Source organism: Eumetopias jubatus, unplaced genomic scaffold, assembly GCF_037043125.1.
Source record: "Eumetopias jubatus isolate StellerSeaLion01/CBP00866 unplaced genomic scaffold, mEumJub1_p1.0 scaffold_13, whole genome shotgun sequence".
Lineage (NCBI taxonomy): Eukaryota > Metazoa > Chordata > Mammalia > Carnivora > Otariidae > Eumetopias > Eumetopias jubatus.
The window spans coordinates 37,423,837-37,495,925 of record NW_028274819.1 but is presented as its reverse complement, the minus strand read 5'-3'; positions in this window follow the sequence as shown (position 1 = coordinate 37,495,925).

Genomic DNA, 72,089 nt, shown 5'->3' with positions numbered 1-72,089 from the left:
GACTGAGAGTTAAAAACTCCAGGGGGACCCAGTCATAGGGGCCACCAAAATTTTGTGAGATTTACCTCCAGGAGCTCAAACATGTTCCCACAGTAAATATCAGAGAAAAATCCCTTCATGCTTCCGGCAGAAGAGGGAAAAGAAACCATTTGGAAATATGCCAGACTACTTTGTTCTTCTTAGCAAAGTCCGCCCTCAAAGGAACTAGTTAAGCAGAGTCAAACCTCTGATGTGTTTTCAGAGCATAACTGCCTGGGTGAAGGGAACTACACAACTCCAGCTAGCTCGAGCCTTCCACTTACAAGAAGAGAAATATTCAACTCCATCCTACTGCAATAAAAGCAGTTACTTAGAGAGAAACGTAGCATTGAGTAGATACATTAGAAAAGAAGAAACATCTGAAATCAATAATCCAAGTTTCCACTTTAGGAAACTAGAAAAAGAAGAGCAAATTAAACTCAAAGTAAGCAGAAGAAAAGATATAATAAAAATTAGAGCAGAAATCAATGAATATGAAACTGGAAATTAATAGAAATGGAAGTTATTGATACCAAAAGATGGTTATTTGAAAGATCAATAAGCCTCGGCTACCTAGGAAAAAAGGGAGAGGACATAAATTACTAGTATCAGAAATGAAAACAGAAATCATGACAGATACCATGAAAATTAAAAGTATAAGAAAGGAATATGATAAATAATTCTATGCCCACAAATTTGATAACCTAGATTAAATGGACTAATTCCTTGAAAAACACAATCTTCCAAAGCTCATACAAGAAGAAATAGACAATCTGAATAGGCCTCTATCTAGTAAAGAAATTGAATCAATAACTAATAATCTTCCAAAACAGAAAGCACCAGATCCAGATGGGTTCCCTGGTGAATTCCACTGAACATTTAAGGAAAAAAATTGTAACCATTCTTTGTAATCTCTTTCACAGGATAGAAGCAGAAATAATGCTCCCTCGTTCTATGAGACCTTCATCACCTTAATACCAAACCAAAGATATTACAAGAAAACTACAGACCAACATCTCTCATGAAGAGATGTAAAAATCCTCAACAATATTAGAGAATCAATAAAACCAATGAAATTGAAAAATCAACAATATTAGAAAATTGAATGCAACAATGTATGTAAAAGAAAAATGAGGGGTGCTTGGGTGGCTCAGTTGGTTAAGCATCTGACTTCAACTCAGGTCATGATCCCAGGATCCTGGGTCCTCAGTGGAGAGTCTGCTTGTCCCTCTCCCTCTGCCCCCACCTCTGCTTGTGCTCTCTTTCTCTCTCCTTCGAATAAATAAATAAAATCTTTAAAAACATGATATAAGATGACCAAGTGGGATTTATCCCAGTGATTCCAGGCTGGTTCAACATTTAAAAATTAATTCATGGAATCCATCACATCAACAGACTAAAAAAGAAAAATCATATCAATAAATGTGGGAAAAGTATTTGACAAAAATCTAACACTTATTCATGATAAAAACTCTCAGTAAACTAAGAATAGAGGGAAATTTTGTCAATTTGATTGACAAAAATCTTCAAAAAACTTATATCTGATATCATAGTTGATAAGGAACTCAAAAGCTTTCCCACGAAGGCCAGGTAGAAGGTGAGAATGTCTCCTTTCACCACTTTGCACCGTAAGTCCTTGCTGATGCAGTAAGAAAAGGAAATAAAAGCTGTACTGATTGGAAAGGAAGAACTAAAAATTGTCTTTGTTCACAGATAACATGATCATCTATGTAGAAACCTCCCACCAAAAAAAAAAAAAAAAAAAAAGAAAAGAAAAGAAAATCAACAGTAAAACTCCTGGATTGTAGAAAGGTGACAGAGTTAATATACAAAAGTCAATCATGTTCCTATATACAGCAATGAACAAGTGGAATTTGAAATTAAAAACACAATACTGTTAACAGTAGCACCCCCAAAAGTGAAATACTTAGGTACAAACCTAATAATATATGTATAAGAGCTATATGAGGAAAACTATAAAACTCTAATGAATTAAAGAACTGAATAAATGGAGAGATGTTCCATGTTTGTGAACGAGAAGACTCATTCTTCCCAACTTGGTCTATGGATTCGACGCAATGCCATTCAAACTGCTAGCAAGTTATTTTGTGGATATCAACAAACAATAATATTTAAATGGAGAGGCAAAAGAGAGAATAGCCAACACAATATTGAAGAAGAAAAAGAAGAAAGTTGGAGGACTGATACTTATCCAACTTCAAGACTTACTATAAAGCTACAATAATCAGAACAGTGTGGTACTGGTGAAAGAATAGATAAATAGATCAATAGAACAAAATAGATAGCCCAGAAATAGAGCCACATTAATATAGTCAACTACTTTTTGATAAATGAGAAAAGGTAATGGAGCAAAGATAGCCTCTTCAAAAATGGTTCTGGAACAACTAGACATCCACATTTAAAAAATGAACCTAGATCCAGACTTTACAAATCTTCACAAAAATTAACTCAAAATGCATAACAGATTTAAATGCAAATCTATGCAATTTTTAAGATGCAAAACTATAAAACTCTTTTAAAAACTCTATAAAAGATAACAGGAGAAAATTTAGATACCTTGGGTATTGCAATAATTTTTTAGATGCAATGCCATAGGCAAGATCCATAAAACAAATAATTGATCAGCTAAACTTCATTGAAATTAAAAACTTCTGCCCTGCAAAATACAATGTCAAGAGAATTAGAAGACAAGCCACAGAATGGGAGTAAATATTTGCAAAAGATACATCTGATAAAGGACTGTTATCCAAAATATACAAAGAATTCTTAAAATCAACAATAAAAAAATAGACAACCCAGTTAAAAAATGGGCCAAAGATCTTAACAGAGACGTCACCAAAGGAGATATACAAATGACAAATAAGCAAATGAAAAGATGCTCCACATCATATGCCATCAGGGAAATAAAAATTAAAACCACAACAGGATACAACTACACACCTGTTAGAATGCCCCAAATCTGGAACACTGACAATAGTAAATGCTGGCAAGAATGTAGAGCAACAGGAACTCTCACACATTGCTGGTGGGAAGCAAAATAGTACAGCCACTTTGGAAAACAGTTTGGAGATTTGTTATGAAACTAAACATACTCTTAACCATATGATCCAACAGATGGGCTTCTTGGTATTTATGCAAAGGAATTGAAAACTTGTGTCTGCACAAAAACCTGCATGCTGATGTTTATAGCAGCTTTATTCATAATTGCCCAAACCTGGAAATAATCAAGATGTCCTTCAGTAGGTGAAAGATAAATAAACTGTGGTACATCCAGATGACAGAATTATTCAGCACTTGAAATAAACTATCAAGCCATGAAAAGACATAGCGGAAACTTAAAGGTATATTACTAAGTGAAAAAAGCCAATCTAAAAGGGCTACACACTGTGTGATTCCAACTATATGGCATTCTGGAAAAGGCAAAAGTATGGAGACCGTAAAAAGATCTTTTTGGTTGTCAGGGGTTGGTAAGAGGGATGAATAAGCGGAGCACAGAAGATTTTGGGGACAGTAAAAATACTCTGTATGACATTGTAATGATGAATGTATATCATTATACATCTGTCCAAATCCACAGACTGCACAACACCAAGAGTGAACCGTAAGGTAAAAGATCATATGTCAGTCTTTTTACCAAGGTTCATCCTTGGTAAAACAAAACAAAAGAAAACAAAACAAAGCAAAAGAGTGCCCCTCTCGTAAGTGTTGTTGGTAATGGGGGAAGCTATGCGTATGTGGGGGTGGGGGTATATGGGAAATCTCTACCTTCTTTTCAATTTTGCTGCGAATGTAAAACTGGTCTTAAAAAAAAAAATCACGGGGCGCCTGGGTGGCTCAGTGGTTGGGTGTCTGCCTTCGGTTCGGGTCATGATTCCTGGGTCCTGGGGTCGAGCCCCGCATCGGGCTCCCTGCTCAGCGGGAACCCTGCTTCTCCCTCTCCCACTCCCCCTGCTTTGTTCCCTCTCTCGCCGTGTCTCTCTCTGTCAAATAGATAAATAAAATCTTTAAAAAAAAAAAAAATCAAGTCCTTAAGAAAAAAAAAAGAAGTAACAGTTACAAAGCCCTAACACCTACATTACATTCTGTTGGTCAAAGCAAGTCACAAGGCAAGCCCAGATTTAAGGGATGGGGAAGTAGACATTACTCCTTAATGGAAAGAGCTGCAAAGTTATGGTAATGGTTTTCAGTGTACTCTGGGAATGTGATAGTTTGAAAAATATTAGAGGGACTTCTGATTGATCTTCATTTCTTATAAATTATGAAATTTAGTGACCTGAATAATCCCTGGAAAATCTTAAGTCTTGATGGCCACATCTCCTTCAAGACTAATTATTTCATTTTACTTTTTTCCTGTATACTTTATTTCAGATGATATTATGGAAAAAGAAGCAAGACTGACCTTTGTGCTTAATCACTGATGGATCCAGATTTAAAATAATATGAAAGAAATTGTATGGTTTCTTGTAAATATCTAAATTTCCCACATTTAAAGAATTAAAGATTAACTGCATAGACCTGATAGATCACATCTCAGAATCCTTGGCAATTCTTTCTCTCATAAATATTATTAGGGCTTATTTATGGAAGAATTGCTATGTACAGGACTGAAAGTGCTAAATCCTTTGAGGTAGAAAAAATAAGTCAAACTTTCAAGACAAAGTGTTATTCCTCTTAAGTGACATTTGGGAATCAAATTTTATACATGTTGGCCCAGACTGTTGTAAATGTTTGAAAGAAAGTATGTGAAGGATATCAACTTACTATATTAATCTTATGTAACTGCTCCCTTTCACTCAGTCCTGGAGAGGCTCTATCTTGTGTGGTGCTTGGGAAAATGCGATGGTAATTGAATTTAAATAAAAAACTTTAAAAAAAAAAGGAAAAATGCAATGGTAACTGGCACCACCTTTGGGTAGAATCAAAGTGTACTTAGGGAAAAAAAAACCTAAATAAATGCCTCTTTTAAATGCCCAACATGCAATAAAATCATTCTTTCTACTTCCAAAGAGGACCTGTGAATTGATTAGGATAGAGTGTTATTGTAGGAACTTCTCTCAATTTATTTATTTTTTTAATATTTTATTTATTTACTTGACAGAAAGAGAACGCAAGAGAGGGGACAAAAGCAGGGGGAGTGGGAGAGGGAGAAGCAGTCTTCCCGCTGAGCAGGGAGCCCGATGCGGGGCTCAATCCCAGGACCCTGGGACCATGACCTGAGCTGAAGGTAGACGCTTAACAACTGAGCCACCCAGGTGCCCCAGAACTTCTCTCAATTTAGACCTACTCCTAAAATGTACTTTGTTCACAACACTATATATATCAAGTTACATAGCCCAAACTGTGGTGTCCCAATCCCAATAGCTACTTAACAAAATCTGCCCTGATGCGTGTTGCCTAAATCATATTAGCTCCACACCTCATAAACTGCACACTTGTGTAGTAGGAAAACTGTCACCAAGACACAACTTTAACTTGTTTACTGTCTTATGAGTGGTTCCTGGATTTTTTTTCATGATGTTCAGAAACACTTTTCAAGTTTCTTGGGGATTTTCCCCCACAAACAGTCTATATTCCTAATTCCCACCATTAAATTGAAGACTGGCTAAATTAAGACATCCCAAAACCAGCAGTTGAAAACAATTTTATTCAATTAATTTAGCAAAAGTCACTGGAAGCATTCATTCCCTGTATGAAGACTGACTCAGAGGACCCAGCCCACAGAAGAGCACAGGGGAGCTGCGCAGAGGGGTTCCAGAGAGGACTGGGGGATGGCTGACTCCCACTGGCACAGGAAGCCCAGGTGGGAGGCTGTGCGCACTGGTGCAGACATCTTGCTCATTGGGCAGCAGCAACAACAAAAATCTATACCTGGGGAGTCACCTGACATGTGTGGCACAATATGCCTGGCACATCTGAATCTCAGACAAAAACAAACTCGAGGTGTCCCTAAACATGGGAAAATTGCAAGATTTGAAATCATATGTGAAAAACTATGCCAATACACCAAGCTGGAGGGAAACATGTCAGGATTTCGTCCCATGGTTATGTTATTTATTTCTAATCTTTACTGGGATATATTAAATAGTTAACACAAAGACCAAATTTTTTAGGTCCACTTATGATCTCATACGCAAGAAGTACAAAATGAACTAAACCTTTTAGCACACTATCCAATGTACCTTGAACATCAGAGTTTAAATTTCTGGACCATCCTTTGTAGCTTGTAATTATCCATGACAAGGTACTAATTCTTTAGGCACTCTTAGACATGGTTTAGGCTGGACAGCAATATGTGTTTTTCTGTTTTGCTTCCAAATAAAGCTAGCAATAATGATGGCTATTTACAAACAACCACTAAAATTTTAATATACTGTTTTAAGTATTCACATATGTCTAGCAAAGAGTGAATCAGACCCAAAAGAACATAAGGAAATTGGCATCAAATAGGGTATATTTTCTCTTATATGGACCAAGAGGAAAGTCAACCAGTAGGTAGTCACCTTAAATGTCTGTCATCATCATTTCAACTGGAATTTTGTGGCCCTTCCATTGGAGTATGGTCTGCCATCTTAGTTAAACAAATGATCATCATGCGTATTGCACTGGTGGTAGCTTCTATGTTATTCTAGCTTCTAAACACTTGAGGCTTGTTGACAAGTGCATTGACAAAACAATAATGAAACCAGGGATCATTGTTAAGCTCCATACCAGTTATTATACAGTGATTCAAATTTAATCACATGGATGATTAAGTTAGGACATCAATTTATGTTAAACTTTTTCAACTTCATTCTTCTCTTGGCAAAGAAACATACAAAAGCTGTTGGTCTGGGTGGGCTCTGAGCTAGACTTAGGCCTTATAAAGGTGAATAATACAGACACTTTATATCCATAAATATATATATGCTATCTTACTGCAGCTCTAAGCTTTTTGTTCTCAAGATCACTGTACTCTTAAAAACTATTGAGGACCCTGAAGAACTTTTATATATGTGGTTTACATTTATTGATATTTGTCACATTAAACATTTCAGCTGAGATATTTTGTAAATATTTTTAAATAACAACACTAAGCCCATTACATATAAAGAAAAATAACATATTTTGTGGAAAATATGTTCATTTTCAAAAAAAATCACAAGGGTGGCATTATTTTATATTTTTGAAAATCTACTTAATGTCTGGCCTAATGGAAGACAGCTGGATTTCCTACTCATTTTTGCATTCAGTCTTTATGACATCACATATCGTGTAGACTCTGGAAAACTCTACTGCACCCTTATGAGAAAAAGAGAGTAAAAAAGGTAAATCATGTCTTACTATTGTTATGAAAATAATTTTTACCTTCCACAGTCCCCGGACCACACTTTGAGAATCATGACTCTAATGCATAAAACAAATTACCTAAGTAATTGCAACGGTATAACCACAATCATAGTAGCATTCATAAACTACTATTAGGACACAGGAGGAAATTATAAAGCATCCACCACTTGAAAGAGCTCCCTGGATGTAGAAGAATGATGGTACTGGAGACAGAGAAGAGAATACCATGGGTGAAGGTTTGCGGGAGAGAAATAGTGTAATATATTGGAATAATAAGAAGAAACACCACATAAAAACAAAGGAAAGGCAATAGATAAGACCGGTAGAGCAAATTTGGGACAGACTAAGATTTCTGTATGTCTTGATTGATCATATTTAAGCAATCTATAGAGATTTTTTTCTTTAAAGTAGGGAAGTGACAAGTGTGACATGGTGGCTTAGAACATATTTAATTCTAGCCAAGTGACATGAAACAATCAACTTAGCCTCTGAGCAGGCATCCATAAAACGGAAACAGTACTATCACTCTCCGTTCTCTTAGCAAACTGTAGAATTGTTTGGACACTAAAACAAGTTAATGAGTTTAACTCACTTATCTCAGTTCTCACACCATATATGCTCCATAAATATCAGTCATTGTTGCTTTTATCATGTATATATTTAGAGATGTTACTCTGAAAGCAGAGAGGAGATGGCATGGGCGTGAGGGAGGACAGAGGCAAAGGGACATTAAGAATTCTAACAAATAAGCCCGGCTAAGTTTCTCCCAGCGTACTGTAACTGCCTCATACTCCACCTACCGTATTCCTCCACAAATGTCCACTCTTCATCAAACCTAGCGTAAAAAGACACAGATCTGTTTCTCTGGGTCTTGATTTCCTTAGGAAGTTTCCTGTGACACATAAAACTTCCATTAAACAAATTTGCACGCTTTTCCCCTGTTGATCTGTCTTTGTCAGTTTAATTTTCAGACCCAGCCAGGGACCCTAAGAGGGTGAAGGAAAACTTTTTCCTCCCCTATCCCTCAACATGACTGTATTTGGAGATAGGATTTGGGGGAGGTAATGAAGACGAAATGAAGTCATTAAGGATAGGGCCCTAATACGAGAGGATGGTGCCCTTATGAGAATAGGAAAAGAAAGAACTCCCTCTCTGTCCACATTCATATGCTTAAAGGTCATGTGAGAACACAGTGAGAAGGTGCCTGTCACCTAGATCGTGGACTTCCCAGTCTCCAGAGCTGAGAAAAATACACTCCTGTTGTTTAAGCCACCCAGTCTATCATACTATGTTCTGGCAGCCTGAGCAGATGAATACAGTTGGCCAACCGAAAGAGCTTACAATAGGCTAATCTGGAACAATTTGAGCAACAAATACAGAAAAGTAGTCTTGGATTATAACCCAAAGTATAAAATAAATATCCATGAATCCATATAAATATAGTTATTGAACAAATAAGGAAATGGAGAAGAGATAAATCTCCCATCCCGAAAGATTCTAAATAATTTATGTAGATACTTTGCCCTGTAGAAGGTGAAATATAATTCCTCAACCCTTAAGTGTGACTTCCTTCCAAAGAGGACATTATGGAAAGGGAAGAGGGAAAGAATGAATTTATAGTGGAGAAAACTGGAAAACACAATCTCAGGCAGATGATCAAAGTCTACAGTAACAGCAGTAAGTCATGTTGCTAGTATGTATCCTAATCCTAGTCATGAGAAATATTAGATAAATTCCAACAGAGGGACATTCTACAATATACCTGACCAGTACTTCTCAAAACAGTAAAGGTCATTAAAAAAAAAGGAAAGTCTGAGAAACTGTAATAGCCATAAAAAGCCTTAAAAAGAGGTGATAACTAAATGTAATATGGTATCCTGAATGAGATCCTAGAATAAACAGAGAATATTAAGTAAAAACAAAGGACATTTGAATAAAGAATTGGCTTTAGTTAATAATAATGTATTAATATCGGTTCACTAATTATAACAAAATACTGAGTAATATGAGATGTTAATAATTTGGGAAACTAGGTGTGAGGTATATAGCAACTCACTGTATTACCGTCACAGTTTTTCTGTAAACCTAAATCTCTTCAAATAAATGAAACCTTTTTTCCCCCAAAAAAGCAGCATGTTGAGAAAAGAAGCCAGACCCACAAGAGCGTATGCTGTGTGATTCTATTTATATAAGAGTCTTGAACAGGTGAATCTTTCATGATAGAAGTAAGAATAGTGGGGTTTGGAGTGTGAGGTAGGGATTGGCTGGAAGGAAGCATGAGGGAAATTTCTGGATGATAAAATGTTTCCTATATTGATATATACATGATATATAAGGAGGAGCCCGACTCTATGTTTTGATCTTTGCTGACACCTTTTAAGCCTCCCCCCCTCACAAGCTTCATTCTCTTGTGTTCCACATCTGGTCAAGCTTATAAGGAAGGCTGAGCAATCCCTCCTTTCACACAGGCAGGAGATTCAAACCATGCAAACCTCTGCTACACCTCAGGAACTCACACCCTGACCTCACTCCTAACCACAATAAGCCAGGCTAGTCTACTTTATTGCTCTCTCAAGTCGTTTCAGACCTGCTTGAGGATAATGCTTACCTCTCCCCAAAGAACCCAATTATGAAAGTAATAAGCCTTTCCATACCCTCTTGATGTGTGTGTGTGTGTGTGTGTGTGTGTGTGTGTGTGTGTGTGTCATTATCAATCTCAATATCCAAACAAAATTCTGGGTAGGGGTCCATCTACTTTGTAAGTGGCCATAATAATAAGCTTGTCAAAACTCATCATCCTGTATATTTAAAAACAATTATTTTTTATTGTACATACTCATGTTTGAATTAAAAAAAAGAATATTGGGGAAAGTAAATATTTCTTTCCAATATTTGATTAATAAGGTGATGTTAGTTTAATTCTTTCCTTTTGGTGTTTTATCCATGTTAATATTGTTAAGGTTCTGAAGCTAGCCAAATAATTAGCCTACTGATGAAAGCTTAAACCAACAGGAATTTCCAACAGGAATACATTGTATTCAAGAGATTCAGTATAAAATGCTGTAGATCAAAACACCCATATTATACAGACTTTTGCTAGTGACAGACAATGATCTAGACTTTGTAACTCAAGCTAAATAGAAAAACAAAATTCTATTATTCTAGTGAATTTGATACAATTATTACTGAAAAAATAATAACCATCAAGCTTCGATGTGAATAATGGAAATGATCAATTTCTTAAGCTAACCTGAAGTGAGAAAGATCAGTTAGGAGATAGTAGCTATATTCCAAGCAAAAGACAATAGCATCTGGAAAAAGTAATTGGAGGAATTGAGGATCATGGACAAAGATTTTGGAATATTGATATTCAGAGGCAGTCCCCTGCAAATGCTGAAAGCCAGAGATCGTCTGCTTTCCTAAATTTGAAGTGGTATGTGTAATTCAGGTTACATTTTTTTTTTGTTTAAAAATTTTTATTTATTTATTTGACACAGAGAGAGAGAGAGAGAGAGCACGGGGAGCGGCAGAGGGAGAAGCAGGCTCCCCGCTGAGCAGGGAGCCCGATGCAGGTCTTGATTCCAGGACCCTGGAATCATGACCTGAGCTGAGGGCAGACGTTTAACTGACTGAGCCACCCAGGCACCCCCTTCAGATTATGTTTTATTAAAATATTTCTGTACTTCCTCTATATGATTATTTCTGATTTTGATTCTTCCAAAAGCCTTACAAGGTTTTCTAAACATGGAGATATATTTTAAAGTTTCTTCTAAGCTAGTTAATTAAAAACAGGGAAAATTCAACCTTGTTAATGTGCTTTATAAATAAATTTTATATTATTTTATTACAGGGGCGCCTGGGTGGCTCAGTCAGTTAAGAGTCTGCCTTCGGCTCAGGTCGTGGTCCCAGGGTCCTGGGATAGAGCCCCACATCAGGCTCCCTGCTCAGCGGGGAGTCTGCTTCTCCCTCTCCCTCTGCCACTCCCCCAGTGTGTCCTCTCTTTCTCTCTCTCTCACTCTCTCAAATAAATAAAATCTTAAAAAAAAAAAAAGATTTCATTATGTGTGACATAGAACATGGAAAAACCAAAGCAGCTTAGAGTTCATCAGTTTCATACTGTCACCCAATGTCACCAAATTAGTATTCATCCAGCTTGTGCATGGGTACTTACAGTTTTGGGTAACTCAGTCTTGCATAGCCTGTTTCACACTGGGATAAATTAGATGGTTGGAAAGGTCTTCTTTAAGTTTACTCTAAACCTGTTTCACTATAGATTTTGGTACAATTCAGTGCCCTAGAGCAGAATTTTTCCATTTCAGCATTATTAATATTTAGGGCTGGATAATTATTTATTGTGGGGGCTGTCATGTTACTGTAGTTTTTAGCAGCATCCCTGGCCTCTACCCACTAAATACCAGCAGCACATCCTTACCTTCATTCATAACAATAAAAAATGTCTTCAGGGGGCGCCTGGATGGCTCAGTCGGTTAAGCGTCTGCCTTCGGCTCAGGTCATGATCCCAGGGCCTGGGATCGAGCCCCACTTTCGGCTCCCTGTTCAGTGGGGAGCTTGCTTCTCCCTCCCCCTGCTCATGCTCTCTCTCTCTCCCCCTCTCAAATAAATAAATAAAATCTTAAAAAAAAATGTCTTCAGATATTGCCAGCTGTCCCCTGAGGCGCAAGATCATCCCAGTTAAGAACCACTGATCTAGAGTAATCCAAAAGAGCCAAGGTCATACATTAATAATAACCCAGTCTCAAAATCTCAGTCTGCCAACAGTGTGACTTTGGGCGAGTTACCTTTCTTCTCGGAGGTAATTTCCTCACTCCTAAAGTGGGGCTGATAGTAGCTAATCTCGCAGGGAGGGATAAGATGCGGCGAAAGCAGCTACAGAGCACATGACATGCTGCCTCGTACTCAGTAAATGATCAGGAAAAATTAGTTCGTTTCACAGCCTCAAAAAGTTCTTGCTGGTTGATTGACCCTGGTACAAGGCTGTATATCAAACCACATACAATTAAAAGAAAAACTTGAGAAGTATATGACTACAGACTTATATAAACAGAAATAATCATTTCTATTTAGGGGGAGTGTAGGTAGACATTTCCCCTAAAAAATATTCAAAGCAAAAATGGATTCCAGCCCACGGACACAACTATTACTTTTATGGCATTAAAGGGCATTGTCAAGGTTGTTGGCACTATGGTGCTTTCCTTGTAATCTACTTTCAATAAATGTTATGCTTGCAATTAGAGAAAGAGTACTTTAAAGAATGGGAAGTATGCATCTTGGTGAATAAAAAAGCCCCATAAAGTTTTCAAAGGAAGGGACATTGCTAGAAGGCACCAGAATTAATCACATTCAAATGGCACAGAATATTTTAATGCGATTTAGTTTGAACCGTGTACATTTCTACAGTTTGAGAAAGAATTTGCTGCTTTCAGAGGCAAAGTTAGACCAAAGAGCCATTTCATAAACTCTTTTCTTCTTTCCTTCAGTATTAGGGTTACTAGAAATCCTACAGGAAACTCAATTAAATTTGAATGTCATGTAAACAACAAATAAACTTTTAGTGTAAGTATATCCCAAATGTTGTCTGGGACGTACCCATACTAAAAGATTATTCATTGTTTACCTGAAGTTCAAATTTAACTGAGCATCTTGTTTTTGGTTTTGGGGTTTTTGTTTGTTTGATTTTTCTAAGTCTTGCAATTCTACTCAATATGCAGTACAACCAGCTTAATCCAGGTTCTTATCATGCTTGCCCTGAAATACAAATTCCTAGTCTTTCCTCCCAACTGCAGCACAGAATGATGTGTTGCTCTTCAGGGACAGAGGGTAATGTCAATATGTAACATCCTTCAAAACAATGTACCTTCCACCTGCCTTTACTTCTTTTACTACCCCTTCTCCTCCCAAACACATTTCTTTTCCTGGAAGTCTGTGCTCTAGCCACAGGATTGCTTTTGTAGGATGTTCCTTTTGCCTGTGATAAGCTTTCCTTTCTACATCCTCCCATCTTCTGCCTACTGTACAGCTACTTATGTATCAAGTCCAAGCTCAAATGCAGCCCCCTTCTGGATAGTCTTCCATTCCTCCAGACCAAGTTAGAGAGTCTCTCCTCTATGGACCGGTGCTCTCACAGTGTATTTCCTATTGCAGCACTTTATATTTAAATTATAATTCAATATATATTTCCCCACAATAACAAGAAATTTGGTATTACTCAGTTGGTAATTAGCTACTTCACCTACCTTCTGTTCTTATAGTGGGACAGAAGATGAGCTAATCTTTCGTACTGGTGTGGGGAAAAGGAACACTGCAGGCCACCCCATCTTGGGAAGCACTGCTGGGGGGTAGATAGTGAGTAACCTATCCTCTGGTGTTTCCTAGTTCCACCTTCCCCTGATATATAAGTAGAATCACTGACAGGATCCAGGAGAGCCGTAACACCATAATTGTCTCTAACCTTATTTAAGCTGGAACAGACAAACCTGCTAGTGCTTGCACCTGTGATGGGAAATGGAGGCTCACCCTTTGGATTTGAGGATGGCTATCTCCATACAGACTGAGTTCAGGAACTTTACAATAATGTTACCTTAATTTTATAAGAATTGATGTTTGAGGGAACCCACTTATCAAGTTAAAGCAGGGTATTCTGTGTTACTTTTTCCCCAAAATGTTTGCTTTATTGGGACAAGAAGTTCTGTGAGTGTTGCATCTATGGTTTATTCATCTCTGTGATCTCAGAGCCCAATATTGTGCCCGACATTCATAGAAGATTCCTGGCATTTGTTGAGTGACTAAATGAAATATGGGGTATCACTTGATTTGTCAAAAGTGGGAAGGTATTTAATCTGGTTTTAGTATGAATCTATAAATCCACCCACTTGCCCAAACATGCCATTGTTATCATTACTCATTTTCAGCACCATTTATTTTTCCAATAAAAAGACATTCCTAACATTCATTATGCTAGCAAATAAGCCTTCTTGTTTGCTAATGCTATTGCTGTGTACTAAAACACCATACTTGAGAGTGTGTATTTGTGAAAAAGGCACTACAGGTACCCATTAACACATCTCCAGTGGGTTTTTCTAATCTTAGCAACCACTAAGGTGTGGATTGGAATTAACTTGTATACACACAAACTGCACTGTTCGTCCTGAAGAATTTGAAATAATAATTTAAAAAATAATTTCCAACATAAACACATCTCCTATTCAGGGATGGTGCTATGCATATGTATTCAAATGTGTAAATCATGCTAAAGAAACTTGGTTACTTGACCTCAGTCCACAAGTTACCTGTCATTCTAACATATTACAATGACATAGCTTATAATAAGAATGGAGCTCTTTTCTCCTTATGATGAACATAATGAGAATTATAAATGGGTTCAAATAAAATCTATTCAAAACATACTGCTCAGATTTCAGTTGCTCACAATAAAGATTTATTTCTCAACATGCTACATGTCCATAATCTTCTCCTTGAGCTGTCTCTAATTGAAATGTTGGCAGTTGTTGCATTTTGTTGGCTAAAGTAAGTCATGTGCACAAACTTGACTTAATTGGAGTATGGTAGAAGCCCTTCCCTCTCTCTATATAAGTATATAACATATAACCATATAATATAAATTGCATGTAATCATACATTATATCAGTGCATTAATAATGATTAATTATATATAATTTATATAAGTATATAATTTTATATAAATATTAGGATACAATTAATGTACTATTAATAAGGTATTGATATTAATATCAATATATTATATATAATTATATATACAACCAAATAAACATTTATATATGCATATATCTTATATAATTATCTATACAATGAATAATTTATCCCACACCAATTTATGATGCCACTCTTATTATACACCAAATTCCTACATCTGCATAGATCTGTTTCTGGGCTCTCTGCTCTGTTCCACTGAAATCTGTGTACCTTTAACAGGACCGCACTTTTTTTTTTTTTTAAAGATTTATTTATTTTAGTGAGAGAGAGAGAGAGAGCAAGAGGGGGAAGGGGCAGAGGGAGAGGGAGAGAGAGAATCTCAAGCAGACTCTGCCCTAAGCACAGAGCCCAAGGCAGGGCTCAGTCTCATGACTCTGAGATCATGACCTGATCTGAAACGAAGAGTTGGACGCCCAACTGACTGAGCCACCCAGGCGCCCCTATTTTCTATTTCTTCTTGGGTCAATTATTCCATTTTATTTTTTAATTATCAATTTCATCTTTTAAATGTACTGATACGTTGCAATATTCTTTTACAATAATTAATCTCTTAACACAGTTGTGGTTATTGCCCCCTTTGTCATTCTTTTTTTTTCCTTCTTAGGCAGAGGAAGTTTCTATCTTATCTTCTCCTGCCTTCCTCCTTTTATCCCATCAGTCTTACCAAAGGTTTATTAATCTTTTGAGACTTTTCAAAGAACCATGCTTTGTTTTTACTAGTTCTTTTTTTACTAATTTTTTTTTACTAATTTTACCTATTTTTTATTCCCTATTTGTTTACTCTTGTCCTTAACTTTACTATTTCTTTCTTTCCTGATTCTTTGTGTTTACTCTAGTCCAATTTTCTAGCTTCCTTTGTTGCTCACTTGTTTTAAATCATGGCTGTTTCCTCATAAACATAGTCAAAGCTTTCCCTTTTTTTTTTTTTTACCAAGGACTGCTTCACATTCAACTCACAAGTTTCCACATGTGGTGTTTTTATTGCCATTCAGTTCTAAGTATTTCATCATCTTATCTTCATGGCTTCCTCTCCAACCAAGTGGTAATTTCATAGTGTGTTTTATCTTGTTTTAAGTTTCAAGGCATATGGGATTTTAAGCTATTTTTTGGTTACTGATTTCTAATTCTAATGCACTGTTGTCTCATTACCAGAGAATATAGTCTATACTGTACTCATTCTTTTGATTGTATTGAGGCTTCTGTGATCTCGTATAATGGATACTGTGATGCCCTGAAAAGTTGGGCTCTTCAGGGCCGACTCATATTTCCCCAATTGCTGGGAAAATCAGCTACATATGGCTCCCAGCATGTCCCTCACTGGAAACCACCCTGGGGAGCAATGAAATGCCTCTGGCAAGTTTATGCCCCTTCACTGGTGTAGCTTGCAGCCAGTGGCATACGAAGTCTCCTCATCCCAGTTTTAAAAAAACTCCGAAGGCCCTTCCCAACCCCAGAGCTTCTGTCAGTGTTGGTTGAGCCTCACTTGCAACCTCACTGTGGGTCAGCCTCCCCTTCTGCCTAACCCCGCCACTTTCATGTATGTACAGGCGTGCCCCTAAAAGCCCGTGTGTCCCAAAAAACATTCTACGTTCAACTCTGCACCTCAGGTTCTGTTTCGAGGGGACCCAATCTAAGACATTTGTATAAATTTAATGGTTGTAATTGTGGCAGGTGTGTTAAAGAGAATGAATATTCTGTTTAGGGGTGTGAAATTCTATAAGCATATTTTATATAGAGCTGATTAATTTTTATTATTTTTTTGTCATCTTGATCTTTCATTTTCTGAGGAGTTGTTAAAATCTTTCAACTACAATTGATATTTTATCTCTATCATCCCTTTGTGTATTTTGACACTATGTTGTTAACTGTATATGTAATCAGGAACTTTTTTATTTTATTTTATTTTATTTATTTGTCAGAGAAGGAGAGAGAGAGAGCACGCACAAGCAGGGGGAGCGGCAGGCAGGGGGGGAAGCAGGCTTCCTGAGGAGCCAGGAGCCCGATGTGCGATTCGATCCCAGGACCCTGGGATCATGACCTGAGCTGAAGGCAGATGCTTAACTGACTGAGCTACCCAGGTGCCCCTGTCATCAGGAACTTTAGATAGAGATAGTAGAAGAGAGCCAGGGATGGCTATCTACTTTCTCTCTTCCAGGTGTGTCAACAGCATGTCCCTGCTTTGCCCTGGGTAGACCATTTCCTTCCTTGTTCCTGTAATGGAGCAGGAAGGACAAAGCTTCACCACCCATGGATTGAAGGGTAATAGCCACCCTTGGATGAGCAGCCAAGAGGAATGAAATAGTCCAAAGTGGATGTTTTGAGGAAGAACATTAATATGTTAGTTAATATTTATACCAGGAGAGCCAACAGAACCCAGGACTGACCTGAACAAATTGGCATGTAAGGTCACCCTAATTCTTCCCTCATCTCCCACCTGCATCCTATAGGCTAGGTAATCAAAACAGTGTTATTGAGAGAGAAATCCAAAGAGATGGAATAAAAGAAAAAGTCTAAAATCCCATTCCCAACTGAATAAAGCAAAATCTATGTATACAGAGCTCAATATATTGCAAGAAAAATTTAAAAAACACAACGCATATCCCAGAAAAAGCTCTGCATTAGATGAATGAAGAGAAAAATCCACCAATTATCTATGCAGAAAAAAACAGTTAATCTACCAAAAAAACAAAAACAAAAACAAAAAACAAAACCCAAGAATTATGCCTTCCTTAGATCCCATCTTAAGATGTTTAATGTCAGAAAACAATGAAGTAATTTACAGAGAATTTGAGACGGGAAATGATAAAATCTTTAGAGACTACAGTCAGCCGACTTATCTCTTACACATTAATAACAGAAAAAAGGACATTCTCAAATATACAAGAACTAAGAATATGTCACTCACTTAACTTGGGCAACCAGGAAGGCAAAATAGGAGAGCACAAATGAAAAATTTACAGAGGAATAAAAGCACGTAGGATGTTCTTATGGGACTCTAAAGAAACATAACATCCAGATCATCAAAATAGTGCTAATGCCAGTGAGTTCTATAGAGATTAAGACTGACACAGCTGTAATGACACAGCAAGAAAGTAAAAGTAGGGCGCCTGGGTGGCTCAGTTGGTTAAGCAGCTGCCTTCGGCTCAGGTCATGATCCTGGAGTCCCAGGATCAAGTCCCGCATCAGGCTCCCTGCTCAGCGGGGAGTCTGCTTCTCCCTCTGACCCTCTTCCCTCTCATGCTCTCTAGCTCTCATTCTCTCTCTCTCAAATAAATAAATAAAATCTTTAAAAAAAAAAAGAAAGTAAAAGTATATAGAGTTCCTCTCACAATGACACCAAAGTGAAGCTTAAAAGTAAACACTCTCATTTTAAATTATTATCCTGTTCCATGGGAATAATGTGATGATACTGCACAAAGAATTCTCCCATAGAAGCCATTTTCTCAGGCAAGTTTACCAACAGATTCAAAAGTCCAATAGATATGATCTCAGCTTCTTTATTGAAGGACTTAGGTCAAAAAATCCTACAAAGAAATATACCAGAATGTTGATGTGACTTTCCTTAGTTATTTGGGTAAGATTGACTTATTTCTTCACGATACTTTTCTGTAGTTTATTATAATAGTGAACAATATTGGGGCGCCTTGGTGGCTCAGTCATTAAGCATCTGCCTTTGGCTCAGGTCATGATCCCAGGGTCCTGGGATCAAGCCCCGCATCGGGCTCCCTGCTCAGAGGGAAGCCTGCTTCTCCCTCTCCCACTCCCCCTGCTTGTGTTCCCTCTCTCCCTGTGTCTCTCTCTGTCAAATAAATAAATAAAATCTTTAAAAAAAATAGTGAACAATATCACTTTGTAAATGAGAAAATAAAATTTCATTTGAAGACGGACCAAATGCCCAAACCTAGACCTCTGAGAGAAACATAAATTATTAATTATAAACTTAGGTCACCACATGCTATCCTCATGTTATCCTCCTGGACTATATTTCTAGGAATTGTTTTTATCTACTGAGAAGGCAAGACAGAATTTTTTAAAATTAAAAAAAAAAAGACAAGAATCTGTCTCTAAGCAATAGAATATATATGACAGAATATACAAAGTAGAAGGGAACTTCGAGATGTTTTAGTACAGTGGTTGAAAACCAGGAGCGATTTTGACCCCACAAACACAAGCAATGCCTGGAGACCGTTTTGATTGTCATACCCAGGTAGGAGGTAGCCTACTGGCATCTAGTGAGTAGAGGCCAGAGATGCTGCTAACCACCCTACAATTCCCAGGACTGTCTCCCTCCCCACCCCCACAGCAAAGTATTATCCAGCCCCAAATGTCAATAATGTCAAGTTTGAGAAAACCTAATATAATCCTCTGTTTTTATATGTTCAAAAATAGGCTCAAAGACATTGCCACTCATGTTCAAGGTTGAACAATTATTGTGTGATAAAGAGAGTGACAAGTAAAACCATTGGTATATTACAAAAAGAGAAGATTATGAGTGATCAGATAAAAATGCAGTTGTTTTTACCCTGGAAGCAGAGTTGAGGCTCCATATTGTTCACATGGACAGTTTGCCTCTCTTCCTTGGGCAAGGGCCCATGAAGTCCCCAAACTGGCAGATGAAGGCTTTTCCTGCTGTCCATCTGTCAGCTAGACCACCCCATAAGCCCCTGAAGTCCATCAAGGTGGTCGCTCCTGCTTAAATGTATGAAAAAGAAGATGCTTGTCCTCAATAGTTAATGAGAACCTAAAAAAAAGGGTGCAGATTCTTAAAGTCTCTGCCAGATGTTCTTTAATAATATCATCCTTCAGTCTTTGAGAAGACTGAATTTTCTCTGCTGTTGGCCAGGTCATCGGCCCTAAAAATTTATAGTTTCCTTAATTTTTTTTTATGTGGATATGGACAAGGCCCAAGCTTTAACCCATCACTTGTTTTTTGTAAGCACATTTTCTCAGGCCATTAGATACAGGCAGATATAACTGGGTTGAAGCTATTTGGGCCAAGGTAGTATTCAGGTTTTAGTTTTCTTGGTGTTAATGTCAAAGAATTATACATAGTCCCTCAATGAGAACTATCAATTTTGAATCATGTTCCATTTACTCAGGGATTATCACATCTGTGAGGCTACTGTGTGAATGTGCTACCCATAGGGAAGTACTGATTTGACGAGGCTTCAAGGAGAACATAAACTAATAAGATCAAGAGGAAGCCCCAGTCATAGTCAGGAAAATAATGCCAAGTCCCAACAAAGGTAAAGCAAGACATAGGAGATGTAGCAATGAAGTGAGATCAGATGTTTCAAGAGCAGGACAAAGTGCAGTTCAGGTCTAAAATTATGAATACATTAAGAATTCTGTCTTCTTTTGATGGTGCTTTTTCTTTGTCACTGGAGGGGAAAAAGGAATTTTCTTAAAGGGGTTAAACAGAGCTCAATAATTATGATTCAGTTTTAGTTTTAACAAAAATCTTAAATGCCAAAGTTTGAGAAGGAGCCTTGGATTTCTTTGGTCCAGTGTCCAAACTAAGGAAGCTCAGAGGAGAAACAAGGGTCTGACGGTATGTCCCAGACTCTACCAGGAAGTAGAGATTGCAGTGAGTAATGTCCAAATGAAGTTAGTGTGAAACAGACACAGATTCTAAAAGAGTAAGCAAACATGGCTCCTATATATTCATGTAACTCACCCGCTTTGAATCCAAGCCTGGGTCAATATAAAGGTCAAATTTGAGAGGGACGATAAAAATACTGGGATGGGCAGCTCAGGTTGCTTCTAAGTCATAAAATTTTAGAGTCTATTTCTATGTAAAAGAAATAAGGAGATGAGCGTGGCAGAGAAAGTATGTGTGTTTTGGAGCAGAACAGATCTGAGATTCAACTCTGGCTTTTCCCCCCAATCATTTCTTATTGCTCCTTTATTTCCGTATTTCTCATCTGTGTCTTGGAGAAATTAATGCAAATCTTACCTAGTAGTTGAGTCAATTAGATGCCTAGTAGAGTGCCTGGCCCAATAAATACCTTATTTTGTTATTGTTATTGTTAACACTTATATATCTTACCTCATGCTCAGGGTTCACATACTTAGCTTCCAGTCACATATGCCTTGCCACATACTCATCACAATGTGTGCTGAGCCTTTCCCTAAATGGATACTGATCGTAATACTTATTCCTGTGCTTGATTAGACTTTCTACAGCTTGATGTATGTTCTAGTCCCCTTAGATACTCAATGCATCCTTCCCCTTAGCCATGTTTTAATCTGTCCTTGGCTCAGTGTATTCCCAGGCAACTCTAAAGGTGATGACCTTCCCAGCTTGACCTCGGCCCCAAAACTACACTAACCATACATCCCAGTGTACCTAAAGCAGTCTGCATTGATATGTTTGATTTCCTATCCAGTTAAGCTTTTGTTTCTTATTTTTCATCTTCTATGAAGTTTCATTATTAATAGTTATTATAATATTATAATTACATTATAAGTAATAATGAGAGTATGCTGGAATGGATTTGGCAGTCTTCCCTCCACTTTGGGCTCCCAGTTTCTGCTGTGGTTTCTCCCAGCACTGTATGAGTCACGTGGGCAATGAACAGAATTCCCACTATAATAGGAAGATAAATTTGAAATATGACTAGCGATAATCTCTCTCTGGTTTCATGATCTTTCCCAGGAACTCCATTTCAAGGACAGCATACAGGGTAGCTGTTCATAAAACAAGGAGAACTCCCAATCTCAGGAAACAAACTGAGGGTTGCTGGAGTGGTGGGGGGTGGGAGGGATGGGGTGGCTGTGTGATGGACTTTGGGGAGGGTATGTGCTATGGTGAGTGCTGTGAATTGTGTAAGATTGATGAATCACAGACCTGTACCCCTGAAACAAATAATACATTATATGTTAATAATTTAAAAAAGGAGACCTCCAAACCCAAGCAGCCAGGGATAGCTAACTTCTCTGGTTTGAGGTACTAGTGGACAATCATGTGATTCTGTGATACCTCTCAGCTACTGGAGGCATTAGCCACTTTTACTATGCCACAGCATGCAAAGTGTAAAATTCCACCTGAACACCAGTTGGTGAGGTTAGTGGGAATCAAATATAGTTGAGTTGTATTTGCAATATGTGCATATGTGGGATATAAAGGCTGAACCATCCTGCTATAGGCCAGATAGTATTCAGAATACTCTCACTACAGGGGTGCCTGGGTGGCTTGTTGGTGAAGCGTCTGCCTTCAGCTCAGGTCATGATCCCGGGGTCCTGGGATCAAGTCCCACATTGGGCTCTCTGCTCTCTCTCTGCCTGCCGCTCCCTCCCCCTGCTTGTGCTTGCTCTCTCTCTCTCTCTCTCTGACATATAAATAAAATCTTAAAAAATAAATAAATAAATAAACAAACCATGGCTAAAGAAAGAAAGAAAGAAAGAAAAAGAAGCATGTGACTCTTGATCTAGGGTTGTAAGTTGGAGCCCCACGTTGGGTGGAGAGATTACTTAAAAATAAAATCTTTTAAAAAAGTAAATAAATAAATAAAAGTTAAAACATTTAAGGAAAGTATTTGTTATTGTGATAATATGATAGATTTTTTTTCAATAGATATTTTGGTAGACCACAATATTATGACTGAAAACACTGTTCTTAAAGATCTATGGAATAGAAATATACTTGGAACTAGATATACTAAAAATATAATTCACGTCTGTATTAAACTGTGTTATTCTATTGACTCAAAAAAGTTGCAGTTGTCAAGATTTACAAATCCATATGTATGTATATACCTTCACAAAAATATACAGAAACATATACACGATAATTAAATTATAATATATTTTAGACAAATTTTGGTATTAAATATAAAAATGCTTCAGGGTGACAAATCATTGCCTTTCATCAGTTGGAATTTTTTAGAAATGTGTAAGCCTTTTAAGTACTATTTTGTCAATAGCCATAAGGTCCTTAATATTATCTAACATTTTTTTTAGAAAGTCTTAACTTCTTTCTTATTTTCAAAACCAGTTTGAAATTTTTAATAAAAATATTCAACAAATGGAACACAACCCAACAAAACAACACTGCATAACAAGGGAGAAACTGAACAAATTAAACAGTAAGAACTCAAATGGAGCACTAATGTAATTTTGAAGTTCTATAATTACCCTTTAATATGGCTTGACTTTTGCAGAGTCTTTTGATGGTGCTCTGATTTTCAATTATATATATTTACATTCTGTGCCAAATTGGAATGAAACTGAGAAGGCCTACTGTGCTAAACATCTAATTTTGATGAAACTTGCAAAAAACAATCGTTAACAGAGACAACTAAATACTTGACTTTGTCTAGGGCGCCTGGGTGGCTCAGTCGTTAAGCAGCTGCCTTCAGCTCAGGTCATGATCCCAGGGTCCTGGGATCGAGCCCCACATCGGGCTCCCTGCTCTGCCGGAAGCCTGCTTCTCCCTCTCCCTCTCCCCCTACTTGTGTCCTGCTCTCGCTCTCTCTGTCAAATAAATAAATAAAATCTTTAAATAAATAAATAAATAAATATTTGATTTTGTCTTATAAAAAATACATAAGGTAAAATACTGTGACTAAAGACACGAGTACAATCAAGGTATTTGGGTAGAACTATGTATATATTTCAATATAAAACAAAAATTTGAATTGAGAATATACTTCATTTAGAACAATTTACTCTGAGCCTACCAAGCACCTCTGTACTCAGTAGAGATTTTTTTCTATTAAAAACATGACCCACCAGGGACGCCTGGGTGGCTCAGTCGGTTAAGCGTCTGCCTTCGGTTCAAATCATGATCCCAGGGTCCTGGGATCAAGCCCCGAATCAGGCTCCCTGCTCAGTGGGGGGAGCCTGCTTCTCCCTCTGCCTGCCACTTCCCTTGCTTGTGCTCTCTCTCTCTCTCTGACAAATGAATAAATAAAATCTTTAAAAAAAAAAAAAGACCCACCAAAGAAAAGTCAACTAAAGACGTCAGCACTTTCAAATTTATTAACCAGAAGATTGCAAGCAATTTTATTAAAACTTTAATAAGACTATATTAAAATACATTTTTCAGAAAAATATCAGTGACACAATCCTAGAGATAGGAATAGCCAAGAAACGGATTAAAGTATATGAAAATGTACTAAGAATAATTATTATGCTTATCTTATTTTTTAATGCTCAATCAACATAATGAAGGGTGGGGTGATATCTATTTATTTGCTTTAACTTTCAGGAATATGTTATTTTTATTTTTTTAATTTATTTTTTAAAGTAGTTTTAAGCATACTAAAGAAATTTTGGAGTAATAGACAAATATTTTTTAAAAACAGAATTATTTTTAGAGCATCCTACATTTTTACAAAGAACTGTCTTGTTTTGGATAATATATGGTTACATTGCCTAAGATGACTCTCTTTAGGTCACCTTCTTCTCACAAATTAGGTTCATCCAATAGACAAAAACTCACCTATATATAAGCACCATATAAAGAGGGGGGAGGGGAGAGCAGAAGAAGGGGAGGAAGAAAATGGGAGAGGGGGAAAAGGGGAGAGGAGAGAGAACAAGGAAGGAAAAGACTTCAGTCTCTGGGAGAAAAACTGCCAGAAGTCTACTGTGTATTTGAGAGAGAGAAAGCACAAGCTGCAGGAGCAGAGGGAGAGAGAGAGAGAATCTCAAGCAGACTCCATGCTGAGTACAGAGCCTGACTCGGGACTTGATCTCAGGAGCCTGAGATCATGACATGAGCGAGAACCAAGAATCGGAGGCTCTACCCATTGCCCCACCCAGGCACCTCTCTTCAATTTTCTTTTTTTTAAAGATTTTATTTATTTGACAGAGAGAGCACAAGCAGAGGAGGAGAGAGGGAGAAGCAGGCTCCCTGCCGAGCAAGGAGCCTGATGGCAGGACACTGGGATCATGACCCGGGTGGAAGGCAGCCGCTTAACCGACTGAGCCACCCAGGCGTCCCTAATTTTTTTTTTTTTAATTATGGTAATGTTAAATGTTAAAAAAAAAAAAGCCAGTTTCATTGCTCTCTCCCTCATTTCTTTGTAACCACTTCCCATTCACAGCAGCACAAGGAATGCCCAACTGTTGTTTAATTATGTGGATTCCTTGGTCAAAACACTTATTTCCAGATACACCTGATAACTTGGTTTCTAAATGCCGTGGCTTGAAAAGCTCTTCTGTTTGTTTCTAAAAGGCACACATGCCCTTTCAGAGGCAATGGTGTGTGCTTGGAAAAGTTCTAATTTGGGAAAATGGGCACAAGTCCTTCCCCTGATTGGCACTGTGGGTGACCTTGGACATGTCACTTAACCATCTTTGTTCTTCCTTGTTCTTAGTGTCCCCATCTATCAAATGATGGTGTTAGAGAGTTGATTTAAAAACTCTGGGTTCTGACATTCTAAGATACAGTGAGGGAACTAGGTACTTTGCCTTGATTAACTGCCTCTGCTTCATCATCCATTAATGTGTTTGGTAGGAGAAAAAAGAGGGAAGGGTTTTCCCCTACCACTTCCTTCATTCAACTACCCAATCCAATTAACTCCAATTAAAATTTGTAGTTTTAATTAGTTTGTCTGATAGGTTTTTTAAAATCCTCATAAATGTAAATCTTTGCCTTCCCTTTTTCAGGCTTGGCAACTGTCTTGCTCCTTTTAATTTTAGCTCCTTTCACCCATTCGTGCCACTTCTGATTCATTATTCTTTGTTCTTGTTTATTGATTGCCTTTTTTTCTCCTTTTCTCCTTGTAGTGATAACACATTGCTTAAATAGAAGTTTAGAAGGAGAGTCACAAAGATTTTAAATTACCTAGAAACTATTTCATTCATGGGAGAATTCAGTATTGTTAAAGGACTTTGAGGCCAGTTGAAATATGTCAGCACCCCAGATACATGTTTTAAAACTTCCCAGCCTGTATATCACACATCATCCTCTCATGACTGGCTAAAGCTGACACCTAAATCATAATTCTGAGGAGTGTCAAGGAAAACCCTCATACCTAAATATATTTCCTATAGCCGCACATGTTCACTGATTCTGGGTTTTGTAAATTTCCTGTTTGTTTATTTCCACTTTCTTGTACTTACATACAGCAAAATAAATTTATTAGGACTCTAACTTTCATGAGGGCAAGGGTTTTTGTCTGCTTTTTTAACTTCCATCTTCCCAGCACCTAAAACAAAGCTAAAAAACAGTAGATACCCAATAAATAATTGTTGAATGGATTAACAAATTTATAAACTCTTAATGAATGAATAAACTAACTTTACTGTGTAATTTGTTAGTTCATGTCAAAACTCTTCTCTTCTATCATTAAGGATTTATTGTAATAACAACATACCTTGAGCACTTATAACGGATCAGCTACTATGCTCAAGGTTTGGCAGGCATTCCTTCACCCACTGCTCAAAACAGTTTTACGAGGGAGTGACTATTATTAAGTTTAGGTTTAGAACAGGTAAATAACTCACTGAAGGTATCAGGGTAAGTAAGCGGCAGAATTGAACTTATGACTCAATTACAAGAACAACATGTATCAGAGAAATTTAGACATCAAGAAAGGAAAAAAAGAAATTATACTACCATAACAGAGCTACTATGAGAACTGTATCATAATTCAGCCTAACATTTCTTCTCATGAATTCTTCAGTTCATATCATGATATCAGAAGATATATCTTTAAAAATTATGTTCTAACTCTTAGACCTGATGGTACCTTGTCTTTTATCTATCACTTTAATGGTTGCATATGCTGTTATTTTGTTATCTATCAGAGCTCCCTAGAATGACACTTGCCTGGGGAGTAATCCCTTCTCCCGTCAGGCTAAAATCATTCTCACATAAAAGGCAAAAATAATGATTATGCTATAAGGTACTATTATTGCTGTTCTTACTGTTACTAGGAGTAGTAGCTAATATACCAGAGGTTGACCATGAACCAGACACTGTGATAAGCATTTCAGATGCAGTACCTTATGTAGCAAAAGAGGCTTTTATCCATACGTTATGCTTATTAACAAATTATGCCTTTACCAATTAGTGTGAATTTGTGGATTCTTTCTCCCAGGGAAAACTTGGAAGGAAGGGCAAAATGGGGTGGTAAGAAAGAGACCATAGGTAGAACAGTTGGAAGAATGAAATAACCTGTCTCAGCTTTGCTGAGAGACATAATGAACAAGTTCCTTCTTATGAAGAACTGAATTGGACAGAAACTCATATATAAAGGTCATTGGTCCAACCTTCTAACCACTACATCTTTTTCCTCTATCCTTTCCATCTGCACTGCCATTACCCCACTTTACTTCTTCCTTCCCATCAAACAGACATTTACAGCAGACCTTTACAACAGATTGTCTTCCTGGCTCATTCCAAGCAAATGCCACCTATGTCCCTGAAATGTAGCTCAGCTTTATCGAGTGACTACCCCAAATTCCCCCCCAAAAGCTCCTTACTGCCTCCTGCCCAGGGAACCACCCACAAACTCCTTTCTTCTCCACAGAAGGGCAAGTTTCACATTATTTCCTCTTTCTGGATTATCACCAAAGAATGCAATGTCGCAGGCTTTTCACCAAGCATTTTTTCCAAATTCTCTCCTCACTGTATGCCTACCCAGCCCCACGTTTCAAGTCCTATTATGTTCTTCCAAGTAAAGTAAGTGAATAATAATCCACAGGACCATGTTCTGTGTCACAGCTTGCACCACTCCTTCCATTCCCTACGAATGCCCAGACTTGGCTCAAGAGAGGGGCTGGGGCCCCGGGCTGGGTGAGAGTGGGGGCACGTGAGGGGAAGAGCAGGAATTTCCTCAGCGCCAAAGTCCCTTGAATGGCAGGGACTATGAGTCAGCCAGCGCTATCACTTTATTTATGAAAAACACTAGGCTTAACAAGGTCACACAGATGCCTCCCACTTGGGACATAACAAATGTGAATCCCAGGCAGTGGAACAACAGAGCCCAATTCTTAATCACCATGCTTAATTATACTAGTCGGCTCTACCTCCTCCCCTCCGGGATGCAACCTTGTCGCTTCTCCTCGTTTTTGCCTGCTTGCTTGTCTTGGCACCCTGTTTCTAGCCATGAGGTCAACCATTTGGTGATTGTAATCCTGGTTTTCCACTCTGGCAACACACTTGACTCCACTTGGGCCCTGGACCTGCTCCCTGTGGCACATTGCTCATGAGCAGAGATCTTGATCTTCCAGCCCAGAGCATCCCCAAAACAAACAAACAGACAGACAAACTATACATCTACCCACTTCCTAATGTGGTATAATCCAGATTTCTTTAGATTCTCTTGAGAAAACCAAACCAGGCTTTAAGGAGATTCTGGTTAATATTAAATAATACTATGTAAAAGCAGAGGAAGATGAGTTGGCCTTGGCTTTTACATGCAGCATGAGCATCCTTCCATCAGTAGTCATTTATTGCTTCATCTCAAATTCCAAGGACTTTGTTCCCTCCTTCTAGGATGTTCTAATCACTGACTTTTTGAGTACAAAATATGTTTGCAGCCTTATTTCCTCATTTGTCATAGTTTTGTTCCACACCTTTTCCTAAACCGTTTCCCCTATGTTGTAAGACAGACTGTGTCTTTTCTTCTATTCCCTGGCAAATGTTGGCTAAAAACCAAAGTGGCTATAAAATATGTCCAACTCATCACTTTCCAGTTTTATAACTTTTTCCATTTTTATTAAAATAGCCTTTTAATCCCGATCTCAAATATTTAGCAAATGCCCCAAATAAGATGGCAAATACTTGTAAAGAACATTTATTATTTACTATGTGCTGGATACTCATGTAAAAGCTGTGCATGTATTAGCACATGTAGTCCTCACCACAGCCCTGGGACACAAGGTACTTATCACTTTACTAATGAGGATCTTAAAGGATAGGTTCTCAAAGCTATTAAGTGAGAGCTAAGGTCTGAACTCAGTTCATTTTCAAAACCTGGACAATTAATCATCACACTATAGTTCCCTTTCTCTCTTTAGCCCGCACTTAAAGGAAGGCACATCTTTTTTTTTTTTTAATGTTGCTAGATGCCATCGTCACAAGACAGTTGAATTAAATATTAAGTTAGATATGCATACTGAATATGTAAGAAACAGGGCAGAGGGCCGTAGGGGAAAGGGAGGGAAAACTGAATGGGAAGTCATCAGAGAGGGAGTAAAACCATGAGATACTCTTAACTCCAGGAAACAAACTGAGAGTTGCTGGAGGGGAGGTGTGTGGGGGGATGGGGTAATGGGGTGATGGGCATTAAGGGTGGCGCATGGGGTGTTATATGCAACTGATGGATTGTTGAATGCTACATCTGAAATGAGTGATATACTATAGATTGGGTAATTGAATTAAAACTTAAAAATAAATAAATAAATAAATAAATAAACCCAAAAGGTATATGATCAATCATCAGGTCTAGCTCCCCTCATTTTCAAGATAAAATAAAATAAAATGATACATAGAGGGGCCTCTGCCTTCAGCTCAGGTCGTGATCTCAGGGTCCTGGGATCAAGCCCCACATCGGGCTCCCTGCTCAGCGGGAAGCCTGATTCTCCCTCTCCCGGATCTCCCCCTGTTTGTGTTCCCTCTCTCTCACTGTGTCTCTCTCTGTCAAATAAATCAATAAAATCTTTAAAAAAAAAAAAAGATACATAGAGAGACCATAGATTATCCAAAAGGCATAGAGATTATCTGGGATTTGAACCTGGATTTCCTGATGCCAGTGTTTATTTCACACCACCGCAAAAAATCAAATGTACCTAATCTTTAAAGACAGTATACCTTATGATTTCACTGATTATGATTCTCAGGTGTTTTTGATCATTGCATCATTTCCTCAGGACAAAATTCCCTGACCTACCAACCGCCTTCACTCCTTTCTACTTCTACAAAGCCAAGTAAAAAAAAATCATCCTAGGCTAATTAGAAGAATAACATTTTTATAGCCAATCAAAAAGAGAAAATAAGTAAATTCGTCTTACTTCCACATGTCACAAACCAAACTATGTACCTAGTCCTATTGTAAACCTTAAAAAAAAATTGTTGTTCCCGGGGCACCTGGGTGGCTCAGTCATTAAGCGTCTGCCTTCCGCTCAGGTCGTGATCCCAGGGTCCTGTCATCAAGCCCCGCATTGGGCTCCCTGCTTGGCGGGAAGCCTGCTTCTCCCTCTCCCTCTCCCACTCCTCCTGCTTGTGTTCCCTCTCTCGCTGTCTCTCTCTCTCTCTGTCAAATAAATAAATAAAATCTTTAAAAAAAAAAATTGTTGTTCCCTAGGCTGAAATTGTAGTCCATTAATGTGGTATATATTTTAGTTTTCCTCCTGTCTAGAATATTTCATTCCTCAGCAAGGCATTTTCCACACAGTTACCAAACCTTTGATTCTTCGCTGCTAATTTCTTCTCCGTGGTTCCCTCTTAAATTCCTCTCCTCTGGGAGGCCTTCTCTGGTACCCACGAGGCCACTAGTATGGTCAGACACCACTCAGTATAATGCCATAAAATCATGGACTTACCTCCTGGTACAGTATTTATTAGCAGTGCACCTAGTGCTCCCAGGACACTAAAATAGTTAAAGCTATACTGTGTCTTAAGTCCCCATACTTAGGTCCTCAATGCACATTTCTTGAATGAATAAATGAATGAGCATTGTGAGTTTGCACCAAGTCATACCCTATCCAGCTGTCTTTCTTATGACTAACACCACTCACTGGCAAGAGCACTGGTGACCATGGACTGGAACAACAGTAAGAGGCCACAAAGGAACATAATCCGTCATCTTAGTCTTAGATGCCCAGCACTCCTTCCCAGAGCTAACTTCTCCATCCCACAAAATCTCTCTAAGAACATTAAGATGGTGATTCTCCATCTTTCATATTCTTAGGCACACTTTAAATTCCAGAATTTACATCCTCACTTGAAGATTACATTTTGTTCACAGGTATCCACTATCTATTTCTTCAGTCCCCTGTCAGCGCCCTGCCATTATTGAGTAGAACATCTGACTACATTCCTTCCTTCACTTGACAGAGATCCCTGGTGTTCTGTAAATATGCCATTTCCATGTTATACTATCCTTCTTGCCTTACAGCAAGAGGGACTCACCTATGTGAAATGTTGCACAAAGCCTCCAGCTCAGAATTCTGTCTGCTATATGACAAGTAGAAATATGCATCCTCTGTTGCTTCTAAAGCAAATTTCACACATCATTTAAAATTTGATGGCCAGTCCAATACTGAGGAATTGGCCTGACATCTATGTACCATAGCTGATCTGAAATCCATATTCCTAAGAGGATTCTTCCTACCTGTACATCTTTGACTACCAATGAAAATCATTTCACCATGGCCCTTTTGAACTCCGGGGCTTGGACCTTCCTCAAACAGTTTTAATAGCATAAATACAAGCGATCTCTGAATAGGGAGTTCTTGATTTTCCTTCCCAGGAAATTGTTCCATAGCAGCACTGTTATCATAAATATTCCCATTTACCCTAGCATATTTTATCAGCTACTAAATTTGCTTTTTAGAAAGAAGAAGGTGTTGAAGAAAGAAATCCCAGAAAGTTACCTCCTTGTTTGGAAGTCTCAAGGGCAATCATTCTGATCCTCTCTTGTCTGTCTTCTCACAGGTCATGATACACGACTTTGGCTCCCTTTTCCTTTAGAGGAAATGAATACGTGAAACATCAAGATTCAGCTAATACAATTAATTAGAAAGACATGTTGGCGGGATCCACCTGGGATTTATTTCCCTTCATTCTGTAAGGCCCAAATCCACATGATGCTACTTTGTCACTCAATATGTGTGGGGGGGAGTTGTGGAAAGAGGGTAGGTGAGTAGGTGGATATGGGCGGGTTCTTAACATTCAACTCTTCCTACCAAGAACTAGATTTCATCTTTTTCCTTAAGAAAAAGAAAAAGGAAACACACACACACACACACACACACACACACACACACACACACACACGCCATCCAGTGTCTTAGTCCCCAAATCCCAGCCAGACTAGCAGCTTAACTGCATTTCTTAAGCAATGATTGACCTATACCCATACTCTCTGATGAGGGAAACAAAGGCAAGAGAAATGCAGTAAATCAAATCCCCTTACAGCTTACAGCCCACTGACAGATACGTGAAACAGTGGAGCGTGAGCTTCCTCAAGGAATTCATAGCTGCCTTCATGCCTTAATGTTTATGTTTTATTAAAGACTTCAAGTAACCTTATTTTAACAGCAGCTAGTTCCTCAAGGTCCCGAAAGCCTTGCTTCCAAATTCCTTAGAGACTTATGTTATCCCTAATCCCTGCTAATTAAAAAGTATATATTCAGTCACTCCTCACAATCCCAGTGCAGCTCTTTCTGCCCACGGGTCCTGTCCCCAGGCTATAACAAGATCACCTTTTTGCGCCAAAAACATCTCAAGAATTCTTTCTTGGCTGTTCACTCATGAACCCAAAAACCTCCAAGTGTCATCACCGTCCATCCCTCCCTCTCTTAATATCCCCTCTACTGTTTTCCGTCATGAGAACAAAGCTTCAGTTTTATAAAAGTTAAATTTAATGAAAGAAATGCAACATGCAAGATATTTAAGTGACAAAAATGATACGCAGGAGGAAGGAAGAAAAGCACTTTGTTTTTTATAGCACTTTTTCCAATCCTATTCTAACATTTAGCATATTGAATTGTAGATAAATATAATGCAATGGCTTGCCCACCTGTGTTTGATAAATGATGGATTGAAATGAGCATGGAATGTTTCATAATGGCATGAGGAACTGATCTCAGTGCTGAAAAATTATTAAGAATTGGGTAATACATGGGGCACCTGGGTGGCTCAGTTGGTTAAGCATCTGCCTTCGGCTCAGGTCATGATCCCTGGGATCCAGCCCCGCATCGGGCTCCCTGCTCAGTGGGGAGCCTGCTTCTCCCTCTGCCACTGCTCCCCCTGCTTGTGCTCTCTGGCTGCTCTCTCTGTCAAATAAATAAATAAAATAAAATAAAATAAAATAAAATAAATAAATAAAAAAGAATTGGATAATCCCGATTTAGAGTGACCTGAATAAGGATACCTGGAGGGAATGAACTTTGCTCACCAGTGGGACAGTGTTGTATGCTGGTCTCAGCCTATCACTCACTAACCACTAACTGGCTAGCCTAGACTTTGTGGTTCTTATTATGATTGCAAGACGCCCCCAGTGATAACCATTATGAAGTGGAGGGGAGGGAGCTTATTACTTACAAGTCCTGGAGCTACAAGGCACAGCCGAGGGCACAGGCCTGGAGAGGGAGAGAGTCTGCAAGCTTGGGAGGGAGGTGGGGAGAGCCTGGGGTTCTGCTTTCATTGAGGTCAAGGGTGGGCGTGGGCTCTCTATTGGTGAATTTAAAACAGGAGAGCAGGGAATTTAAAGCATGGGAGGAGTGGGGAAAAAACCAAGCAGTTCAAAAGGTCAGTCTTGGAAATCAACCAAGATCTCTAAAGCAAAAGAGCCTGGGGGGAGGAGGTGGCGGCTTGCTCTTTATCTAGCCTGGTAGCTGGCACTGGGTTTATCCCAGATAGCCATCTTTGAAGTGGAAGGCTGAGCAATCAAAGCTTAAATCAGGTACTTGCATTACAATAATGGAAAAACCGTCAGAGTTGACACCACAGACAGTAGATTAGTCCAGGTACAGAAGTAGGGGATGGTTTTAGACTTTGTCTTCTCCAGCCAATTTAATCTCAGTGGTACATTCTTTTCTGCTAAGGAGAAATAATTTACAATCTTTTCTACTTTGATTTTTCCCACCCCCATACCTGTAAATGAATGATTCAGGTCCTTCGGGTTCCTGGTGGCCATCCATTTTATGGAGGTTACAAAGAAATGTGAATAAATAAAAGGAAAACCCAGAAAGACACATTTAGCACAGCTCAATTAAAAGTCTTATTTAGGGGGTGCCTGGGCGGAACAGTTGGTTAAGCATACAACTTTTGGTTTCCACTCAGGTTGTGATCCCAGGGTCATGATCTCAGTGAGATGGAGCCCCACGTCGATCCCCATATCGAGGCCCGTGCTCAGCATGGAGTCTGCTTGAGTTTCTCTCTCCCTCTCCTTCTGCCCCTCCCGCTCGTGTTCTTTCTCTCTCTAAAATAAATAAATCTTTTTTTAAAAGTCTTATTTAGTAGGAAATAAAGCTATTTAATTAAAACAGCTTCATTAATTATTGAGAAAATGTAAACAACCTGGGAAAACATTATATGGATAACTTGGAAGACACTGAGTGACTAGTTATACTTGCTAATGGCAACAAACTTTCTTGTAGTAAAATGTCATCTGGAATGTTATCATTTAAAGCTCAGTAATGATATGAGGAATCTGAGAAACAAGACAGAGGATCATAGGGGAAGGGTGGGGAAAATGAAACAAGATGAAACCAGAGATGGAGACAAACCGTAAGAGACTCTTAATCTCAGGAAACAAACTGAGGGTTGCTGGAGGGGAGGGTGGGCGGGAGGCACGTGGTGGCTGGGTGATGGACCCTGGGGAGGGTATGTGCTATAGTGAGCGCTGTGAATTGTGTAAGACCGATGAATCACAGACCTGTACCCCTGAAACAAATAATACGTTACATGTTAATAAAAAAAAGAAATTAAAATAAAATAAAATAAAATAAAATAAAAAAAATAAAACTCAGTAATAAAAAAAAAAAAAAACAAAAACCAACCCTAATAGGACCTTTAATGTAATACCAGAGTCAGGGGAATAAATGTCACCTGCGTGCAGAAAACAAGATCTTTTCCGGCGTCCGTCATTTAATTTGGTTTTGCTTCAATCCTAGCCCTTAAAAAACGAAAAGCCCCTAATCACAATCTCCAAGTCTACTTAGGAAGCTGCTGTGCTTCAGTAATTTCCTATTCTACAGCAAGTGCTGTTAGTATCTCTGAGATACTCTGAGCCTCCAGAGAAACTTGGGTAGAATTCATTTCCTTAATCAGTTTGCATTCACTTGCTACGTGCCAAGCCTTGCAGGTCTCTGACGGGCTGGCAAAAATGGCAACGGTGAAGAAAAGGTCAAGTGGGACTTGACAGTTGGGACAACATGGGCAGTTGTCCACACTCTTGAACTTACCTGAGCCTTCCAGACCTGAGACTGAGTTTGAACTTAGTGTTTCTTTTTCTTTTTCTTTTTTTAAGATTTTATTTATTTATTTGACAGAGAGACACAGCGAGAGAGGGAACACAAGCAGGGGGAGTGGGAGAGGGAGAAGCAGGCTCCCCGCGGAGCAGGGAGCCCGATGCGGGGCTCGATGACAGGACCCTGGGATCGTGACCTGAGCTGAAGGCAGACGCTTAATGACTGAGCCACCCCGGCGCCCCAGTGTTTCTTTTTCAAAGCATTTCAAGGCATGTCATGATATTGTCAAGGCATTATCCTGTCTTCCTGGGCATCCCCTGGACACCTTGGAGTATCCTCAACAGCTCCTCCATTCTCATGGTGTCTCCATAGCATACATTTCATGGGTCAGTGCATGTTTTCAACCTTCTTCAGTATTCCATCAGTTCCTGCTCTCTGTCCCCACTGCCAAAGCCTTGCCTCATGCTTTTCCTCTCGCCGGCCTGGACTCTTATTATCTTATCCTTCTAATGGATCTCTCAGCCCCTTGTCCTGGGAAAGCAAAATGTGTGTGTGTGTGTGTGTGTGTGTGTGTTTGCTGAAAATATTAATTTTACAACAAATAAACTGGAAAGGAATTGCCATTTCTCACTATTCATTTATTTATTCATTCAACAAATTCAATGCCTCGTTCCTGTTCTTGGCACTAGGAAATAATAATGAGTAAGACAAAAATGATCCTTACCATTATAGAGCTTACAGTCCAACTTATGCACCTAAATATATAAAACGTAACTCCTTTCTTTCACTGAGAAACCTACAAGTATGTTTGTTGCTACTAGAACAGAACTGTAAAACAAATTTGCCCTAAATCTGCCTGACAGCCCACTAATACTTAATAATTCCCTAGATTACACCTAGACTTAGAGTGTAAATACCTAGGGGTCAACAATGTTAAATAACCTCACAAAATTACTTGAGGTAATTGGAGCTAATAATAATATATTATTTAATAAGTATTTTTGTATTATTGTTTTTAATAAGTATTTTTGTATTATTGTTCTTAATAAGGTAAAGATATCATATGGAGTCGGTGTGAATAGTAAGTGTGCCTGTATATATGTATACATAATATCCAGCATGCAGTAGATGCTCAAAAATGTTGAAACAAAAAATGTTTTCACATTTTTTCTTCATTAGGACTCATCAGAAAGCATTAACTATCTCAAATATTGTTTTTTTTTAAAGATTTTATTTATTTGAGAGGGAGAGAATGAGAGAGAGAGAGAGCACGAGAGGGAAAAGGGTCAGAGGGAGAAGCAGACTCCCCGCTGAGCAGGGAGCCTGTCAAATATTGTTACAAAATACCTCAGAAATGCTATAGTGTTTCATCAAATTATACTCTTTAAAAGGCCAGCCCATAGTACTTTTGATAACTATTTGACATTTTATATTAAAATTATTGCAGAATTAATTACCAAGCTTTTGATTAAAAGATCAAATATTTTTTTCACCCTGTCCTATTCTTGATCCGTAAGAGTAAAGGCTATCTGAGGAAGCTGTATCCTCTGCACCCCATGCAGTTTACTCTATAGCTTATAATAAAATAAGGAAGCTCACAAGCAATATACATGAGTACATTTGCCTGAGCTTCAAATGCCTAGAACTAAGGCTGCTGAAAGATATTTCTTATAGGTTTTAGACACAAGGATGAGATTTTAAATCCTCTACTTTTCTATCATAAAGGCAAGTTAGTTCATTACACAGATTTCTCTCGACTTTGCTTCTGCTTCTGCTTCTGCTTCTGGCAAGTTGCCCATATTGGAGAAAGTTCCCAGTAATACCTGCTATACCAAGGTCTGTGTTTGTCTGAGGTTTCATAATCACTTGGCATCCTTTGCTGTCCTGAACTTTCCTCATTCGCCCTAGCAGAGACCTGCTCTCCCATCAAAGATATGGAGTATTTTGACACTCCAGGTTTCACATGTGGTACAGCCTGTCTTTGTTCACGGCAGCACCTTCCCCTAATCCCATTCCCAAATAGTCACGTCATTTGGCAGATGACATTCATCATCTGTGCATCATGTCTTACAAGGTCTGTGGCTGCTAGAGGAGACATCGCTAGAAAAAATCTAACACTTGCCCTGATCTGCAGGCATCTGTCATGGCCTGGCAGCCATGGCCATGGGCAGGAATCCAAATACAGAACAAGAAGGCAAGTTGCCATTTTAGCAGATGGACATGCAGCAAAATAGCCAATAACAAGCACCTTGGACATGGAGGCAGAACAGAACATGCAGCCAATAACATTCAGTTGGCTCTTTATCTGTTGCTTAGAAACCTCAAGTTCAGGAGCAATATCCTTTCTAATTATGACTTGAGCTGGGGACATTCCCATCATAAGAACTAGGATCTGTGACTGTCATGGATAAGTGTGGGGCAGCAGGAGGCCAGCTGGGTCTTTGAAGCCAGCAGAGCCAGCTATAAAATCCACACTTAGGATGAGAATTGCCTCTCCTGGAGCTAAGTCAGCAAATGCAGTCTGGTTGTCAGAGCTAAGAGGTAAGAAATAAAGATGGATCATTGCGTGCTTGTGTTCTTTTCCTCTGCTTTCACTCTGGGTGAGCAGGAAAATCAAGTGAGGCACAAAATAGTCAAGAATAAACCTTTCCTGTATGGCAGACCAGATTGGGCTGACCTGAGTCAGTCTAGAGAGAATAGAAAAGCAAATGAGAGAGACAAGCAAATGAAAGAGACTGGACTCTGAACCAAGATGTTAAAGAAGCTGTAGAGTATCATGAGGCTTGGACTCAGAAGTCAAATCATCTAATTCCAATCCCAGTACCCCATTTACTTTGTAACTATGGCCAAGTTACTAGAATTCAGAGCTGTTCCTGCCTTTGTTTTAGAGATCGTGGTTAATTTCCATAAATAGCCATTTGGGCCACTTGCCTTTTCTCTTTTCACACTTTAAATTCCCACTCTTGTGTTTTAAACTGACCAAAAAAGAGTGAGCCAGTGAAACCCTAGGCTCCCACCTCAACCCCAGTAAAAGTAGAACCCCAGGCCTGAGTTTCTCTCTCTTTCTCCCCCTATTCCTTGCAACCTGGCTGTGTGGCCCCAGAGGTGCCATGTAATTTACAGGACTTGTACATAATAAACCTTGAGTTTTCAAAGTTTTCTAATAGGTTTTGCTGAGAGTGTCTTGCAGTCATAATAAGAACCACAGGGGCACCTGCCTGGCTCAGACAGTAGAGCACGACACTCTTGATCTTGGGGTTGTAAGTTCAAGCCCCATGTTTGGTGTAGAGGTTACTTAAAAATAAAAAAACAAAAATAATCTTTAAAAAAATATAGAACCACAAGGGCAAGTCCAGCTACAACATTGGTTATAGATATACTGAGACTAGCACAAAATGCTACTACATCTCACAACATCCAGTACAACTACCAACAATCCAAGAAATTATCATCTCCCTTATAGATTATTGAAATAGGCTTTTCCCTTCTTTTTCTATCTTTTAAAAAAGCAATAAATATTTTTTTATGTTTCTGTTTTATCTCCTTTATTGGCTTCTTTGCCCTACCTTTTGTATGATTTTCAATCACTGCTCTAGGGGTTACAGTACCCATCTTCAACGGACCATGGCCTATCTTTACATAATATTAGCACTTCATGTATAGTATAAGAAGCTTAAAACAATAAACCTTCATTTCCTCCCTTATCTCCTTTGTGGTCTTGTTATCATACATTTCACATCTACATAGTTATAAATCTCAGTTTTTTTTTTGCTTTAAACAGTCAACTATTTTTAAAGAGATTAAAAATTAGAAAAATTGTATTTTATTATTTCCCACATACTTACTATCTTCCATGCTCTTCATTCCTTTATGTAGATTCTTATGTACATTCCTTAAGTAAAATTAGAATAGTCCCCAAAATTATAGAGTTGCAGCCAGAAATAAATGAGACAATGAGTGTAAAGCACTTTGCATACATTTTGCTATATAGTCCATGTGTATTAAATATTAGCTTCTATTAATTTTTTACAAAGAAATACAGCAGATGTAGAAAAAGAAAATTGTAGCTTGAGAGTGAAAAGGGTTTACTACCAAAGAAAGGGGTATTTACAGTAATCACAAAACTAAAAAGAAGGAAAAGAATAAGCACTGTGTCAAGAGCATTAAGACAGATGTTTAAGTCCTGGGACTTTCCATGTTACTCTAGTCTTGTTTGTGTTAGTCAGTTCTATTTCCAAAGAAATAGAACCAATAGGATAGATGATAGATGATAGATGATAGATAGATAGATAGATAGATGATAGATAAAGAGGAGATTTATTACAGGAATTGGCTCACATGGTTATGGAGGCCAAGAAGCCCCATGATCTGCCATCTGCAAGCTAAAGAACCAGGAAAACAGGTGTTATAATTCAGTCTGAGTCTGGAGCCCTGAGAATCAGGGAATGGATAATGTAAGTCCCAGACTGAGTTCAAAGGCTAGGAACCAGGAGCACGAATATCAGAGGGCAAGAGAAGATGGATGTCTCAACTCAAAAAGAAAGAATTCACCCTTCCTCCACGTTATTTGTTCTATACAAGCCCTCAGAGATTAGATGATACACATCTGCCCTGGTGAGGGCAATCTTTACTCAGTCTACTGAATCAAATGCTAATCTCATCCAGAAACACTCTCACAGACACTCAGAACTAAAGTTTTACAGCTACCTGGGCATCCTTTAGCCCAATCAAGTTACACATAAAATTAACCACCCCAATATTATTAATGGAAGTCTTACAGCCATAAACAAAAAGAGCAGAAATGTCTACTCCAGATGTCATTGATTATCATCAAATTTGTATCAAATAAAGATGAAAATAATGCAGAAAGAGGTACATTGGTTAAGCATGAACCCCTGGACATGCAAAGAAAGAGGCAGGGATAGAATTTCAGATACTTGACCCTCTGCCCAGTTCTCTCTGCCCAGTCTCAGAGCTGTTACAGCCCTTCCAAAGTTCGGATCAATGACGGCACTTTACATTCTGGTCACGAGAATACCCCTCTCTGCACATGTTTGATGCTTTGCTGCTGGCTGACGAGCCCAAAGCTACACTGTGCAAAAAACACATATCTCCCTTGAGGTCAATGATATTGACATTTTCTGCTTGATTTGGAGGTGCTTTATCTACAAGCATGGGAAATCTGATTTAGTCTCATTCTCCATATCACTGATGATTCTGACTTTGGCAGGAACATGTGTCATGCCGGAGAAACAAAGTGAGGAAGAAGAACTAGATTCTGAGATATGGATATGATATATGATGAAGGATCCTATAGTTCAGCTCTTGGTTTGTTTGTTTGTTTGTTTTTCACCTCGAATGAGGTTACCTTCAAAGAAACTTGGAAATAAATTAAAAACCACCATAGATCAAATGCCATCCAAACAGGTCTTTATCACTATCTTCTCTGGCTTACTAAATAGTTTGTTCAACCAACTGTGCACACTTAGTCACAAAATCCCCTTTGTATTTGGTGACATAGGATGAAGGAGGGTGTAGGGGGAGAAAAACAACAAAATATGTATTAATGAGAAAATTCAGAGTATTTTTTAAAACAAGGTGAAAAACTAATTGAGAGATATGGAAATAGCCATTGCTTTTTCTTACAGGGGGCTCTGGGTCTTAGGGGTTTCCAATCATAGTTCATGGAACATCATAAATGTGACAGAGCTTCAAAACCAGATTTGGAAAGAAACACACAAACAGAGCTTCAGGCTGTACCCTTCCTCCCATTTGTAGTGCGAGCTATTTTGGTGTTGTAGTCTTTCTTCATTTTTCTGGTAATAGAAGACTGTTTTTCTATCAGAAATCAATATTTCCCCATTCTATATAGACCAGGTGGACCTGTCAATTATAGCTGTGAGCAGGTGATTAAGACCAGCCAATCAGAGAACTCTATCTCCTTGATTCCAGTGATTGGGTTAAGAATGGGCACATAACCCAAGGAGGTATAAGCCTTCCAGATAATTGATGTTTGGAGAGTAAGAGTAGGAAAAAAAAAAGAGTCCTTCTTTTTTTTTTTTTGAATAATAAACTATCAGCACATAAGCCTGGTCATCTCTCCCACCACAGAAAGTCTGAGAATTGAACTTACATGCAGAAGGAAGAAGAACTGAAAGATGAAGATGGAGGAGACAGACAACAAAGAAAACTCTAACAATATCTTCTGTGTTGAGACCCCTGGGTGGCTCAGTTGGTTGAACATCCTACTCTTGATTTCAGCTCCATGGTCGTGAGATAGAGCCCCGTGTTGGGTTCCCACGCAGCAGGGTGTCTGCTGGGGATACACTTTTCCTCTCCCTCTGCCCTTGCCCCCATTTACTCTCTCTCCCCCTCCCTCTCTATTTCTCTTAAATAAATATATAAATCTTAAAAAACATCTTTTGTGTCATTGAATTTTGATATCCAGAATCAAGCTGCTTCCAGATATGTAAGCCAATAATATTCTTCTTTTAGCTTCAGGAGTTTATTTCTGTGGCTTTTGGCTAAAAGAGAACTAATATGGTATATATTGGAGGCTTTCATGATCATAATCTCTAGGACCTTGTTTGTCCAGTGTAAAATAAATATAAACCAATTTGCTTCTGATACTAGCGGACATGATTTAGACAAAACCACCTAAGAGTATGAGATGGAGGACATCTTTAAACCATCTTTAAACCCAGTTTCATTGTCTTTAAAAGAACACTGAAGAACCAAATCCAGGAGACACAGCAGAGACATAGCAATGAACATTGACCCTCTTACTGCTTATGGAGTAACTATCCTCTCTCTCCACACTTATGACCAGTTTTTGTTAAAGTAGATAAAAGGTTATTTCATCAATGCCTTTGTTCTATGTAAGCAATGGTCATGGCAGGATTATTTTGCTATAGAAATGAAGCAGAGTAATTTTTTGAAATATTAAACAATGGTTTTCCCAAGATATTTCTCATTATCTAACCCCTTCTCCTAATTAAAGCAAATGGACATCTTGTCTTTACTATTATAGGAATGAGATAACCCAGCAAAATGCTGAGTTAGGTTTGTAGCGTCAAGCTGTAACACTCTAGAAAGAAGAAAATCAGAGGGAATTGGAAGGAACTGAGAAGTGGAAGAGATTCCTGAGAAAGGGGCCCCCCAAAACACTAAAGAACGAGTGCTGTGTGATACATGCTTGATACAGCCCCCTGCCCCACCCTACCCACCCAGTTTCCAAGTTTCAGAGTAGGCAGGGAGAGCAGTCAACGGGCTTCCATGCTCCAGGAGGGGCTCTGAGGCAGTAGAGAGTCAGACCTGGAGCAAAGAAGAACACAGGAACAATCTGCAGGACTGATGACCCAGAACCAGACCAGATGACTGACATCACAGAAGCTGTCTGCATGGATGGATGACAGTCAGAAACAAGACATTGCTGTGCCCTACAACATGAGCTACAGAATTTAGCCACTATCCTGGGGGAAAGGGGCAGGACCTTGAATTGATTGAGATTTTAGTTCCTGTCATCGGGGGAATGAGGTCTTGAAACAGAATTATACTGAGTTATAGAAAAACAAAGGTTATGTTTCTGAAGAACTAAAGTTTGTGTGTAGGCAAAGATTCCTACTTACTCCTGAAATGTTAAAAATACTTTCTCAGGGTAATGGAACCAACAAAAACTTTTGAATCATTTATTCAATATTTACATTTGACATTTATGGATCACTAAACTTAAGGTTTTGTGTTAAATAAAAAAATTGTCTTGTTGCAAACAGCACCTAAGTCTGCATCAGCTGTGGCCTCCACACCCCTGCATTTCTTGGACTTGTGCCTGGGGATATTTCCTCTTCTATTTATCCAAGAATCCTCTACTCGAAGCAAGCATAACATAAAAGTGTACTGTTAACCAGAAGGAAGGCTAAAATACCACTTGGTATTCCCACCATACGACTGTCAACTCCAAACCTACCCCCATCTTCCAACAGAGTGTGGACAGAACCCATCTGTATGGGAAGCAAGGCATGGAGAAGTAGAGGAAAGCAACTCCCTGTGCTCCAGGTTAGCATTGTCTACTGCAAAGAAAAGGCATCTTTGTTTTATCCAACTATGATGACACATTTTCCTTTGCTTCATTTTAAGAACACAAAATAGGGACACCTTGGTGGCTCGTTGGTTAAGCGTCTGCTTTTGGCTCAGGTCATGATCCTGGGGTGTTTGGATCCAGCCCCGCATCAGGCTCTCTGCTCAATGAGGAGTCTGCTTCTCCCTCTGCCCCTCTCCCACTTGTGCTCTCTCTCGCTCTCTCTCGCTCAAATCTCTCTAAAATCTTTAAAAAAAAAAAACGCAAAATAGACATCAGGAGATGTGTTAGCTGCTTTATGTGTGTCATGTCATTTAATCCTCACATCGGCACTGTCTGGTAGATTTTATTCCCATTTTCATATGAGGAGAGAGAAGCTCAGAGAGGTTTAGTGACTGATCAGGTCATACAATTAATAAGAAGAAAATTGTTACAAGGTTAAAATTGTGGCTTGATGGCTTCATATTAGCCGAAAACTTCATCAAGTGCTGTGTGATTTCTATGAGCAATGCTCACCCTTGCTGTTCTTTGGTCAAGAATCCCCAGTCCCTACATATTCATACAGCTGGCTTTTCTCATCTTCAGGTCTAAGCTAAGCTAAGTTACTTCCTAAGAAAGACTGACCCTATGACATTATCTAAAGCTAAAGTAGCCCTCAGTCCCCAGCCTCTATGACATTGTTGCCCATGTTTATCATTTCCTGAGATGATCTTTTCCATCTACTTCCATCTCCTCCAGGTTTCTGACTTCCATTCTTGTGTCTCTACCCTGATATCACAGTAGCCAGAATGATCCTTTGAAAATGTAAGGCAATGATTAAATTCCTCCAATCAAGCTCCTCAGAGTCTTCCTACATCACACAGAGTAAAACTCCAAGTCCTTATTTGGTGTGATCTCTGAGCGCCTTTCTCCCCACTCTCCCCAACTCACTCAGCCCCAGTCACTGCTTCTTGAACAGACTTCAGGGTCTAAGCCCCTACAATTTTTCTACTCGGGACAGTATTTGCCCAGGTGTCCTCACTCCTCACTCTCTCATTTCCCTCAAGTCACTGTTCATTATACCTGGTTGCCTAAAATAATAAAAAGTAACATAATAAGTCTTCACTTTTAGCCACAGTCTCTTTATAGGCATCCTTGTAAGACTAATTACTTGTTTGATTCTACCGACCTTGAAGGACACAGGCATTTAAAGGAAGAAGTAAGAATTTACTCATCTTGCTATTTCTAGGAAAAAAAAAAGATTTAATCTATTCCCTACTGGTCAAAGATTTAAATAATCTCATTTGGCTTTTTTACCATTCTACTTACCTTTCATTTCTGTAAGCTACTGTCATTTATTTCCTTCCTCTTTTATTCAGTGTATATTTTTGAGTACCTACGAAGTATTCAGCAATGGCTACAAAAATGAGCAAGACCCGGTTTCTGTCCTCAAAGACCTCAAAAATCCAGAGAGATACATTCCTCTAAACTATTAGGAGGGACACTGTGACCTGTGCCATCTGACGTTTCCAGGGGGGGCATTCTGCATAAAACTATTCCAAAAACTCATTCTCAGACTTACAAAGTAAAAAGCTTTCTGGAATCTCACTTTTAGGGGACCAGTGTAATAAAAGACATGCTACACTAAGGAGATTTAGTATTCATACGGTAACACAACCAACAGGATTTCTCTCCTTGGTGAGTCACAGAAACTCTAGTAGGTGAGGTGTCATACAAAGAAAATGCTATTTGTGGTAAATAAGGAGATCATGGGGAATAGCTTTCAAAGCTGTGACTCCCCCAAAGAAGGTGAATGGATGCCTTTGTTTGAGGTTAAGATGAATATTTAGATAGGGAAACCTTGTCATTGGTATGTTGAGGCCTGAGGCTCCTCCTTGGGTGGAGATTTTTGTATTCTAACAAGGTAAAGGTAATTGCCAGTCACCCCAGGGGTTGCTCCATGGTCCATCTGCACAGGTATCATCAGTCAGGGGTTTAGCTCAAAGGGTCTGCGTGGTCTGGGCTGGCTGGAGATCTTGTCAGGGCCGTTGCTGTCACCTGAAGGGTGGTTTCAGGTTTCTTTTGCCTGAGTGAAGAGGTAAGCTGGAAGAAGAGTTTAAGGAGAATCCTAAGTAAAGGTTAGTGAATACAAGCAGGTGGGCAGTAAAGGTCAGGTCTTGGGGTCTAGCTGGTGACAATACCTAATAGCACGCTCATCTTTACATAGGTATATTTCTCAATAGATTTGACTATGGCACCATACGTTTCTGATTTCAGTGTTCAGTATTAACCCAACCTGCTGCATAATTGATACCTTTGATAAAACCAAAGGAAAACAGAAGAGGGGCAAGAGCCAAATTTGGGATCTTTTTGTTTGTGATACTATGTAGCTAAATGGTAATTCTCTTTTTATTCTCTTCCTGGGTAGGAAGAATTAAGAGAAAGTAGAAGAAGAAATTAAGTATGGATCACAGGAATCATTGACATATTTTCTTTCAATTGAAATTGATTTGTGACCAAATGATTGCTTTTAATGTCAGTGAGAAAGGACTGCAGGTCCTGAGTTCATTCAGAAACGCAGTTTCTGGGTTATGGATACACAGAGGAGGCAACATTCGGTTTAAGAGTCTAGAATTATGAAAGTTCTGAAATATGGTTTCACTGTGTTATAATTTCTGGGTGACAGGTGACTTTAAAATACTTCCATACAAATAATAGTATATTGTGTGGATATGTATTTATGGGTGTGTGCACTGTGAATGTTTATGAGTGTGAATTAACTTTAACTTGCTTTCTAGGGACAGCTAGTTAGTACTTGAAGTACTGCAATCAAAAATCCACATTCCAAAGTGACTATGCCAGCATTTCAAATATTTATTCTAAATATATTCTAATAATACAGGTGTTAATTTACAAAAGGAATATTAATTTTCCCCCACTGGTAAAAATAAGTGGCATTCACACCTCTTGTTGACTAGAAATATTTCCCAAATTCTAATTCCTTTTCATGAACCAGAAACAAAAACCTACCAAGTGCTCTTGCTTCATGCTTTCAAAGCATCCCTTCTGGTCTAGAACTTGTTTGGGACCTGAGCCTCCCTGGCCTAATGAATATTCCTATGCCTTAACCAATTAGAAGGTTGCTGACGCAGAGTCCATTTCAGAAAGAATCATTCGAGCATGGTACAGCGCAGGAGGTCATAGGGTGTCACATTACAAGAATGATAGTCTTTGTGTCCACTCAGCAGTGAATATACAAGCAGTGAAAGCATTTGGTAAGAGGCTTACATTCTTGTAACATCTCACTAACAGTGAGGTTGTGAGCAAGAAAGTATATAATACCTCCTGCCTCTAACCTCGGGGCCTCTCAGGGCAGATTGCCTTACTGATTTAGTTAGTTCCCAACAAGCCTCCATAAGGGACCACTGTCTTTAATCTACTCTGAATATTAACTGTGGGACAGAGGAACTGCAACAAACAAGCCCTTCATGTGCAAAATGTTTTACAGTTTTAGGAATCATTTTAAACCCACACAACCCCCTGAGACAGCTCTGAGGGACCATCTTCCTTGAAGAGTCTGGGGTACAGTGGACGCACCATAATCTAGATTAGACATATCTCAATTATTATGCAAGAAAACCTAGTGTAGAAAGCTTGTGATTGGGACTGTAAGAAATGAGTGTACCAAGAGATACACTTTTAAGGGTCTGTTAAAATAAGCTCAGAGCAACCCACTGTTATTTAAATAGATAATCTCAAAAAAGCACATTTTTGGTTTAAAGTTTCTATAGAACAAACACTATCTATATGTTGTCCCAGTTTCATAGGCTCTATTAGTGGAGCTTAATAGAACAAATGAATAAATAGAATGGTATTTCGAAGCACCTTAAATCTTCATAAAGTTTACCTGCTTCCAAAATGACATAATTAGAGGAGCTAAGGGCAGGCAGAAAGAGAATGAGATTGCTCCCTTAAGGTAATTGGTGTGTGATTATTACTTAGTAGGAAATTGTGTGTTGCCTAATTTTCTTATTGTTCATCGCTGCCACTTCATTTTAATCTGAAAAAAGTTGAGTGAATTAAAAAAAATAAACAATACATTCCTAAAATGCCAAATTATCCTAATGGCAGTAAACATCTTTAGAGGTTTTGATAATCAGCAAAATATATTTTGAGCTTTGAAGGTGGGGGTTCCATTGAGCATCATCTCTATTGCGGGATTTAAGTTAAACTGAGTGTGTGGACCCAGAACAAACATCTTAAATAAAAGCACATTGCACAGATGAAGAGCACAATTGGTGGTTACCTGGTAGGTACAGTCAGTATGGAATGGCCAATGGAAGAACTCCATTCTGGGAACTGATGGATTGTATTTATCTACAATGCTCAAATCAACTACATAATCACTAAATCTCAACTTTACTGGAAAGCAGTGTATTAGGGTTCTCCAGAAAAATAGAACCAGTAGGATGTATATAAATATATGTAAGAGGAAATTTGCTACATGAATTGGCTTATGCAACTGAAGGGGCCGAGAAGTCCCACAATCTGTCAGCTGCATGCTTAACCAGGAAAGCCAGTGGTATAATTCAGCATGAGTCTGAAGGCCTGAGACCCAAGAGCACAGATGTCCAAGGACAGGAAAAGATGGATGTCTCAGCATAAAGACAAAATTCTCCCTTCCTTCCTTGGCTTTTTTGTTCCTCAGGCCCCTCAATGATTTGGATGCTGCCCACCACATTGATGAGGTGATCTGCTTTACTTAGTCTACTAATTCAAATGCGAATCTCTTCTGGAAACACCCTCATAGACTTACACAGAAATAATGCTTTCCCAGCCATCTGGGCATCCTTTAGCCCAGTCATAATGACACATAATATTAACCATCACCGACAGTGTAAAGCATAGAATTGATGCCATTCTCCCCATAATTTAAATTTGAAAGAGAAACACAAGCACACATTTGAGCCTAAAATAATCAGAGGTATAGGTTCTAAATATTTTGAATAAATTAAAATAAATTCTTTCTTTCACAGGCAATCAGAATAGCTTTTGTGATTATTCTGGTACAGTGACTTATTTAGACATTCAAAACAGCCATGCCTCCATTCATATGTAAACAGAGTTCCTTGATTCTATTATCTTTCAGATCTGGAACAATTGCTCTTAATCTTAAAAATTCAGTTTCAGTAGTTATAGGATGTTGAGATTTTTCCCTCTGTCCATGTTAACTTTGTTTTTAAATAAATTGTATCTTGTGATTAAAGGTGGGCAACAAAAAGAGCTCACTGATGCTTTTGTTATGTTGGTTTTGATTGTTGTTACTGTTGCTGTGGACAGAAATAGGGCCAAACTGGGAGTTGATTTAGTGTTTTATGTAGGCTCTCACACAGATATTGGTAGTGTCTAGAATATCAAGTGTCTCATTTACATGGCATCTCACAACCCACCACTCTCTACCCACTTCAGGGAAAAGCAAACCCCTTCTTTGAACTGTAGCAGCAGAACTACCATGATTCTACATGGCTGGATCTCTGCTTCAACTTCTTGCTCCAGGGGAAGTAGTGAGACACATGTTGAGCCAATCCGAGCCCTCACCTGGGAGTTTTGGTATTCAGAAAGAGTGGTAGCTGCTGGTGGCAGAAGCTTAAAAATGTGAAACTCAGAAACTGTTGATGGTCATGTCAATTATCATCCGGTAAAACTCCACCTACAGTAGAAGAAAATGGAGCTAACCCTGTGGAGGAAAAAAGAGGAGAGATAATCTCGAAAGTCATTGAGACTCAGCTCTATTCCTTCCCCAGATTTGTGTTGAAGCATTTTTTTTTTTTGATTCTTCAAGCCAATAAATTTCCCACTTCAGCCCAACCTTGAGATTAGCTTGCTAATTTGCAACTAAGCTAATACAAATTGACATATAATATCTGATTTTTTTAATCAATACCAGCATAAACCAAAGATAGCACATTTATTACCACATGGAAAGAAATCTCCTAAATCACATTTCAATCTACTCTAAAGCTTGAAAATAAACAAGATGAATCTTATTACATACCTCCCCCACCAAAAAAATTGGCTGTTTAGTACTCCGTATCTGATTGAGTTAACCGAAAGTCTAAGTATGTAATAGGATTTTCAAAATGCGGTTAGTTTGGATTTCATTCCAAAGTGTTTTAAATCTGTACAGGTTTAAAATCTTCAGTGTCAAGGGGGCACCTGGGTGGCTCAGTTGGTTGAGCACCTGACTCTTGGATTCAGCTCAGGTCATGGTCTCATGGGTTCTGGGACTGGGCCATGCATCAGGCTCCATGCTCCGTGGGGAGTCTACTTGGGGATTCTCTCCCTCTGCCCCTTCTCCCACTCACACGCTTGTGTGGGCACGCTTTCTCTCTGAAATGGATAAATACATCTTTTTTAGAAATCTTTAATATCAAGTTTATTTTCACCTCAGGGCATTTTCACAAGGTGTTTCCTCTCCCTGGAATACTCTTGCCCAAATACTTTCACAGCTCATTCTTCCTCATTAAAGTCTTAATAAAATATCACTATCTTTGAGAGACTTTCTCTTACCATCTCTGCACAAAGTAGATTCTTCCCATCTCTAGTTAAATTCTATTACGTTATCCTGTTTTGTTTTCATTATAGCCTTTCTGAAATTCTGTTTCTTGTTTCTTTTATCTTTAATTAGAATATAAATTCCATGAGTAAAGAAACACATCTATCTTGTTTATAAAGCACCCAGAGCAGTGCCTGGCACTGTAGTCATTCAATAAATGTAGATGGCAGGAAGGAAGGAAGGAAGGTTGGAAGGAAGGAAGGTTGGAAGGAAGGAAAGGAAGGAAGGAAGGAAGGAAGGAAGGAAGGAAGGAAGGAAGGAAGGTTGGAAGGAAGGAAGGAAGGAAGGAAGGAAGGAAGAAGGAAGGAAGGAAGGAAGGAAGGAAGGAAGGAAGGAAGGAAGGAAGGAAGGAAGGAAGGAAGGATGGATGGAAGGAAGGAAGGAAGGATGGATCTGAATGCTTTTTTCCTAAGTACTTGGCCAGTTGAAATCAGAGCATCACAAAATTAAACTCAGTTGATGAGTTTTTGTTGATTGGCTCATTTGTTCTTATTTTTGCTAAACAGAAATGACTTCAATATTGGGAATGTATCTGGGAATATTATCCAGGATTATCAGCTGGCTATCAGCAAGCGTCTGAGGAACAACACCTTTTGGAATACCACATTTTCAGTGTATGGATTTCCATCTTAAAATTCCAAAAGCTGCATTTTCTTATTTATCCTAATGTGATCCAATTTTCAGTGGTAACAGAACATTAAATTAATCACACAAAACCATTCTAGCAACCGAAATGCTGCTACATTGCCTAATAATAGAGGAATATAGTGTTTGTATTCCATCCCCAAATCCCATCCTCCCTGCACTCCATACCTAACCTCATGTGCTACCAGTATATTAGTGTAAGCCAAATGATTAATCAAACCATTTCTTGATACGAAATTCAAAGGAGAGAAACATGTTGCTTGTAGGAAGCAACTGAGACCTCAGCAAATGCATTATATCGAACTTATCTATAACCAAGAATAGTTCGCCAGAGATACACTAGCTTAGGTCCTTCTGATCCAGTATCTTCCTTTCCTGGGAAATATTGAATACATGCTTTCAAACTCTTTTCTCTATGTAAGGCAATGTCTCTTAATGTAATACATTTTTTGCCCTTTTGTGTTTTCATATTACATCCCTATTTGCCACAAGCTCTGTCTCTTAGAGTTTAATTAACTTAACTAATTCCCACGGTACAGAGCACCCCATAATTTCAGCCTACACAAACTAATTTTAATATTCACCTTTTCAAAAAGCCTAATGAAGTACTTATGATCTTAGATATAAAGGGATGCAAGCAAAAAACCTAAAGCCAAAATTCCAACACTTAAAAGATTCGTAACTGTATAAGCAACTTTCCAGTTAGTGAGAAGAGGGTAATCACAGAGTTTTAGAACTTAGAAATCACTGAACCAAGCTTTCAGTTGTGTATATGTATGTGTGTTTGCAAAATGCTTCCTTGAAAGGGAGATTTATTATGGGAATATAATGTGTAAAACAAATGAAAATGGCTCAGAGGTAACAGTGCAAATATAGAGTAAGAATGTTCAAAAATTTGTCCTTTCATAGAAGCAATAAAATAAATGGCAAAAATCATCAGAACCAACTTTTGAAGAGTGCTGAAAATTAACTGAAGGCTTATAGCAACCCAGAAAACATTTATTCAAGAAAGACAACTGAATCCACAATTGGGTTTCTGTCATTGCATTATAAAGGGCCCTGAATTCATAAGTTGCCTGAATATAAAGGGTCATATATACTCTGATGAAACTTTCAAAGACCTATTACAGTAAAGAAAACAAAGTATAACCAACAAGCCTCATCAAGGTAGGATCTAGGGAGGAAGCATACTTGAGCCAGGGCTTGAACATTGTATAAGATGGGGCCTTGTGTATCTTTGTAAAGAGCTTATACTTAATTCAATAGAAATTTATATTTAAAAAACATAAGTGATATTAAGGGAAAGGGAAAAGAGAGGTCCAGCCCTGATATTCTCTGTACACTCATTGCTCTATTGTTTATTTCCCAATAAAAAGGTTGTTGGTATTTTATATGGTTCTTCCCAAGTCTCCGTGGGCCTAAGAACTGATCTTTAACTTCTCCCTGTCAAAAGTTCTCTCCTACTCAGTTCTTCAAGGTTGATCAGATTCTAGGGAACTAATTGATGCTAATCAAACTCACTAGAGATTGATTAGTAACTTGAAAACTAATTTCTTGATTTATAATTAGAAACATTATTGCTTCATGGACCTTAATTTTCAAGTCAAGTGTATAGTGCATTCTTTTTCTAGCAGGCAAGTTTTCTTGGGAACTGAATTAATAGGAGAAAGTTGCTTGGTAAGTGTAGAGAGGGAAGAAAGGAAATATTATGATCCTAATGAATTTATAATTAATTGCTTTCTCTTCTCTGTGTGTATAGCACTTGACTTATTTGTTCATTCCACAAACATTTACTCAGCATCTAGAAGTTGCTGAATAATTAGTTGCTTAGTCATGTTAAAATACATGAAACCTGGCCTCTGCCATCAGTAGGAGGACAAATGTGGAACCAGCATTAATCAAGATCTTAGGATGTGCCAGGCCCTATACTAGGTGATTTATATCCATATCTCATTGAATTTCCATAACAAACTCTATAAGAAATTTGGATTTTATTTTGCCCTTTGAAAATGAGAGTATTTTTTAAAGGGAAAAATGCAATTTAAGCAACTTACCCCAGATCACAGAAGTAAGTGGTTTCATGATTATAAACATTTGTCAAAACTCATTAAATCATACACTTAATTGGGACTTATATAGTATGTAAGTTATACTTTAATGATACTGATTAAAAGAAACCATGCCAGAAGGCCAGAGGATTTCTGAAGCCAGATTTCTGAAAAAGGCTCTTAATTGCTATGAGTTCCCAAACCCCCAAACAAGGAAAGAAAATAGAACAGTACCTACTTCACTTTTCCCAAAGGCAAGGTCTTTTACCAAGGTAACTAATGCATTGGGAGAAAGGAAATAATCAGAATTTTTAGGGGTTACTGGACTGGGGCTCTGAACTGACATTAATTTAAGAAGACCCCACATGTCTCTTGTGATCCATTAGTCAGAGTAGGGTTTATAGAATTCAGGTGATCAGTGGAGTTTTAGCTTAGGTTTATCTCGCAGGGGTCTGGTGAATTACTATGATGGTTCATTTTATGTGTCAACCTGGCTGGGCCACATTGCCCAGCCCATGTTGACACATGGTCAACATTATTCTAGATGTTTCTGTGAAGGTGTTTTTGGTTGAGACTGACATTTAAATCCATGGACATCGAGTAAGGCAAAGTACCCTCCACAGTATGGGTGGGCTTCTGAGCAAGAGGGAATTTTACCAATAGAATGCCTTCAGAGTTCATCTGCAATATCAGCTCTTCCTGGTTTGCCTGTAGACTGCCTTTGGACTTGAACACAACTCTTACCTAAGTCTGCAGGCTGCCAGCCTCCCCTGTCATGTTTTGGACTCACTAAGTCTCCATAATCACACGAGCCAGTTCTTAAAAAAATATATCTATCTATATATTTATCTATGTCTATCTACATCTATATATCTATATATATAGATACCCTATATATATCTCCTATTGGTTCTGTTTCTGTTTCTCTGGATAACCATAATATAGTCCCCAAACCCACCCATCCCAATCCATCTTGTTTTGGAATACATAATTGAAATAGCAACTGACAGAATCCCCACCTTAATTCCCTGATCTATGGAGTTCATGCTGTTACAGTAGGAAAGGCCAAGTGAAAGCCACTAGAACTGCGTGCACCTATAAAAATAGTAAACCCAAAGCAATACCACATGACTCGGGGAAATTGCAGAGATTGGTGCTATCATCCTATTGGTTCTGTTTTTCTGGGAACTGTAATACAGTCTGACTCACACCTGAGAACATAAAACAGACTATATTAGCAGGATAAAATTGGTTTGACCTGCATTTCCAATTTGTTGGGACAAGGAATGAATGTTTTCCATGGGTCAGATGTGTACCACTGAGGTCATCTTGGTCTTAATGAATAGGGCTACATAAGGACAGAGGCATCACAGCAGCAAGAAGCTAGAGTGGACAATGGATTGTTAAGAGTTTGAGAAGGACCCAACAGTATCCAACCAGAAAACTGATACATCTGCCCAGGTCAAAGGAACCATTGGAGAAAAGTCCCTAGTATGGGAAACTTCCAATATACCTAAGAAAGTACATTACCTAATCCAATCCATAAATATCTGTGGAATTCCTAGACAGAGTTAAGTAGTTTTAGGTGCTACAGATACATGGCACACAAGACAAACATAAATCATTGCCCTCATAGAACTTTTGTGCTTGGGGGGTGGGTGGAGGGTGGGGGTGGGGGAGACACAGTTGATAAATAAAAATATAAAAGTAATAACCAAGGGGATCAGGAATACTGGGGCCGACAGGGTAGACATCATTGAGAAGGTAATAATCTGAGCAAAGATGTGAAGGAAGTGATGAAGTAAGTCACAGAGACATGAGCTAGGAAGAGACAGAGCATTCCCAGTAGAGGAAACAGTCGGTACAAAGACCCAAAATATGGAAATTTTTTTAGCATGGTAAGGATTAAGGAAAAGGTCAAGGTGTCTGTTGCTAAGTTAGTGGGGAAAACTAATCATAGATGAAAGCAAAGAGATAATGGGGTCCAGATTATGTTCACCCTTATAAACCATTGTAATAACTTTGGCTTTTGCTGTTGAGTAAAACAGAGATTTGTTTCAGGGTTAACCTGGAGTCACAGTGGCTATTCATTAAGAACAAAGGGGTAAGGGTGGAGGCGAGGAGACTAGGTAGGAGGCAATAATCTAGGTGAGAGAAGGTGATGGCTTGGACTCCATTAGAAACAATAAGAGTAGATAATTCTGGATGTTCACTGAAAGTAGCAACCAATAAGATTTTCTGACAAGTCAGATATATGTAAAGAAGAAAGAATCAAGGGCGCCTGGGTGGCTCAGTTGGTTAGGCGACTGCCTTCGGCTCAGGTCATGATCCTGGAGTCCCGGGATCAAGTCCTGCATCGGGCTCCCTGCTCAGCGGGGAGTCTGCTTCTCCCTCTGACCCTCCCCCCGTCATGTGCTCTCTCTCTCTCTCTCTCATTCTCTCTCTCAAATAAATAAATAAAATCTTTAAAAAAAAAAAAAGAAGAAAGAATCAAGAATTACTCCACAGATTTTGGCCTTAACAATTGGAAGGATGTTTTCTTGAGATGGGGTAGACTGCAAATGGAAGAAGTTTTTGCAGGAGAGAGTTTTTTGTTTTGTTCTGTTTTGGGGTTTTTTTTAGAGAGAGAAAGAGAGGCTCCGTGCTCAGAGCACAGCCGGACACGGGGTTTGATCTCACGAGCCTGAGATCATGACCTGAGCTGAAATCAAGAGTCAGAGGTTTAACAGACTGAGCCACTCATGTGCCCCTGCGGGGAAGAGTTTAGTTCAGATTTGATGTCTTAAATTTAAGATGAGTATCAAAAATCCAAATGGGCATGCTGAATAGGCAACTGGAAATATAAATCTACAGATTAAGGGAGAAAGCCAAGCTAGTCATACAAATTTGGGATTCATCATTATAAATGTAATTTCACATGAAGATATCATACAGTTTAAAACTGCCTTGTGAAAAAAAAAAATAAAAAAAATAAAACTGCCTTGTGCACCTAACCGTTCCCGCTGTTGTGTGAAAGACAAAAGAGGTGAGTTGAATAAAGGAGCAAAAACTAACTACACCCCCATTCTTGAAGACTACTACTGTCTTTACTTTGGGGTCATGGGCAGGTGTGAGTGAGTCTGCCCTTTGAATGAAGACTGAAATGTCTAATATCTTGGACTGGGCCATCTATCTCTGAGTTAAAGCTGCATTTGCAACTTTAGGGAGTCATAAATCTATTTATTATCTGAGTATACTGAATTAAGTCATGGGAAATGTTCAAGTTTTAATCCAAGGTCATGGAAATATTTCCCCTAGTTAATACAGTTGGAAAGGGCATTTAGAGAAAAAAAAAGCAAAATTGCTCATCACTATTACAGCATAGCAATTACAATAATAATTAGTTTATGCATTATAATCTTTTTCACATATCCACTTAAGTTAATCCTTTTCTCAATAACCACATAAAGAAAGGTGTCTATTGGTGTTTAGATGAAAAAAGCTTCCAATTATGAAGGAGTTTGCTAAAGGATGAAGGTTTCATGAGTGTGTGAATGGGTGAAGCTTAAGATTTCTGTGATGTTCCCAGCTCAACACTGAACACATTCTGATAACCAATTGCTCTCTATTGATATTTCCATTTTTACTGCAACCACAGAAATACATGCCCTTGATTAGGTGCTTGGAAAAAAAGATCCGGTGATAAGGCAAGCTGCTTACAAAGGTATTTGACTAGCTTAGACCCTTATTTTATGCAGACACAGCTCATCAGCTCAGTTGATAAGCTATGGCACTAAGTTGTGGGTTGAAATGTCGTGATGGTATACAACATCTTACTTGATGACTCAAAAAGCTCCCTGGCTTAATTTACTTCAATTTTCCCCTCTTTATAGCATAGTTCTCTTCTGAAAAGACCATCAGACTTTTACGACTATATTAGAGGTGGAAATTACAAACCTTGCCTTTACAAAGCACAGAGAGAAAGCATCAGGTGTCAAGATCTAAAAAGGGCTGTCAGGATGTTCTTGCATTAACTGGTGTTCTGGCTGCTTGAAGTAGCCTAAAAATATTCACCAGCATGCAAGCCCAAGGGCCCAGACACCCAGAAGAGGATGAAGCAGAGCCAGAGGCCAGCTATTTGTTATTTAAATAGAACATTAACGTAATAGAAGGTATTTGCCTGTTTCAGCAAGACTACTATCCTAAGCTTTGCAGAGTAATACCTTGCCTTTAATAGCACCGCCCAGGAGTATTTACAGGGCCGCCCCCACAATATGTCTAATGTAGTAACGGACGGCAGTTCAAGCCAGAATTTCCCAGCCTACCTTACCATTTTAGCAAGTTTGCAAAGGTGTGAACTGGAATGTTAAATATCAGGCACTCTACCATAACACTGAGTTCAAAAACAGACTGAGACTGCAGGAGTGATGCACTCACCCAGGATATTGTCAGCTTGCAGGACAAAAGTTCCCAGGGTCCAGCCAGGATTTAGTTATTCAGTCTCATGTCTCCTTGCTCTCTGATTACAGAAAATAAGGCAAAGCCCTGCCTTCAAGGATACTCTAAATTTCTGCTTATGTTCAATCAAAGGTAAATGTGTGCAAACGTATGGAAGACTCAGACAAGAAATCAGCCAAATTAAAACTGTCTTTGTGTTCACTTGGTCCATGAGAATTGCTCCTACTCTCTTCTCTCTTTATACAATGTTTGTTTCTTTATATTAGCACATTTTCCTTAGAAAACATGAGCATTTATAAAGAAAAAAATGAAAGTTTCCTATAAGGCCTCCAATCCAAGAAAACCGCTATTAGTATTTTAGTGTTTTTCCTAGTATTTAATTATTTACTATAAATAAGAACATATAGTGTGTGTGTCTCATATAAATAAGAACATAGAGTGAGAACATACATACACACACACATGGTAAAACTATGATAGCACTGTGGATTTTTTCTACGAATTTCTCCACATTAAATACAAAACATTAAATTACATCCTATGCATATATTATACTTTGTCCAACCAATATTGAATGTTGTGCATTTATATTGGTCTCATCGTCTGATATTATAAATAATGCTGTAATAAAATATCCTTGTATATAAATCATTGTTCACATTTTTGATGATTTCCTCAATTTAGAGACCTATAAATAAAATTGTCACATCAGAAAACACAAGTAATTTTAATCATATAGACACATACAACTGAATACATTCCAGAAGTGTTTCACTAATTTATCTTTCCAGTAGCAGTATATGAAAGATATTATGGCATTGCCTCCATACTAGCAATGAGTGTTATCTTTGAAAAAAATAGTATTTTTGCAAATCTGATAAATTAACAAGGCATATTGTCTTATTTGTGAATCAAAATTCATTTCTTTGATTACTAATAAAGTTGAGTATTTAAAATATATTTATTAGATAAGTGCCAGCATTCTCTAGTGTTAATAGTTATGTAGGATCCATCAAGTCAAGAATATCTCTGTTACAAGAGGTGGAAGACTTCTTTCATTTGAAAGTTTATGAAAAATCAAAGTAATTTTTTTGTTTTTTTTTAAGTTTTTTTTTTTTTTTATATGACAGAGAGAGAGAAAGAGATCACAAGTAGAGGAAGCGGGAGAGGGAGAAACATGCTACCCGCTGAGCAGGGAGTCCAACTTGGGGCTCGATCCCAGGACCCTGGGATCATGACCTGAGCTGAAGGCAGACCTACCCAACCAGCTGAGCCACTCAGGCACCCCCAAAATAATTTGTTAAGAACAAATTGACCCAAGCTATATAATATGAAATATATATACGCATATATATATATTTGTGCAATAACTATGGAAAACTACTAAAAATAACATCTAAAAATCTGTGAAACAGGTATGACTATAAAATTCCATTAAGGCAGGAGTTTGGCATATTTGAAAAATTGAAATACTTACATCCAATATGAATCCTGGCTTCCACACATTCTGTCTATTCCTTTCGTGTTCTACAGTTATAGTAACTATTTATCTGAAATTCTCAGTCTTTGATTATGTACTTGCTTAATTTTTTCCCCTAGTTAGGATTTTGGAAATTAGTTTCTGTAGAGTGATACCCTTTCAACTTTAGATCTCTGCTATTCCTCATAGTTTTATGGAACTCCCTCTCTCCACCTTTCTGCTCTGTACTCCTGAATCCTGTAAATTTTCCAGAATATTTGATGATGGGAGTGCAGTTTTAAATTCCTAATGTTACTTTTTGACTGGACTGGAATCCTAAGTGAAAAACGTCTTTCGTCTTGATCATTGCACAGTACCATGAAACTTTCACTATCACACCCCTCAGGTAATAGCTCAAGAGCGTTCCTCTTTCGGGACACCTGGGTGGCTCAGTTGCTTAAGCGTCTGCCTTCAGCTCAGGTCATGATCCCAGGGTCCTGGGATCGAGTCCCACATCGGGCTCCTTGCTTGGCGGAGAGCCTGCTTCTCCCTCTATCTGCTCTGCCTGCCGCTCCCCCTGCTTGTGCTTTCTCTCTCTGACAAAAAAATAAATAAAATCTTTAAAAAAAAGAGTGTTCCTCTTTCATTCCTCTCTGCTGGCTACCCAGATACTGTTTGTTAAACAATTTCTGCAATGTATAGTCATATATTGATGAAAATTTCTGCAAATATCTCATCTAGGCAAGTCCATAAATTGCAAATTTGAATACCCCTAAGATACTGTTTGTGGGTATTCCCAGAATTAATTATGCAAATATGAATTAGAGAAGGAGGAAAAGGAAGGAAGCAACAGATTTAAAAAAATATATGTAGAACAGATTTATTTTTTTATGAAGTAAAGCCTGAATTAATCTGTTTGATAGGGAGACTGGAAGAGAAGTAATACTCATCAAGCACCTATTAAGTGCTAAGCTAAGCATATTATTATCTACTTGACAATTAAGCTAGTGAGAAAAATAAGGACCGCTTCTTTTTTTTAAAATCTAGGCACTGTGCTAAGTACTTTATGATTGCTATTACATTTAATCCATAGAGCAATCCTATTATATATGTCTGTGTGTTATAGTGTCCATTTGTAAATGAGAAAAAAGATTTATAAGTTTTCAAGATCAAATTGCTAAGGGTAGACCTAAAATTACGGACACAAATCTGTCTGACTCTAAATTACATGCATTTAATTAGTATGTTTTACTATTTCTTTGTGAGGTATATTTAATTACCAATTTTCTAGCTTAGAAATTAAGGGTCAGCTCCATTGAGTAATATACCTAAGGACATTCAAACCCAGATATGTTTTGCTCCAAAGCTCTGAATTACCCAATATCAAGAGAAATAACAAACAGACATTCAGTTGTTAAGAAGGGATCCCTTGGGTCTGGAAATATGGCTGGCTAAAAAAAAGCTATCAAGCAATGTTAATTAAATGTATAAGATAGGAGCCTCTGATTACAATTCTAGGTAAGGAAAGCAAAGGTCCTCAGGAATGCCAAATTGTAAAGATCTTCTTTTTTTTTTTTTTTCCCCATTTCAGAAAGACTGGTCCTGAAAAAAAAAACACCTCTCTTTAGGGCAAGATGTTAAATGTAATTGATTATCTCTGCTTTGGTGTGAATAATTAGAACACACACTCATCAACAGGGCAAGCCACCTGAAACAAATCATTTGGAAATTTCAATGATATAAGGAGGAAATTCTACTCAGAGCAGCCCTCTGAGTTTCCCTGATTCCCTGAAATATCAATCCCTATAACAAGTAATGGTTCCACCATGGAAATTCTGATTTGCAGATTTTAGGATAGCTATAGAATGTCTCAGTATAAATACATGCCAGACTATCTCTTTCAACAGTGAGTCAGAAAAAATCTGTTTAAAGGATATTGCAGAAATGTAAAATACTCACAAGGTCAGAGGTTTTGTCAAAGTGTAGATTTACAGATTAGAAACTCCATGGTTTCTTTCTTTTTTCCCTTTTCTTCCTTCTCCCCCTCCTCCCCTGCCCCCTTCTCTCCCCCATATTTTCCTTCTTGTCCTTTTCTACCTCCTCCTCCTTCTTTTTCTTCTTTAATTTACTCTCTCTCTCTCCTAGGCTTTATTAAGTCAAGTGGGTGAGGCCAGCTTCACTCCAGAACGTGCTTTTCTGAATGCTTAAAAGACAGTTTGACTAATAAATTCTACCCCCAAAGTGTATAAAATCTAAGCAAAGGAGTATGTGGATTTAATACCAACCCTCCAGATTAAAAAATATAATACATATATATGTATGACATGTATCTCACATTTCCTTTTTCCATTCATTTATCAATAGACACTTCGGTTGTTTCCATGTCTTGGGTATTGTGAATAATGCAGTGCACATGAGGGTGAAGACATCTCTTTGAGATTGTGATTTCAATCCTTCAGATATATATCCAGAAGTGAAATTAATGGATCATATGGTAGTTCTATTTCTAATTTTTTTGAGGAAACTCCATACTATTTTTTTAGTAGATGTACCAATTTACATTCCCACCATCAGTGCCCAATGGTTCCCTTTTCTCCCCATCTTTGCAAACCTTGTTATCTCTTTTGTTTTTTTCATGACAGTCATTCCCACAGGTATGAAGTGATATCTCATTGTGGGTTTGATTTGCATTTCCCTGATAACTGATGATTTTGAGCATCTTTTTGTGTACCTATTGGCCATTTATATGTATTCTTTGGAAAAAAGATCTATTCAGGTCCTTTGTTTATTTTTTAAATTGAGTAATGAGGGTGGGTTGCTACTGAGTTGTAAACATTTTTTATATATTTTGAATATTAATCCCTTATCAGTTAGATGATTACCAAATATTTTCTCTCATTCTGTAGGTTGCCTTTTCATTTTGTTGGCAGCTTCCTTTGCTGGGCAGAAGCTTTTTTAGTTTGATGTAGTCCCACTTGTTTATTTTTGTTTTCAGTGCCTTTGCTTTTAGTGTCAAATCCAAAAAAAATATTGCCAGGACTGATGTCAAGGAGCTTACAGACTATGTTTTTTTCTCTAGGAGTTGTATGGTTTCAGGCCTTAGGGTTCAAGTCTGTAATTAATTTTAAGTTGATTTCTGTGTATGGTATAAGTTAGGGGTCCAGTTTTATTCTTTAGCATGTAGTTGTCCAGTTTTCCCAACATCCTTTATCAAAGGGAATATCATTTTCCCATTGTATATTCTTGACTCTTCCATAGTAATTTAATTGACCATCTACACATGGGTTTACTTCTGGCTTCTCTATTCTATTTCATTTATATGTCAGTTTTTGTGTCAATGCCATACTGTTTTGATTACTATAGCTTTGTAATATAGTTTGAAATCAGGACGTGTGTGATGCCTCTAACTTTGTTCTTTCTTAAGATTGCTTTGGCTATTTGGATCCTTTGTAGTTCCATATAAATTTTAGGATTTTTTTTTCTATTTCTGTGAAAAATGCCATTGGAACTTTAATAACATTAATAACATTGTAGATTGTTTTGAGTAATATGGGCATTAAAACAATATTAATTCTTCCAATTCATGAGCACGGAATATCCTTCCATTATTTGTGTCTTTTTCAATTCCTTTCACCAAAGTCTTATAGTTTTTAGTGTACTGGTCTTTCACCTCCTTGGATGAATTTATTCTTAGGTATTTCGTTCTTTCTGATGCCATTGCAGATGGGACTGTTTTCTTAATGTCTCTTTCTGATAGTTTGTTGTTAGTATATAAAAACACAATTGATTTTTGTCTATCGATTTTGTATTTTGCAATTTTACTGAATTTACTAGTTCTAACAGGTGTTTCTTATTTTTGTTTTGTTTTGTTTTTGGCAGAGGTTTTAGGATTTTCTATGTAAAATATCATGTCATCTGTAAATAGAGATAATTTTACTTCTTCTTTTCTGATGTGGGTGACTTTTATTTCTTTTTCTTGCCTAACTGCTCTAGGTGGGACTTCCATTATTGTGTTGAATAAAAGCGGTGAGAGTGGGCATCCTTGTCTTGTTCCTGATCTTAGAAAAAAAGCATTCAGTATTTCACTACAGAGTGTGATCTTGGCAGACTTGTCATATATGGCCTTTATTATGTTGAGGTACCTTCACTATACCTAGTTTTGAGAGTTTTTATCATGAATGCATATTTAATTTTGTCTAATGTTTTTTCTGCATCTATTGAGATGATCATATTATCCTTCATTTTGTTAATGTTTAGTAGTAATTATGCTGAGTTTAAAATAGTGCATACTCTTTGGCTTAATTTACATAAAATTCTTCAAAAATGTATTCATCTATGGAGATATAAAGTAGATGAGTGGTTGCCTGGGGATTGGGGGTGGGGCAGGGAAGAGCGAGAGGGAGAAATAGCAAATGGGAACAAAGAAACTTTGGGGAATAATGATTATGTTCTTGATTGTGTGAATGTTTTCTATAGGTATGTATACATTTTTATCAAAAGGTATCAAGTTTTAAACTTTAAATATGTGCAGTTTATTGTATGTCGTTGAAACCTGGAAAGGTTGTTAGCATTTGAAATTTAAGTAGTCACACATGACAAGTGAGTACAGCGTTGTTATAGGAGATAATACAAATCTAGACCATTAAAGCATTCAAGGTTATTTAAAAAGTTATGAATTCCGGTGCCATGATCAGATATGATACCTGCTCTGGATATGAGAGAGAAAGTGGAAGTACATGTGTTATGCTTGTCAGTACTCATCTCTGTGTGACTCCTCCTAGGATTCTAAGCACTCTGTATTATCTGATCCAGTCAAGGCAAAATGTAGCAGAATTTCCAGGCCATTCAAAAGGATAGGTTAATGTCTTTTGTTGGGGTAAAACACAGAAGTCTGGAGAGGCAGATAATGAAATAATTATATTCTTATCCAACTCGATACCTTTCACAGCATTCTATATGTAGTCATTTTGCAATAAATCTTTCTTGACTTAAGTTATAATTGTCATAATTTTATTGAAAATTTTATTGAATTTTATCAAAATTGGTGCTCAGTTAATTTCAATATGCTACACGTTTTAAAGAAATGATCCTACCTACCTACAAATAGGCTAATGTATCATGTGGGGGTTTTTTTCTTCAAGATTTTATTCTTATCACCTGAAACACATAATTGCCCACCTCAAAAACAGTGTTATGGTTTTAAGAATGAGAAACACTAATATAAGTTTATCTACAAAAGTTTTATCTTGCTTTTCAGTGTTCATAAGAACTGAAGTGTTCATACTGTAGGTAATACAGGAAGAAGGGACGACAATGGTAAAGTGTACTCTTTATATCAGTGAAAGATAATATTACTTTCTGAGAGTTAAAACAGTAATATAACTATATGGTTAGGAATGTCAATACGGAAAGGAAAATATAAGAATGGCTTCCATGATAGCAAGACAAGAGTGTAACTCAGTTTAAGGTATTAGGATAGCTAGAGAAACAATGTCAAGTGTAAAGGCATTTAGCAGTGATGAAAGCATAGAGAAATGAAAGTCAGGAAAGATATACTTGGTCTGTGTCCCTCAACCACTCACCAGGGGAGACAGTACCCTGTCAAGATGACCGAAGTATTCTCCCACCTCTTAGGCTTTCCTATCCCTGGGGTGCACATCAGAGCATAAGAGTGTCAGAACTCAAAGAAAATAGTAGTTTTCCTATCCAACAACCATTGCTTGCTTTCTTTCTTGTTAAAAGAAACTGATTTTACTCAAGTATCAGGCAGCCATGTGTTTAGAGGAATTGAAGCCCGTTTCAAGCGCAAATGGTGAACCATAATAGATTTAAACTAATATTGGTAGGGAGGTTTGGAAATTCCAAGCCAAGGAAAACACTCCCTATCATCCCTCTGAGATATCGTCAACTAGAAGTGACACCTGAAGCTGTGGCAGCTACCTTGACATTATTAGGTTAGTTAACTTGATAGGACAAGCCAGGAGGACTGAAGATGACAGCCCTGCATCTTTGATGATGTCATGCAGCCACTGAGTTTACCAGGTCTGGAACCCCACTACCTTTAGGCCAGGATGACTCAATCTCATCACTGTGGACATTTTGGACTGGATAATTTTTTGTCTTTGGGAAGCTGATCTGTGCTTTGTAAGGTTATAGGATGCTTAGTAACTTCCCTGGCCTCTACTCACGAGATGCTTGTAGCACCCAACCCCCTGTGGTAAAAGCAAAAATGTCTCCAGACATTGCTAAATGTTTCCTGGCTGCCAAAACAGTTCCCAATACTGGCCCTGGTTGAGAACCATTGCTCTAGGTTTATTGCGATATGAGATAATTCGTGCTTCTCATTGTTTTAAACATTGTAATTGGATATGCAGTGAGAAGCATTCTAATCCAGAACCTCACGGCATCAACCATACAATTTATTCATTTTAACCCCTGTATTTTTGTTCTGGTGTCCTTGTTTGCTAAATTAAAAAACAAACAAACAAACAAGCACAGGGTGCCTGGGTGGTGCAGTCAGTTAAGCATCTGACTCTTGGTTTTGGCCCAGGTTGTGATCTCAGTGGTGAGATCGAGCCCCGCCCAGGCTCCATGCTCAGCACGGAGTCTGTTTGGGATTCTCTCTCTCTCTCCCTCTGCCCCTCCCACCACTCATACTCTGTCTCTCAAATAAATAAAAAATATCTAAGATAAAAAAGAAATCCTGGGGCACCTGGGTGGCTCAGTCGTTGAGCGTCTGCCTTCAGCTCAGGTCATGTTCCCAGGGTCCTGGGATCGAGCCCCGCATTGGGCTCCCTGCTCCGCGGGAAGCCTGCTTCTCCCTCTCCCACTCCCCCTGCTTGTGTTCCCTCTCTCACTGTCTCTCTCTCTCTGTCACATAAATAAATAAAATCTTAAAAAAAAAAAAAGAAACCCTATCCTTTTTTTTTGTTTGTTTTCTTTTCTTGATTTCCTTTCTTCTTGCTTTAGCCTATCCTCTGCCGCCTTTCTGCTTTTACTCTGTTCTTCTCTCATCTCTTCATTTTACCTTCCCTCCTTCTTCCACTCTTCCTCCCTCTCTCTCTCTCTTTCTTTCTTTTTTTTTTAAATTTTATTTATTTATTTGACCGAGACACACAGAGAGAGGGAACACAAGCAGGGGGAGTAGGAGAGGGAGAAGCAGGCTTTCCGCCCAGCAGGGAGCCCGATGCGGGGCTCGATCCCAGGACACTGGGATCGTGACCTGAGTCGAAGGCAGACGCTCAACGACTGAGTCACCCAGGCGCCCCATCTCTCTCTTTCCTTCTTGCCTCCCTCCCAGTTGCTTGCTTGATCACTTCCTCCCTTTCTTCCTATTCAGAAAAATCATGAGTCTGAATAAAATAACTATAAGAGCTGGCTTTGGTAAAGTTGAGACCATTACAATTCATGCATTAAATCAAAGAAATTGGAATGACAAGGCCACTTATCAACTGATAGTTGAATAGAATGGCAACAAATGAATTACTGTGTCTGCTCATCTTTCTCAAAGACACTGTCAAGCATGAATCATGTATACTGATTTTGAATCTCCTGGTGAGGTATAACAAAATATTCTGCTCACAAACTGGCTTGAGTCACTCCGGGAAAAGCCAGAATAGCTACAGCATATTGAAGGAAGAAACAGCACACAAATGACATTGCCCTGGGATCTCATGTGAGAGACCCTAACTCTTCTCTACTCCTCCGGACATCATAATGTCATCATCCTTTTGGGACAACCATCACCTTTATTTTTACACGTTTGTGGCAAAGAAGTCCTCATAGGAAATTATGATGAAATTTAGCATTACTTTAAAATGAGTTAGCTTGAGGTGAGTTTAAGACATGCACTAAAATGGCTGTGTTACAAATTAGAGAATATTCTTTTTCCCCAAAAGTCTTCTATGGCAGATATAATGTAGTTATAATTACAGATTGTCAGGATCTAGCCTTGCTTCAATTTAACATAATTAAAAGTAGTTCTACCAAATTCAATGTTCTTTTTTTGGTAGCAAGAATAACTTAATGTCTTATTCCTGTAGTTATAAAGCTACACGTCTAATGGAGCATTTCTGTTTCAGAATTCAAGTGCCATTTTTGTCAAAGATACATTTAAATCCAATGCAAAGCCTTCCATTAGCTCTGTTATGACAATTAAATAACACCTTTACAGTTTAGGAGGCAAGCAAATACCATATCTTGAATGGAATTTCTCAATAATTGAAATCTTAAAAGACATATATAGCTTTTCAGATACTGTGTATGATTACACCACCTGGCAGATTTGATCACCCAAAGAATTCTCAGTTCCACTCTGCAACAGCTCTAGTAAATGGTTATCGAAGCGGGGTTGCCAAACTTTGTTGCAAAGCACTTCATTTCGTTTTTGGAAAATGCTGATGCAATTCCTCCCTCTTGTCTTCTTTTCTGTTTTCTTTCCTTCCTTCTTTCCATAATACTTACCAAATGCTACTCTGGGACAAGTTCTGTGTTAGGTTCATGCAATCATGAACAAGATGCAGTCCCTAAACTCAAGTAGTTTACAGTCTACGTGGAGGTACAGTAAAGTGAAAAGACAATACAGGATGAAAGTGCCAAGACAGAGGTAAACTCAGGTGTTAGCAAAGATTACCAGACACGTATTGTGTCATATGCACTGTTCTTAGAGTTTGGGACCCCACAAGAGAATTCGAATTTACTTTATAGTAAGGCAAAACCTTCCTCTTTGCAACTTTAATTCACTAAGTCTAGTTCTGTACTCTGAAAGCATGCAGAACAATTTTAATTTTTTTGCCATGTTCAATAAACTTGTCGAAGACTAGTTTTTCTTCTTTTCTTGGGAGGCGCTTAAGGGCAAACTTAATCTATGATTATTCCCAAAATGAGTCTTTGAAATTTTCCTATGATGGAAAACGTGAAGGAAAGGTTGTTTGGAATTTTCCACTGTTGTTAATTTTAGTTGAGAAGACAAAGCACTACAGGGCATGGTCCTTCAGGATTTCACTTTCCCGGAATATGTTCTACAAACAATGGTATTGATGAGTCACCCTCACCATTGACACAAAAGTCAGTGCTCAGATTAGCATTCCAGGCTGCTCTTGTGTTTCAAATGGTAAAAAAAGAAAAAAGCCCAGGTCCTTAGAGAGCCAAGGTTATCAAAGCTGAATTTTCTAGATGGTGTATAATAGAGACTAGTTTACCATCATTTCCTTTCCTCTGGTAAAAGTTTTTTTTTTTTTTTTAAAGATTTTATTTATCTATTTGAGAGAGAGAGAATGAGAGAGAGAGAGAGCACATGAGAGGGGGGAGAGTCAGAGGGAGAAGCAGACTCCCCGCTGAGCAGGGAGCCCGATGCGGGACTCAATTCTGGGACTCCAGGATCATGACCTGAGCCGAAGGCCTTCGCTTAACCAACTGAGCCACCCAGGCGCCCTCCTCTGGTAAAAGTTTTTAAAAGCATAACACAGAATTTAGGATTTGGTATATAAATTGTTAAGAAATGTGAATTAAATAAATAACCCTTGGTTTATGAAATAGGAGCCTTGGATTCTGCTCCCAGGTGGCCACTAATTAGTTGTGTGACCTTGGAAAAGTCATTTAATTATTTCATGTCTCATTTTGTCAACTATGATAAATGAACCTAATATTCCCTAACATTGTCCTGTGATTTTGAACTTTCTATGATTTTGAAAGGATCTTATTGAAGAAGTAGTTAAGAAGTCCAAGAATCATTTGAAAAATTGGGGGTCTCTTCCCCACCCTCCACAGCTGCTCTGCCACACTCAGTAAATCTAAACAATCTTGTATTTCGCTCATATAAGGTGTGTCTGTTCAATTTGTAAACCAAAAGGTGAGGATGAAAGTAATTGTCTTCTAAGCACAATATAATATGCTAGATTCTTGAAATATATTTGCTCATTCAATCTTGTAGTCATTCATTTTGTATGTCTTTATCCCATCTTTATCACATCAATATTATTGTGTTGAATTAGAGAGACAGGGACTGTGACTTTTTTTTTTTTAATTACATAGGTTAGTAGACAAGCTGAGTTGAAATTCACTTACCTCCTGCCCTTTCTTTCTGCTGACTCAGTGATCCCAAATAGACTTTAACTCACCCAGGAAAGGTTTTCCTGACTTCTTTCTGATTTATCTACAATCAATACTTATATATTTTTTTCAAACACTCCTATGATGACTGCTTTCTCTTTTGATTCAGGAGTTAGAAAATCTTGCTGTGCACCTGTTCTGAGTGATGACCTAAGAAGAATGAGTAATAATTCCTCAAGTGAGGAGTTTGAAGGAAGCTGGCATGAATAGACCAAGGGAGGGAATTAAATGAGGTGGAGCTCTCTTCTGGAATTAAAATATTCTGACCTCGTAGGAAGGGTGATTTAGAGGCCACTGGGAAAGACTTGGCTCTAATTAAATTTGAAATAGTGTAGAAAACTGCTCCGGAGTTTCTTTGTTACAACAATGAGGACCTATTACCCTGGGACCATGAGCTCTAGAGTCCTGGAGGTATTCTAAAGACTGACAGCCACCATTTGCTTGGGAGAATATTGGAAAATTGCATTGGTCTTATTGTATTCCCCATATATGTATGTTAAGCAGTTAAGAAGTTAAGCACTATCTTCTTGTGGCTAGCCTTAGACTGAAACCATTATTAAAGATTGTATGGTTTGAGGGAGCGGGCGCCTGGGTGGCTCAGTTAAGCGTCAGACTTTTGGTTTCAGCTCAGGTCATGATCTCAGGGTCATGAGATTGAGCCCGGGGTCGGGCTCTGTGTTCAGGGCAGTCTGCTTGAGATTCTTTCCCCCTCCCTCTCCTACTGCTCCTCCCCTTGCCCAACCACTCATGCGCATGCGCTCTCTCTCAAATAAATAAATACAATCTTTAAAGAAAAGATTTTATAATTTTTAAAAATTACAACAAATTTTCAAGTGTCTCCCAGCTAACTCAATACCCTTTTCAATGTAACGGCATAGTCACAAAAGTCGTTAAGAAGGGGATTTAAAAGCAAGGGGAAAAGCAAGGGGACAATGAAGAAAAACTAGTCACTCTAACTTTATCCTTGTCCTGAGAGACTGTATCTCATCCTTTTAAATTCTGACTAAGCTGTGCTCAACATGAAAACCCCCTAATTCTACATTTTGTTTCCCAAATTAAGGGAAAGAAAGATTCTTCACCTTTCTACTTCTAATTTTGTTTATAGGGGGTGGTGTCTGGGTCCAAAATGTGAAAACATATTTAATAGGTGTAATCTAACTTGAGTAGCTATGAAGGAAAGGAACAAAGAAAAGCCACTGTGCAACAGTGTGGTCGTTTAAGGCTGTTCTGCATAAAGATGACAATTTCTAGGCCCTTCTCAGTTTGCTAATAGCTCTATCATTAGACTTGAATATGCTTGATTATCACTCAACATTATTCTATTTCAAAATAGTAGCAGCCCATTTTTTAAAAAGAGAGTAAACTGTGAATATGGAGGTTGATGGCATGGAAGGAGTATTCATTAGGCTTTCATTTTGAAATAATAATGTCAACAATGACTTTATTCTCTTTTTTTTCCCCCTGATTGTTGACTTCTGTCTTCCTCCAAAACAATAATATAACCAAAAGTGTATGAGCCAAACAAGGCCAAACCAGCTCTTTCAGTAGGATAAACACTTGGGAAAAGATTTCATCTTCTCTCGAGAGAAGATGCCTCATTTTTAGAAATTGGTTTTCTAGAAAACCAAATCTTTCCTTTAGCCTATATTTTCAAAGTAAAGAAAAAAAAGACAAAGGATTTAATTTGTTTTTGACAAATGCTGATGAGAAATAACTAAATCAATGTTAGAAAAAGCAAAAAGCGGGAGGGAAACTGTCCCAAAGGTGCCTCTGTGTTTACCCAACTCTCTTTCTTGACCTATAGTAGAGCGTCTCAAACCAGTATTCCATTACACTCTGCCACGCAACAGGTGGGCTGAAGATCTGCCCAGGTACTGATCTCCACAGCCCTCTTCATGGCCAGACGTGGCCTGGGAAAGCCAGAACTTCTCATTTTTTAGACAACCATACCTGTTAAGTTTCCCCAGTCTGCCTACAAGTATTATCATTTTTTACATATGCCATTATAAGATAAAAGTTAAAACTGCTTGCCTACAGGAATCCTATTTAAACTTTCTCATAGGACAGACCATGCTAATCTAGCCATTTCTGTGTGTGTGTGTGTGTGTGTGTGTGTGTGTGTGTGTGTGTGTGTCTACTAGCTTTTAGAATTAGCCTAAATATTCTAAACATGCCTAACATTCCTTGAGGGCAGCAAATCAATATGACAAAATTATGCCACTTCATGGTGCCTAGTACATTGCTGAACTCATAGTGAGATCTCAATAATCAAATGCTGGTTGACATAAGTTCATTTTGTGTCCACATGAATATGGCGGGACCCATTACCCGCTCACTCAACTGAGCCAGCACTCAGACAAATCCAGATAAGGGAATAAGTCTTACTTTCAGCATATAAGCCACATTCCAACTGCTCACCAAAGTTCTAGAAAAAAACTTTGCATTCCATGTTTCCAGTTATATACATGATGATTGACATAACAATACTTTATTAGACAAGTAAAAGCAAGGTTTGGTATGTAAGATACAATTCAAATTGGTGACCAGACAGCTAGAAGCTTGTTGCTGGTCCTCAAAATTGTATTAACATTTTTTTCCATGCATAAATTAAAAAAAAAAAATCTATTCCTTTAGTTTTAAGTCACACGGTCTGTGGGTTCCCCCTGCTGGCTCTTTAACTGTTAGAATCAGAAGCTAAAACAAAAAACCAAAAAAACAAAACACTGATGATACCTGTCCACTGAAAACCAACTCCACAGAGAGGAAAGTCATCAGAATGGTGCCTGATAGTGGAAGATTCTAATTCAGAAGGGCAAAGAGATGTGAAGATAGAACTGTTTATTTAAGTCAAGAACCAATGAGACTCAACGCATTTTATTTGACCTGTTCATCCACTTAATGATTTGTAAATTGCTTGCCAATATTTAAAATCTAGATTTATAGTTTCCCTTGAAAGGCTGCCAACAGTGAGCCAATATTGCCCATGGGTATGGGAAGGAGTGTTGGACCGTTTGGATGGAGCATGCCCACTAGAGTTTGCTAAAGGATCAGTGTTTCCTATGAACTAATCCACACTGACCTAATGTTAGTGGCCCCTTACCATCGGTAGCATGAGTAGTTAGTTTTTGTATACTTGATCCTTTTCACTCGTTACTGTTCTGTGTCCCAATTTCACCAGGTGTTTGAGTCTTGGAATTTTTTGACACATAGTTTGAGAACCAATCTCTTGAGAAACTACCACTGATTCCTCCACATCTTCCCACCTCAACCTCTTTCCAATAAACGTTTTTGTGATTTTGACATAAAGAGTGCTAACAGGCCTGGGGAAAAGTATGCTATGAAAACTGTAATTCGGGCTTACCTGCTTATAATGAGACAGCTCTTATCACTTTGAGTTTAAATACGAGAATAGGGCATGTAGAAAGTTCTCTTAATGGAGAAAAACTATCAGAAGAATACAGTTTAGAGGTACTCTTTCATGCCTGAATCCATTTCTACAGCTGCAGC